Genomic DNA, 72,089 nt, shown 5'->3' on the forward strand with positions numbered 1-72,089 from the left:
GCTCTTCCTCTATAATAATCTGGCATTGTGGGAATGCTTTCAGTCTAAACTGAAGAGATAGCATGCCCATGAAAATATGATTTAAAGTAAACTTCCAGACACTCTTCAAACATGGAACTTGAGACAAGCTCTTGTGAAACTCAACTTGTTCCCAGTGTGTAGACGTGGCCACCATGTGGAAAGTAATCTGGTGGCTTTAGAGCTATGGCAAGCCATCATGTCATGTACAAATCAGTCACTCTAACAGGATATGACTGCACCCTATGTCTCTGTAAAAGAGAACAGAAAGTGCAATAAGGAAACAAAGAAGGAACAAAAGATGGAAAAGTTGAAAGTGCAAAAGGAGCAAAAGCTCACAATGGGCTGATCTGAGATGTGTTTTCTACTTTCCGCTTCCCAAAGGTTGGGGTTCTAGGCAGCTATCTCCTGTTAATAGAATCTTCCTTTAGCAGAATCTGTAAGCAATAATCTGTGAGTCTGTAGTGTTCTCCTACAGAGTTGACTTTCACAATCTGTTTAGCGTTAGAGTTCTCTCTTCACAGACACCCAGACTGTTGAAAGGAATGAGTCTCCTCTAGGGAAGGCCCCTCAGTTGGACAAACATCTTCTAGGTGGGAGACTGAGGAATCATTGAAAATAGAGAAAGCTGGGTGTAAAAGCCCCCCTCGGGCCTACCCAAGCCTCCCTCTAGCCAATGGAAATGAGTCTCCACTCTGACTCTCCAACTTATGGTTTAAAGGGATGATGTATTTTTGAGTAGATGAGATTTTATTATTTTAGCTTACTCTTGATCACTTACTAAAAGCATCTGAGAGTAAGCCTTAAATCAGTTTGCATGTGTTTTTTGTCAAAATAATGTTTATAGTTTTTCTAATCATAAAAGAAAAGAAAAATTCGGGGTGTTGGGGTGGCTCGGTTGGTTAAACATCTGATTTTTGATTTCAGCTCAGGGCATGCTTTCAGGGTCATGGGATCGAGCCCTGTATTGGGCTATGTGCTTACTGTGACATCTGCTTGAGATTCTCTCCCTCTCCCTTGGCCCCTCTCCCTACTTGCACGTGTGCATGCACACACACACACACACACACACACACACACATACACACACACACACACTCTCTCTCTCTCTCAAATAAATAAATAAATAAAATTAAAAAAAAAAGAAAAGAAAAATTCAAAGGAAAAATCACAGATGCATCAATACATTTTCCCTTCAGTCCTTTCTGTAGGCATACATTTATATACATTTTAAGAAAACTGGTATTAACTCATATCTTTTTATCATTAAATATAATATTTGATTGTATGCATGTGCCTTAGTTTCTGTATTCATTCACCTGTTGAGGGACATCCTGGTTGCTTCCAGGCTTTGGCAATTGTAAATAAACTACTATAAACACTAAAAAAAGAAAGAAAAGAAAAAAAGCTGATACAAGACTTTATATTCTGTTTGGTATCCTGTTCTGTTAACTTAAGGCATCCTTTTACCACAGTATTAAATATTTTAAGCCATTAAAAATTTCATTATGTAACTCTACCACAATTTGTTCAATCTACTTATGAAGGATATTTGGTGTTTTCTGGGTTTTTCTCCATTAAAAATTCTTTTTTTTTTTTGTTTTTAAAATTAAATCTAATTGCCACTGGTATTTCACTGTTGTTCATAAAATTATTTGTTTTTAAAATACACATTCTTTATCATATTTAAATATGATATATCATATCATATCACATTTATTATTCTTTATCATATCAAATACCAAGAAGTATACTACTTCCTGGTATTTCTTGTTTACTAATAATCTGAAAACCAGAAATTCGTGTAGAGTATTTGAGAATGGCATTTTATAATTTTCCAGTTTCTCAGTTCAAAAATTTAAATTGGTTGTGCCCTTTTTCTTTCTTTTAAAACCTCATATCCAGTCATCAATGAATTGTGTCTACTTCATCACACACACACACACAGAATCTGACTACTTCTCACCACCTCCCTCACCTAGAACAGTCTTCAAACTCTAACCTGCTTCTAGCTTTACAAGACTACATTGTGTTCTCCATCACAGTAGCCAGAGTTATCCTTTTAAGATAAGTCTGGCCATCCACTTTTTGTCCACAATCTCTAACTAGATTCCTGTCTCATTCCTTAGTCTACAAGGCTCTGTCTTTTATGATCTCATTGCTTTGACTTGCTCTCCTACCACTGCCCATTTGTACATCCACTCAAACCATGTTTGCCTTCCTCAGTACACCCAGCAGGATACTGCCCCAGGGCCTTTATACTTGCTATTAATTCTTCCTAGAAAGCCTCTTTCCTTCATATCTACATATGAGCTCCCTCCTCTTCCTTGATTCTGCTTGAATGTCAGCCCAGTGCAGCCTTCTCAGACTATTCAGTTTAAAAATGGCAATTCCTAATACCCTTCCCTGCTTCTTTCTACAACATTCATTATTATCTAACATACTTTTCTTTTTTTATCTGTATACTGCTTTTCTTTCTTTCATTTGAATGTAAGTTCTGTGAGGGCGTCCTCAGCACTGATGACAGCATCTGGCATATTGTAGGTGGTCAATAGATCTGATCTGAGCTCAACCCAATTCAACCATCTGTTGAATGAATAACAATGTCATTGTTTTTTGGTGGGAGTGGAGCTACTGATGTGACATATTATAGAATTAGATTGTATAATATTGAACATTAATATTTTAATATTATAATACTACATATTTATAATTTATGTTTAAAATCTTTTATTTATTTTTATTTTAGAGAAAGTGAGAGGAAGAGAGCACTATTGGGGGGAGGGGTAGAGAGAGAGGGAGAAGTAGACTCCCCACTGAGCAGGAAGCTTGATGTGGGGCTCCATCTCAGGACCCTGGGATCATGACCTGAGGCGAAGGCAGATGCTTAATTGACTGAGCCACACAGGCGCCCTATAATATTATTTAAAGAAGTACTTTTGCACATCCAGGATTAATTCTTTTTGGTCATACTGAATGACTCTATAAAGGCTCTTGATGTAATGAGCACTGGGTGTTATATACAACTGGTGAATCACTAAATTCTACCTCTGAAACAATTTTTAAAAAGTACTTTTGCTACATCAAAATAAAAAGCTTTTGCATAGCAAAGGAAACCATCGGCAAAACAAAAAGACAACCTAGTGAATGGGACAACATATTTGCAAATGATATGTACAATAAGGTATATCCAAAAAGATATCCAAAATACATAAAGAACTTATACAACTCAACCTAAAAAACAAACAGTCCAAGCAAAAAATGGGCAGAGGACTGAATAGACACTTTCCCAAAGAAGATATAAGATGACAGACTCATAAGAATATGCTAATCATTGGGAGTGCAAATCAAAACCACAACAAGATATCATCTTATATCAGTTAGAATAGCTGAGATCAAAATGATTAGAAATAACAATTGTTGGCAAAGATGTAGAGGAAAAGGAACCCTCACACACTTACTGTTTGAAACAATATAAATTGGTAAAGATGTGCCTGGGTGGTTCAGTCGGTTAGCGTCTGCCTTCGGCTCAGGTCATGATCCCAGGGTCCTGGGATCAAGTCCCTCATCAGGCTCTCTGCTCAGCGGGAGAGCCTGCCGCTCTGCCTACTTGTGCTCTCTCTCTGTCAAATAAATAAAAAAATAAATAAATAGGTATACCCACTGTGGAAAATCGTATCAAGGTTCCTCAAAAAATGAAAACTAGAAATACTATATGGTTCAATAATTCCACCACTGGGCATTTTACCCAAAGAAAATGAAAATACTAATTGGAAAAGATATATGCACCCTATGTTTATTGTGGCACTATTATAATAGCCAAGACATGGACACAACCTAAATGTTCATCAACAGGTGAATGGATAAGGAAAATGTGGCATATCTATTATTTACATATAGATACATATAGACACACAAACACACACAGAGAGTCAAATATTACACAGCCATCAAAAAAGGATGGGATCCGATCATTTGAGACAACCTGAATGGACCTAGAGGGTATTATATTAAGTTAAATAAGTTAAACTGAAAAAGACAAATACTGAATCATTCTACTCCTAAGTGGAATGTAAAAAGAAAAAAAAAAAACAAATAAATAAACAAAAAAGCAGAATCAGACTTCTAAATAGAGAACAAACTGATGGTTGCCAGAGAAGAGGGGAGTGGAGAGATTGCAAAATGGGTGGAGGGGAATAGAAGATACAGGCTTTCAGTTATGGAATGAATAAATCATGGGAATAAAGGTACAACACAAGGAATACAGTCAATGATATCATAATAGCAATGTAACAGGACAGATGGTAGTACATGGGTGGTGAGCATAGCATAATGTATAAACTTGTCAAATAACTAAGTTGTACAACTGGAACTAATGTCACATGTGTCAACCATACTCAAATTTAAAAGGTAAAACAAATTTTTAAGTACTTTTGCAATTAAATTTGCTTGGACTTCCCAATTTGTGCTCATAAGTGATGTCTGTCTTATAGTTTTCTTATTTTGTTCATTTTTTAAGGGGTCGATATCAAGGTCATTTTATCCATTCTGATACCCTGTGTCTTTTGATTGGGGCATTTAGCCCATTAACATTCAGGGTAACTATTAAGATATGAATTTAGTGCCATTGTATTGCCTGTAAGGTGACTGTTACTGTGTATTGTCTCTGTTCTCAAGGTCATTTTAGCTTTACATGATGAAGTGGGCAGCTTTCCATCTTTTTCATTACTTCCAAAACAGTGATCAGTGCATGTATCATGCCAATTATCTATTCATTGAAATTATGAGAGAATATACTAGCAAATCCATTTGGCAATAGGGATATTTTGAGAAGTAATTCTTTGATAACATTTTCCAATTTCTTTCCTGGTTAACAATATATTCAGGTTTTAAGATTTCTTTAGGATTTGTATGTTCCCAGAAAAGACTACTTCATAGAAATATTCTAATTTATATTCACAAAATTGTTTTCATTTTTATCTTCTATTTACCCAGTGTTATATTCTTATTTTCATTAGCAGTTTTCTTTACATTTTTAATCTTTTCTTTGTCTCTCTGAGATCTTTCAGAAGCTTCTCTATCTTACTGCTTTAAATAAAAATTGTAAAATTGTAGTTGTTTAAATTCTATTGGTAATCTGTTAACCTAACAGTAGTAAAAATCTACTTAATATTAAATATAGCAATGATCATACTCCTAATTAGGGAGTACATATGCTATTCTACACTATTCTCATGAATTTATAAGGTATCGTCCATTCAATAAAACAGCCCACTTGTAGCTCTTCCTGTTCTTTTGTAAAGCAAAAACCACATATGTTCATGTAGATTTTCTTACAGATGTTAGGTTAATCCACTCATCATTTTTAGTTTTTTCTCATCTGGGTTTTTGGCCTTGAGATTACATTGGAGTTTTGTTTTCCTTCTTTTCAGATTTCTCCAGTAAGTTTTTTGTAAGTCTTTATTCTTCACTTACCCTTCTGTTCCCAATTTCCCTTTCCATGACTTTAATCCAGACCCATCTATTTCTTCTCTTTTTTCTTTAAACTGTTTAATATTATATATTTTTAATTTTTTATTTTTTTAAAAAGACTTTATTTATTTATTTGACAGGGAGAGACACAGCAAGAGAGGGAACACAAGCAGGGGGAGTGGGAGATGAAGACTTTATTTTATAAATGAAGCCTGATTTATTTATAGATGAAGCCTGATGCAGGACTTGATCATAAGACCCTAGGATCAGGACCTGAGCCAAAGGCAGACACTTAAGGACTGAGCCACCCAGGTGCCCCTATGTAATTTTTTTTAAAGATTTATTTATTTATTATTTGAGAAAGAGAGAGAGAGAGAGCGCAGGAAGAGGGGCAGAGGGAGAGGGAGAGACTCTCCAGCAGACTCCATACTCAGTATAGAGCCTGATGAAGGGGTTGATCTCACAACCCCGAGATCATGACCTGAGCCGAAATCAAGAGATGGACACAACTGACTGGGCCACCCAGGTGCCCCTAATATTATATTTTAACACCTGTGATTCCAGATATCAATATCTTGACTAACAGGGTTTACCTTATTAGAAGTTGGTTTTTGAAATCTGGACTTCTATGAAAGCATCATAATGTCTTTGCCACTGTTGCCATCTTGAGTACCTACTTAGTTCAAAGCAGGTCCTAATATGCTGAGTGAAGAGACAATATTATGTTTTTTCAAGACTAGAGCAATAGTCCATGGATATTCTTTTTTTTTTTTTTTCAAATATTTATTTGACAGAGAAATCACAAGTAGGCAGAGAGGCAGGCAGAGGTGGGGGCGGGGGGGGTGCTCCCCACTGAGCAGAGAGCCAGATGCGGGGCTCGATCCCAGGACCCTGGGACCATGACCTGAGCTGAAGGCAGAGGCTTAACCCACTGAGCCACCCAGGCACCCTGTCCATGGATATTCTTACAGCCAGTCTTCTGCCTTCCAATTCATCCTACACCTCTCACCCACCACCACTTCCCCATCCTATAGTTGAAGTGATCTTTCTTAAGCCCTAAAATACATCTAATATCATTTAAGGTCATTGACTATCAGGCCCTCATTTGTCTCTTGGAACTGACTGTCTGCAGCACCTCTGAATGTATAATACCTTAAGGAAAATGGATTTTACTTTATATTTGCTCTTACCTTCATCTAGAGTCATCTCTTCCCTCAGAACTCCTATAATCTCTTTATTTATGTTTCTATTATTAAATTTACCTCAGTTATCTTGTATCTTTTGTACGCCTTTCTCCTTGACTAAATAATAGTCTCGATAAGGGCCAGGAGCATCTCTTCTCTCCTTTTGATCCCCCTTGGAATTTTGTAAGATGTAGTCATTCAGTAAACGTTTTACAACAGAGCTGAATGTTACGTCAAGCAGAATCAGATACATTGTCCTGACTAGCTAGATTGCTAAAAACAGAGGAACTCTAGCTGCAAAATCAAGGTAGATATTTTTAAGCAGAGAAATGTAGGATGGTGAGGTTGGAGGGAGTAGCCAGCACTGGAATAAATGCCAGAGCCTGGAGCAATTTTTTTCTTTTTGGGCACAAGGTGGCAGAATATGCCCATTTTATGCAATCAATCATTGCATAAAAGGCCCCTTTGTGAAGCTGGAATTTTCTGCCCTGTTTTGGAAATCTATGTTTGTTTAAAAAAAAAAAAAAAAAAAGTGAAGCAGTACAGCTTGATGGCTGAAATCTGTGTTTGGACACAACGCAGACCCACGGCCTGACTGCCGGTGGTGCTTCCGGATCTGTTGTCCTTCAGTTTTGGTCTCAGCCCTCTGTGTCTGGATCCCTTGGCAAGTCATCGAAGATATTGAAACATTTCCAGTTTCCCTTAAATGGATGAAAATCTGAACATTGTCAGTGTTTTAAGTGAACCGTGCACCAATATTCAAGCTTGGTGAGAAGAAAATCTGAGAGAATTGAAATGTGCAATTTCTCCACTAGATAGCAGACTAAGACTGATGGCCTTTGGAAGCTCCTGCCTGCAATTACCCAAAGAAAACATCCGTTTTCTCTACCAGTTCATTTCTTTTCTTTACAACACCAAGTGTTTTTCATGTGAACAGTCCATTTACTTGTAAAAGTCTGATATAATCTGGGATATAAATAGAGGGTTGATTTCAATTCATTTTTCTGCAATTTAAATTCTGATGTAGTTTTCTTCATTTCATTAATTGCTCAGGGTGTGTGTGTGTGTGTGTGTGTGTGTGTGTGTGTGTGTACGTGTGCACCAAAATTGTCTTTTATCTTTAAAAAAGCAAAGTACAGGGCACGTGGGTGGTTCAGTGTTGTTAAAGCCTCTGCCTTCAGCACAGGTCATGATCCCAGGGTCCTGGAATTGAGCCCCACATCGGGCTCTCTGCTCGGCAGGGAGCCTGCTTTCCTCTCTCCTCTCTTCCTGTCTCTCTGCCTACTTGTGATCTCTGTCTGTCAAATAAATCAATAAAGTCTTAAAAAAATAAAAATAAAAAAATAAAAAAGCAAAGTACTAGGAAGAGCTTACTCTGGAATTCTGTTGGTGAGTAATTTATTAGGAGATATGTTAACTCTTTTCATGGACATTTATTACTGTTGTACCTAGAAGATGGAGACTAAATGAGGGAAAGAAGATATTTCTTGTTTTCAGGTTCAACTTGCAGGTTCTCTCTGTGTGTCTGCATGTGTACACGCATGTGCATGTGTATTTGGATATGTACGCACACTGTCCATGTATATGTGTCTGTATATCCATCCATCCATATATTGAATGCATATTCTGTATTATGTCTATCTATCTATGTGATGTATGACAGTACAGTGACTGTTTAAGAGCAAACATGGCTGCCTGGATCAAATCCTAGCTTACTAGTTGGTACACTTACTCACAGTTCTGTGGCCCAGTTTCCTCAACTGTGAATTGGGGATAGTAATGGTACCCATATAGTCGGACGGTGTGCGGATAAATGATTGTAACAGAGCACAGCACATTTAGCTATTATTATTTGGGCGTATGTGGAGAATCTGATTTTTTCCACAGCTTATATTACAATTTTTATTTAGCAAAAAAAGTACCTTCTATTAACCTAATGTACAGTTTAGATTTTTTGAAGGCACCATGGTGTTGTATTGACATTGCTGTTTTTCATTTGTGTTATATACATTATTCAACTCAATAATCTAGGTGCTGTCCAGAATACACCAGTCATGATTTCTGCTTTTTGGAAACTTGTATCTTAGAGAGACAAGAGAAATAGTAGGCACTTTTCTCTACCTTCTACCTTTCTTCTTCTCTTGGTCCTTCTCATTTAGAAGAATATCAGAAACAGAAAGGTATATGAATTAGTAATTCAATTCAGCTATCAAAAAAAAAAAAGAACAGTTGCTTAACACAGAGAGAATTGTTTTATTCACAGAGCAAGCATTCTGGGGGCAGGAGGCTGATGAGCTGGGGAGCTGGTTTAGTGGTATCTCTGTGATTATTTTGTCTTTTTGTGTTAGAAGACCTACATTTCTTCTGTGTGTCTCTTTTACTCTCACACTTCTACCACACTCACAATACCTCTGACACAAGCCAGATGAGTTTTCCCCTCACACTAAGCACTTTTGTGACACCAGCTGTGTGTCCTACAACTTATCTTAATTTTGACACTATCTACCTAGAGATAGCCTCAGATCCCACAGGTTAAGACCTCAGTCCCATAAGACTGCCCCCTCCCCAATTCAGATGCCAGTTGTATGTCCAGGTTGTCACCTATGGTTCTGACCTATTGGACATAAATCAGAGTTTCCCACAAACCCCTTCTCTGTTTCAGTTAATTGGCTAGAGCAACCCCCAGCATTCAAGAAAACAGTTTACTTCCTGTTTGGCAGATTATTGTAAAAGAATATGGTAAATGATACTGATGGACATCCAGATGGAGGAGAGGTGAAGGGTAAGGTACGTGGGAAGAGGTACAGAGCTTTGACGTCCTCTCCAGGTAGGTTACCTCCTGTCCCCTCCACGTGTTTGCCAGCCTGAGAGCTCTCGGGACACCAGACATTTGAGGTGTCTCTGGAGGCTTCATGACATAGGCATAACTATTAACCCCATTGCCAGCCCCTCCTCCCTCTCTGAAGAATGGGGGATTAGGACTGAAAATTTCTTTAATCTGGCCTCTCTGGTGACCAGCCCCCATCTAGGAGCCCACCAAGAGCCACCTCACTAGAACAAAAGACCCAGGAAATTCCAAGGGATTTAGGAGCTCAGTGTCAGGAAGTAGGGTCAAAGACCAAATATTAGAACGAAAGATGCTCCTAGTGCTCTTATCACTTAGGAAATTATAAGAGTTTTCAGAGTCCTATGCCAGGAACCAGGAGCAGAGACCAATGTGTATATTTTCTGTTGTCTCACACCTTTTCTTCATGGTTACAAAATGCTGCTGCACCCCTGAGCATCATGTTAATGTCAAGCGAATAACTAGGGTAAGAAAGGAGGAAGCACGGTACTAGCTGTAAAAGCTTCTCTTATCAAGAAGAGCAAAAGTCCTCCAGAACTTTACTCCCCTCCCTTACCAGGCAGCTTGCGTCTAATTTCCAGAAGAGTGTCAGAAGGCCATTAGCTGGAAAAGCATCTATATGAAAGACTGGGGAAAAGAAAAAAACTGGAAGTGATTTGAGATCAGCCAATGAAAACTCTCCACCAAAGTAAATTTTGGTCTGGTCTTTGCACTCGTGCTTCTCCTTCTCAAATTATCCCTGTTCCTCCCATTCCCTTCACCCCTGTTTATCCTATTTCCTTCTTTGTCTGGAAAAGCAATAACATGGACCTTTGTTTTAGGAAATAAAGCTTGCCTTATAAGAAGTTACAAATGTGCAACACAGGAAGGAAGTGTAGAAAGATATGAAGCAGGATATCTCCTGTACAGCACAGGGAGGTCAGATGAAGAAGGAAATGCCGGCTTAAGCACAGTGGGTTGAGGGAATGTGGTTAAGCTTTATTCAACAGACTAATTTCGCAACACTGCCTTTGCCAGAAGCAGAACTAATCTTGTTGCCTCTGAAATAAAGCACCACAGACAACAGACATTCTAATAGATTATTTAATTACAAATTATCATATGAGCAATATTATTGCTTTTCATATCTATAAAGCAAACAAATGAAGGCTTTTGTGACATTTACAAACTAGTTTTTATTTTGTTTTGTTTTGTTTTTTAAGATTTTATTTATTTATCTGACAGAGAGATCACAAGCAGGCAGAGAGGCAGGCAGAGAGAGAGGAGAAGCAGGCTCCCCTAGAGAGCAGAGAGCCCGATGCGGGGCTCGATCCCAGGACCCCGAGATCATGACCTGAGCCGAAGGCAGCAGCCCAACCCACTGAGCCACCCAGGCGCCCCTACAAACTAGTTTTGAATGACATCTATTCAAATGTTATTCCACATATCCTTAATTAATTTTTCTTCTTGAAAAAGAGCATGGTAACTTTGAATAGAATCTCATACTGTGACTTTTACAATAGCAACAAATCTCCCCAGGAGGCCAGGTTTCTTGGTTTACTCAATTCTCTGCTCTGCCCTTTCTCACCTGGTCTGCTCTCAGGTGGCACTCCTTTTCTGTCAGGTTACAGATGACTAGATATTTGAACCTTAATCCTGCTGGGAATTTCTAGTGGCTAATCACCATCACTCTCACTGGAACTGCCACTGTCAGATGATTCACTACTGTCATGCTTTCTAGGGGGGCTAAACCTTCTCCTGGAATTGGGTTTTCTGTAACCCCAGGAGCCTTTCCTTTGTGGCACCCCCTTATTCCGTGTAGAATTTTGTCTGTGGGGTATATAATGATTTTTTCTGCTCTGTGTTATTATAGTCTCCTCATTATTGAGGCCATTATGGGAACCTATTTCATTTTTAATTTCATTATCAAGATCATGAGAAGGAGCAAGCTGGCCCCAACTTTTGCCCTTACTGGGAAATCTTTGTTTTTCAGTTGAGATTACTTGATTCCTATTAGAATGCTCCGTATCTTTTCGGCTACCACCTTTGCCATTTTTTGGAATTTCATTATAATTAGTACTTTCAGCAACATCCCTACTGCCTTCTTTCTTTTTCTCTTTTGAGGGTTGATGAGGATGAGGGTAATGAAACTCTACTTTCCCTTGGTGAGCATTTTGGCTGTTGGCATCTACTCTGTTGCCTTCTTTTCCAGGGAGTTCCTTAAAGTTGGTGCTACCTATGATATCATTGCTGCCTTCCACTAGACTTACATCAGCAGTGCTTGCCTCTTTTCTTGTTTCATCCCTGGTTCCAATGGTACTTCTGCCACTTTCTTCTTTCTCTGGAATCTCATTATAACCTGGCCCTCTTGCATCAGGACTGATGGTATTGGCTTCACTTGGGCCAGAAAACTCTGTTTGAATATCTGCACCTTTTAAGTCAGGACCAATAGGTTCTCCTTTACCAGAAATGTCCTTAAAAGGTTGACCATCTCCACTGAAAGGAGAGATATCATTGTCGCCCCTTTCTTGAAGATCTGGGTAACCACTGCCTTCGAAATCACTGGGGATTTTTTTGACTTTTGGGAGCTGTTTTGGATAGCCAATGTTGTGTTGGGTATGGTAGGTGCTTTTGCTTTTAACTAGAATATTCTGGGCTTGGGGATCTCTTTGATAATTCTTTCTATCTTTTGAGGAGACTTTAACATAGTTCATACTTGCTGGGATTTTGCTTAGAACATTCTTGGGTTTGTTCTCTTTGTTTTCTTCTGCCAAGAGTTCAGTCACAGTCCTTGGCTCCATTATATATTGCAAATTATTTCTGATGAGAGTTGCACCATATTCTTCTTGGTTACGGAGTTTGTTGACAGCATTGTCTTCATCCTCAGCCCCGTTATTCCCAGTGGATTCAGGATAAATGGACATCTTTAGGTCACTGTGGGCATTTCCTTGGTTATTAATACTATCATCCTCATTTGTTTTCTGTCTGCTCTCAAAAAGAGTTTGGGTTTTGTTACTTTGGTAATTTTCATTGGCTCCAAGAATGGAAGAGTTTTTCTCTCTTTCCTGGGCAATGTTTTCTTTAGGTGCTGGCTCTTGATTTCTTTTCTTGCCAGAATTTTGAAGAGCAATATTGTCTTTGTTTTTTTCTTCCTGCTAAAGTATAATTTTCAACATAAAGTATTATTTTATGTTAAATTTTAAAAAATTAATAATTCCTAAGCGATTTAAAAAGAATTACCCACCAGATACTTAAGAGATAGACTATTAACTCAAAAGAGGTTTGTTTGTAGAGATAATTTAGAAATGATCAAAGCAAGTTTCATGGATAAAGAATGAGCAAGCTTTGAAGAATGGGTAGGATCCAAATATGTGATAGGATAGTAGTGAGAATATTTTAAGAATAAGTGGCATATTCAATGTCTGGAAACAGGAAACATTTGAAAGATAATACAAATAAAACTCCATGGTTTGAATAGAGAAATCCTAAAGAAGTGAAAAATAAGTAAGTTTGGAAATGTAGATTAGGGTCTGTTCTTGAAGGAGGATCTGAATTTAAGGAGCATATGATTCAAGAGTGGTCCCCCTAAACACAGAGACATATTTGCTAAAATAAAAGAAATTGAAACCATGATTAAAGTCTCAATGACAACATTATTTGTTGTTGAGACAAAGAAAAATATTTGGACTTAAAGTGGAAAGTTCACTGTTAAAATTTTTATGATTACTGCTCTAAACAATAAGATGTTTAAATGAAGATTGATAATAATAATATTTTTAGCAAAAAAAAAATGCTGTCCTCATCTTTCATAAGCCATTGCAAGTGAAATGGAGTTCATACTTTAAAAAATAATTATTCTCTCTCTCTGTCTTCCTTTGTGTGTGTGTGTGTGTGTGTGTGTGTGTGTGTGTGTGTGTGTTCTTGCCCTGGTCTTCAGAGATATTCATCTGCCTAAAGGGAAATTTTCTTTTTCTTTTCATTTCTTCTCCCCCAACCCTCGTTTTTAGAAAATAGACAAATAGATGAATCTAGATAATACTCAGCTTCTGACATTCAAACAAAGGATTTGCAGCAAGTGTTACAAACCCAGCTGTTGTCAGAAAAAGGATTCACTACCTTTCTTTTCTTCCCTGTTTGATAGTTTAGATAAATAGTTCTCAAATTTAGCATTTATCAGAACAGTTTGGAAGGTGATAAAACAAAAATTGTGGGAACCAATGGCCAGAGTTTCTGATCCAGTAGATCTGGGGTGAGACTCTAGCATTTGCATTCAATAACGTTTCCCAGGTAATGTTGATAGTTGCAGGTCTATAGACTGTATTTGAGAACTACAGTTCTAGATCATAAAGTTGAAGTATGGAGATCTAGACAAGGAAAGTCCCTGAGGGATAATGGGATGAAAAAGGGAAAGTGAAGAAGGCAAGTGATACACATGTATCCCCATTTGTCCTTTTTGGGGGGAGCCAATAAAAAGGCTGCTTCATAGGCTGTACTTTACCAACTTGAGGTGCAGCCAAGTTGCAATAAACTTGGCAGAACAATGTGGTCAAAAAGAAAAAGGGGCTGACAACAACTTTGCCCATGACACTCACAGTATTTCTATGGCATAAGCTAGATATGAAAGTGTCTGAGAGTCTGGTCGGGAATTTTCCAGAGGATATCCTCCACAGTGATACCCTCTGGAATCAGAAGTGGCTCTAAATCAATGAAAGGTGGCTCTAAAAGGAGTCACTTAGAAGGAACATATACACTATGGACAAAGGTGAGTCATACTCAAACACACAGGGGTCTAAATTGTCTACGAGAGCCAAGAGAGACTGAAACACTACTGGGCCCCAATCAAGGCTGTATTGTGCTGATCCTAAGCTATGGCAGCCAGAGACTTCATTTTAGAATACAAGCAGGGGGAATAGCACACAAGTGGTCAAGCAACATTGCCCATGCATGTCTGAGGATTCCACATCTTCCCTTCCACTGTGGTGGGAGCCATGTTTGTACATATGGCATACTGTATGTAGTGGATGATATAAGCCATACCCTATTGCCTCATATATCTGTATGCCATCTTAGAGAGAGAAGAGAGAGAGAGTATCTGAGTGTTTCTACCCAAACTAAAGGACTTACTTAAAGAACTATTATAATGATTTGATAACCTTAAGTTTAAACAGGCTGAATTTAAATTAATTTAATTTAATTTTAAATTAAAATTTAAATTAAATTTAAAATTTAATTTTAATTTATTTAATTTTTAAATCAATAATATATTTTATATTTTTATAATAATATAAATTTTTTATAAATAATATAAAATAATTTATTTATTTAATAAATTAAATTAATTTAAATTAATTTAAATTTTAATTTAAATTAATTTAAATTTTAATTTAAATTTTAAATTAATTTAAATTTTAATTTAAATTCTGTACACTCCCCCCTTCCTCTCATTACTCCTTGGGTGGGAACTCTTGAGCAACAGAACAATTATAAACAGAATAAATAAGATACTTTCTCTCTACCTCCAAATTGTAGGGTGAGGTAAAATTGACAACACCATGACATAGGCTTTTGAACTGGTGAGTAATATGAAATGGAAATAAGAGGCATTAATTGAGGGACAGGGACAAGAAGGAAATGTGGGTGGATGCCCCATGCACTAAGCAATACCTGATGACTCATGGAATGGCAGAGGCAGTAGACCTGCAGGACCAAAGACGGGGGTGTAGAGCGGTGGGACAGGGAGCTCATATCCAACTGGGGTTCTCACAGACATACAGGGTGCTGGAGCATTCTAGAACCTGAGACTTGAGGGTAAAGAATTTGGTTTTATTTTGCAAAAGGTGAAGAGCTAGTGAAGGTTTATAAGCAAGGGATTAACAAAATAAAAATCAACAGCTCAAGAGGAATAGCGGTAAGAAAGCGCTATGTATGTTTTCATACACAGCGGTAAGAAAGGAGGATTTGCAGTGTTCAAGACTGAGATATAATCGCTTGGATTTGGATTATGCCAGAGAAAAACACTACAAAGGAAAAAAACCCTTCTACTGGTGTTCAGCCAGAAGGTGGGTTAATAACTAAAATGGACTGGAATATTGATTTGCAAAAATGAAGACAAGAGAAAAAGAGAACAACTTTAATATTGGACGGATTGATGCTGTGAGAATGTAGCACCCGAGCTTGAAACACAATACCTAGTTAGAGAAAGGGTCAGGTATCCCAGCCTCACAGGGTCACCCAGGGCAAGTCCTTCCCAGTTTCATGACCTATAGTCAGCTGTTCCTTCCTTGAAGACTTTACAGGCTAATTGCTTGTTACATTTTATGTAAGATCTTTTCATTTATATTCTAATTTTCATTATGTTCTATTTTTCAATTTTTTTGTAACCTGCACCTAGTAACTGATGCAACAATTATTAAGGTTATTTTCTCTTTCACATGCAACCTTTTTAATATTTGGAAAAGTTAAGATTTTCTCTAAATTCACTGGATGCTTTCTTTCTCTTCTCCAAGTTGACACTTGTGGTTCTCTTTTATTAATTAGGTCACTATATTTGGGGCTGTCATCTGACTACAGATCTCCTTTAGCTTGTGTGGTTCCAGATGGCCCCAGACTCCGATGTGGTCTGGGTAGCCCTGAGCACACAGCTTCTAGTAGCTTCCTTGCCCTGGCCACCTATTTTTACTTATTTTTTTAACTAATTTTTTTTTTTTTTTTTTTACTATTTTTACTAATACAGCTTAATTTTGTCCCACCTTTTTTGGCCAGCACTTTGGTCTGTTGGCTGCTATTGAATATGTAGACATTTTCTTGAATGTATTAATTAAATATGTGCAAATACATAAATGCTCCCAGATGGAGGAAGAAAGTATAGACAGGTTGGAGGCTTGCACTTACACAGCAAGGGTATAGGGAAGGTAAAGGAGATGGAAAGCCCACATTCAGGGAAGTCAGGATAATGGGGAATCATATTTAGTGGAACAGCAGGCAGGAGGAGTCAAATGGTCTTTCTTGATCCGTCAGTCAAGTGTTCATTGAAAGTAGGTGTACTATGGAAAGAGCATGGTTACCGGATGCCCAACCCTGCCGTTGATGAGCTATGTGTTCTTAAAAACCTTATTTTACTTCTCTGTGGCTCAACTATCTTAATAGGAAAATAAGAAAAATGATAGTTATCTTTCAGGATTGTTGGGGGAATTAAATGGTTTTATGAAATGTTATAATGTGTAGAATGTGATGGTCAATCTTTTTTGTGTTTGTTATTTTAAATGATTTCTGGTTGCAGCACTAACTGCATGGTGGTCCTTATATCAGTTGGCTGGTCTGATTTCCTGTGCTCTGTCTTTCTATCTCCATGCCCTAGTTCATATTATTCTTTTCGTCTGGAATGGCCTCTCTCATCCACTTGTTTGCTTAAATTGTACACAACCTCCAAGGCCCAGCTCAATTATTTCCATTATGTAGGCTTTCCCTAAACACCAGACTAAGAACTAATCTTTTTCTACTCTAAGCCCCTAAAATCATATTTTTGGGGGTACTACTCTCACAGCACTTTGCACATTCTGTCTTGAGTTTTATAATGATTTTATAAATGCATTTTTCTTTTCTTTTCTAACTCTAAGTTCCTGGAGAGAAAGAGTTAAGTTTTCTCAATCATTTAATCTCACATAGTATCTTGTACCATAGGAAGAGCTCAACATACATTTATTACAACAAATAAGTTTTAACTTATTCAATGTAACAAATTAGCTTAACAGGCAGTTAGTCTTAGAGACGCCATCTAAAGAATAATGAGCAGAACAAAATAACATTCTGAAGAGAAGCTACCACTTTCATGGGAAATGAAGCCAGATTTGGAAAAAGTAAATAGTCCTTTTGCTGATGGCATTTTAAGCTGTTTCCAGCTCTTCGGCCAATGAATCTGCAAAAAGGGGCTGAATGAAAAGAATTATTGTCCTATTCCAGGGACAAGGCCCTTATTCTTTCTCTTCCAAGCATTCTGACCCAGAATGGAGTCATCACTGGAATGAATTTAAGGGACACTAAAACATGTCACTCTTTAGGCTAAAGTGATTTTTCCTGTTAGTCTTCTAATCCTCATCATTAGAACACATGATCGATTATGTTCAGAAACCCTCCTTATAAAAGATCAAACATTACTTGGAAGCAATAAACAAAGGTCACGGGCATTAGAGGTCCACCAGCATCACACCTGCTGGGGAAAGTCCTGAAGCGGGGCAGGATTTGGGCTAAGCTGTAGGGTGGCCCATCTGTGTGAGTTCTATAACAAAGATGTTTAAGGAGCCAGGGTCTATGGAAAAAGAGCAAAAGCACCCACCACAGACAGAAACCCAGAGTAATTAAAATAAATTTGTCTCCTCTACAGTTTCCCCTAGGGTTAGCCCAGAATTTGGCTCATGGTAAGGATCTTCTCTCAGAGATTAAGCTTACCTTTATGTCACTTTGATTTTTCCTCCCAGATGATGTGTAAACATACTTAAAAATATAATACCCGTGTTTCTCATGGTGGCCTTTGTACGTTATCTACAAAAACATAACATTGTATTAAGATGTGTTTATATCTTACTAACTTGTCTGGCTCTCTTTTTGATTGTATGAGATATTCTTTAACTTAAATGAAGTCAAATTCTGCTTCTGACAAATGGTAGTTCTTCTTATAATCACAGAAGAGTACCTATAAACCTTGTCCCTTTCTTTTCTACATGTCTGTAAGTCTGTTTGCTCTAAGGATGGCTATCAATGGCTCTCTCTCCCAGGGTGTATTAATTTTATTACTAAATTTCAATGGACAGGGAGCATGTGGAGATATTTGCAGGTGGGAGGGGCTGTAAGAAATAGGAGAAATGTGGGTTTTACAGTATTCATGTCTGATGTCAAATTGGAAAGACACAGCATGAACATTCAGACTCTGATGTTTGCCATTTTTGCCTTTGTAATTTTCAGCTGAGATAAAGAACAGAAGATTGTTAGGTCCTAGAACAGAATTTCTGAGGCTGCCAGGAGAAACCATAGTAGGCTGCAATTTGGTGACATGAAAAGCTGAGGATACTTGTTTTACTTTCTACATGCATATGGAAAAGTAACTCCATGTAAACAGAATTCCACATTAAGATTCGTTAACTCCCTTTCCATTGTTTCCTCCCTCATTTGTTGTTTTGTTCTTGTGTATATGTGTGCGAAAATAGCTTGCTAATAATACACCAGGATCTTTATTCACTTCTTCTGGAGAAAGAAATCACAGTGAAGAGAAACAAATCCCCATTCAGAATGTTTCTCTTTTCTATCAAACATTGTCTGAATTAAGTGCCAAAATTATGTTGTGTAATTTTGCATTTCCATTCTAAGTGCACAGGAATATTTTGACAGTTAAAAATTTCCTCTCCTGAGTTTTTTTCTTTAAAAGAGTTGAAATAGATTTATCTGAGAAGAATAATTCTGTTTACCCTCTGTTCTTCCACACAGTCTTCCTTAGTTTTCTCAGTTTGTGGCAGAAATGTCTGGAAGGAAACAAGAAATATAACTTCACAAAACATTCATTCTTTCGTCCATTTCTGCCAACAATAAATGTCTCATTTATTTTTCTCTTACTGGGTTGTATTTTTCAATGTGGAAAATCATTCCAACCAAACAAGATGGATATATTACAATAATATTCGTTTTAGTCTTACAAAAGAGGGTGCCAGCATTCGTCCACCAGAGGGAGACAATGACATCAACATTAGAATCACACTCAAGCACAGAATTGCCATGTTGGGGAGGGGTGTCACTCCAGATGTGGAAGCTTGGATGTTGCTGATATCAACTGAAAAATATATTTTCACTGGAACATTGGAAGTTGTTTAGTATCAATGAACCAAAATCAGAGTCCTGTGATGAGAATTATAAGTTTGCATGAATTGCTTGAATTTAGAGTTTGCTATACAAGCAAAGACTTGATGCTGCTGGTGGTCCAGCAAAAGTAAAACCATAGCTCTGTCCATAAGGTGTAGGATCATGTCCAAGGATGAGACTTTGCTGTTGCCAGTCACCTGAGCAGAGATTTCTGTCAGGGAAAGGAAAATGGAGTGGCCTACGGATTGGGACAAATACTCTTCTTGATCTGCAACAGACATGTCCAAAGATCTTGAGAATATCTGGGGTGAGAGGTAGCTATTGAGGTGGAGAAAGGCCAGAAACTAGGAAGGAATAGATCCAGGCTGCATGTTCTAGGTCTTTGGGCTAAAATTTTGGTGTCACAGGAGAGCACGCAGATGACCTGAGAATTTTGGAGCAAATTTGCTGCGGAAGAACAGACACAACAATTCTTTTATTCCCAGTATTTTAATTTTTTTTTAAAGATTTTATTTATATCTTTGACAGAGAGAGAGAGATCACAAGTAGGCAGAGAGGCAGGCGGTGCGGGGTGGGGGAAGCAGGCTCCCTGCTGAGCAGAGAGCCCGATGCGGGGCTCAATCTCAGGACCCTGAGATCATGACCTGAGTCAAAAGCAGAGGCTTAACCCACTGAGCCACCCAGGCGCCCCTGTATTTCAATTTTCTTATTGATTTTTGAAATTCCTAGTGTATCTCAGATTTGGGAAGAGGAACCAGTGGGTGGGACTTGTTTGTGTTTAAATGCATGTGCTAAAGTGGAAACAGGAGTCATGGTGGTATCAGTCACAGAAAAGAGAGAACCCCTCAAGGGAAAGCTGAAAGAAAAAGTTCTTAATCACCTAGAGAGTATTCTTCCTGAATAAACCTTAATGTTCTGTATTTTTCTGCAATAAAATATAGGCAATTATCCTTTCAGATATTGTGCTTCTGCTCTCTCAGGAATGACCTCTACAAACTACACTTCTTGAGCAACTTTGCCATCTGCCTTCAGTCTGGGTTGGCTGACAGGAGGCCTAGCCTGAGATTGGAGGGTAGAAGGATAGAGTGAACAAGTATGTCTTTTCCTGCTCTCTCTGTTTGGGGCTGCATCTCTAGGACTGGACACATCTCTTTTGTGGTCCTGCCTCTCTGCTGGGGCCCTTCCCCACTCAGGGCACTGAGAACACCACATCCTTCCTTGTTTCTTCAGCCCAAGGAGTGGCAGTAGTTTTAATCTTTGGGTTGTCTCACTACCCATGATTTGCTCTTTCTGTTTGTCCTATACTTAATAACTATTCTCCAAATAAAATCCCTCTACTGAACTCCCTGTCATGGGAATTTTATTTTATTGTCCTGACTGGATCCTGATTGATGAAATTGTCTCAGAAATAAATTCAAAACTTTAGTAAAAGTGCCCTATTGGCTTGGCTCCAAGGCAGACCTGCCTAACAGTCCATTACATCCTAGAAACAAAAATAGTTTGTTAGTAACACCTTCTGTTTACACAGCACTTTACAGTTTATAAGCTGTTCTTGTATACCTAATCTCATCTGATTCCCATAATAACCCCTGTGAGTTAGGCAGTAGAATAAACAAAATTATCTACACTTAAACATGCAGTAGCAGTTGTAGAAGTAAAGGAGATATTTTAACCAAAACCTTTGTCTCAAATTCCCAGGGTTAAAATAATAAATTTTTAAATGGCTTGCTACCTGCCAAAAAATATTAATAATAAGAGGAAATGTTTCTGAATTTTACATTAAGTACCTTCAAGGTATATTTTATAATTCCATCCATTACTGACTTTTTTCTTATGCTGTTTTTTTATTCTCTTATGCATGTAAATTTAGATCACTACATCATTTCCCAAAAATATCAAAATAGTGAAATAATTTTGAATATGGGGTTATAGGAAAAAGAAAACATAAAAATGAGATGACTAGATACTAAGTAAGAAAAAAAACAATTGTTTGGGATATTCAGCATCTTCTCATAGAACACACACACACATGAATTAAAAACATACTTGTTAGTATAGAGTACCTTAATGAAGCTGGCAGTAATAAGTCATGAACTTACAACAAAGTAAATTTTAACAGTGTTTATAGTCTAATTGCATGTTGATGAATATTAATTGAATTGCATGGCGCAATATCCATCTTTTGTTTTCTTTCACTTCCAAATTTTGTCTTTGAAGGAAACCAGAATGTCACTCCCAAAATATGCTTCTTTGACATAAGAATTATTTTGAACTGAAGGCAGTTAAGTCATAAATGCAGAAAAAGTTCCCCCTTTTCTGCCTAAAGGTAGGAAACAAAGTGTCTTGTTACTGGTGAACAGCTCTTAGCAGTTCAGAGATGACGCTGGAGGAATCCACAAATCTTGTGAAACTAATCCTAATCTTTCTCAGTAAGGAATATAAGGACTACCTAGACCTAGTTGGATTACCTTTAGCCCAAATCCCTTTGTCTTATTAATTTTTCATAAATTTGTTGTTTCTTCGTCTAAAAGGTGTAAAAGCTTCCTGCTTTGGTTACCTTTTTGGGTCTTCATTCTCTTATGACTGCTCCCATGCACATGTAGAAATTTAATAACATTTGTATGCTTTCTCCTGTTAATCTGTCCTTATCAGTTTAACTTTATGACAGAGCCATGAACACAAAGAGGATTGAAGAAAACTTTTTTTCTCCTACAGTTTGAATTTAGAATATAATTCCAAAACAGATGTAAGTGACTCAATATATTCCAATTTCTGATACCACAATCTATTAATAAATAATTTAGGTAAACATCACATTTAGTCATTCACAATTCAAAATTTTGCCTCTATGTCCTTGCTGAGCCTTTTTCATCTGAAATATACATCCCTCCCACCTCCCCTCACACCCACTTTTCTGTTCTCCCATGCTTGAGTGTGGCCTGCTGGCTCCTTCTCTTGACCAGAGGTCACTGGATTGATATTGACATAACAGTTACTGGAAAATGTTCAGAAGGTGCCCCTTCAGCTGCTCCTTGGAATGTATTGCTCAAAATAGATTCATCTTCAGCTGGTGGGTTTGAGCTGGGTCAGCAAGACCCACTCAACCTCTGTTATGCTTAAGCACATGCCCCTGTGGTCGTGATTGAGCTGAGTTGTGTGAATTGGGCCTGGCAGATGTCTATTTTTAAGCACTATGGCCCACTGTAGGACTGTCAAAGGATATGCGCTACGAGGGGCCATACTTTCCTCAACTTCTGCTGTCCTTACTGGATGGCATGCTCATCACTGGGTTACCCCACTGGTCACTCAACTGGCTCAGGACCTATATTTAAGCACTTCCGGCAACAGAATGACTACTTGTTTCCATGCTCTCCAACTGAAATGGTTGTTCTGAAAGGCTAGGATGCTTTTCAGACATTGTCTAATTAGCACTGTGTCTGCACAGCAGAAAATATTGGTAACACTCAGCATTTTCACAAGATAATTTAGTCACATCCTGAATACTCATCTGGGTGAATCAGAGGGAGAAAAAAAAAAAAGAAATTGCAACTCAATTTATGTTAAGCTTAGGGGTCCTTCTTCCCATCTTTAGCCTTGCACATGAAGAGAAAATCATTAGCAGGATTTCAGTATTGGTGGGTTACAAGAATAAGAGAAAAGGTCTGGTTTCTTTCCATTGCCAACGTATTTACAAAATCTAGTTGGTCAGCTGTAAAACTGTCAAGTCAAATTTTTTTCAGTTTTTAGTAAAATATCGAGAATCTCTTTAGATGTGTTAAAATTTGGGTCTCTGAGCATTTACTCATTAACAGCTGATTTGAAACACTGTGGCTGGTATTAGTTTTCTCAAAAATATACTTTTTGGCATTTCTTAAAAGGCAATATGTTGACATTTATAATTTAGCACATGTTTATTGAGGTCCTCCTTGGTGATAGACATTTGTATCAAGTGCTGGATGCTTTCTTTTTGTTTGGTACTTTATTGCAACTGAACTAGGTAAGGGTTACTAATTTAAAAAATGAAAAATATTGCTTAGAAAAAATAAAGAGACCAGAAGATAATATGATGCATAAATGAGTTTATAAATGCTTACTGGTGCTGCCCAGGTCACGCTGAAAAGAAGCAGTCCCAAACAGACAATTTGCATCTTTGAGACTCTCTGCAAAAAAGATAATAATATTTTACCTTAAAGCATTGTCAAGTATGATCTATATTCCTAAGAATAAATAAAACACAGAAGTATATACAAACATCCTCCTCCCAGTAGTTCATTTCCTTGTTTAAAAAAAAACCATGTATAATTTATATCCAAGTATAGATACTTTAAGAGCCTTCGTATGTCTAATTATTCTGATGTGAAAGTGAAAATTGGCCAATATTATTAAAACAATGAAGTCAGTTGATAGAAATGAATTTTATAAATATAATTCCTTTATATTGTCAGTCCAAACTTTTCCCTTTTGTGTTTAGAGATAATTTAATTTAATTATTTCTATAATTCATAATAATATTAAATTAATGTAACAACTCATAACAGACTCTTTACATGGGTGCCAGCAAAGAAAGTCTCACTGTGAGGAATAAAGTCTTATCTGCTACCAGGATAGTCCCCCAATATATGTCCTTATATTCATTATATTCTGAGCTAGTAACCATTCATGGGCTGGAGAGTGAAACAATTTATGTAATCCATATATTAATAGCTAAAATTTATTGAGTACTAAAATACTAAAATACCTCTGTGTTAAAAGTTTTATATATATTCAATTATTGAGCTTCATGACAACCCTATGAGTTCGATGGTATTACTCTTCCTGTTTTAGAATATGAAATAGATAGAAAGTCAAATAATTTGCCCTAGAATTCCCAGGTATTGAGAGACAGAACTGGGATTAATATCCAAGCAATTTAACTACAGAGCCGTCTTAATGATGACTCTATGCCATCTTGAATAAATTTTTATTCTTTCGTCTTATTACAGAAAAGTCTACATGTAGTTGATTTAAAGGCAAATAATATTTTATATTGAGCTCAACAAAATTAGGTGTAAACATTAACATTTAGCTATGGATAAATGTACATGTTTATACTTTGGTGAATATTCTAAGAGGACCTAGTGAGCTCATTTAAGTCAAGTAGCCGTTATAGAAAAAAAATGTCAGTATAACTGTGAATTACTAATCTTGTGGTTTCGAGTAATGTTAAGCATTTACCACATAGACATATAGCAACCAATATGAGCATAAAAAATTTTACACCACTTTTTGAGATTATCTGAGGAAAATGCTCTTAATGGCAATAATAATCTAAATACTGTTGCTAGGGGTGCCTGGTGGCTCAGTGGGTTAAGACTCTGCCTTCGGCTCAGGTCATGATCTCAGGGTTCTGGGATCAAGCCCCGCATCGGGCTTTCTGCTCTGCGGAGAGCCTGCCTCCCCCTCTTTCTCTGCCTGCCTCTCTGACTGCTTGTGATCTCTCTCTCCTTCTGTCAAATAAATAAATAAGACCTTTAAATAAATAAATAAATACTGTTGCTATCTTGAAATTTTTCAAGGTAAAAATTTTTATTTGAAGAAATAATGTAACTGTTAAATATATTCTAAAGCTCTAGTCTACTCTCTTCTAAAGAATATAATTTTCAAGATCTTAATTTTAACTGTAATTTAGCCATCCAAGTATTTTAGAGATAAGGACATTACACATAATTTATCAAATGATTTAGTGTTGCTCAGTAGAAATGTCTGCACAGATGAGGTTTACAACTATGAGTGTGATCACATTATCCTTATTCTGGTTTGTAAGTGAAGGTAGAGAGTAAAATTAGTGTCTTTAAATTATGGTGGATCTTGATAATGCTAAGACTTAATCAAAGAAGAAGTTGCTATCAAGCTACCAATTTTAGTTGATGATTTCCAGAACTCGGTAACACATTTTGTATTTTATAAAACAAAGCACTAAATATTACACAGTTGTGCTGAGCAGAGAATACTTTCAATATACATTTATTTTCAAAAGCAATCTCCCTACCGGATGACATATACCTTAAAAATGTAAACTACGTTATAAAGCTATTTGCTATCAAGAATATCAAGAGAGCCAAATTACCTGGTATCTTTTACCTTCCGGATACCTGGCTTCTTCCACAGGATTAGCAGTCTCTGGGCAAATTTTGCTGAAATTTAAAGTTTGTTAGAGTTCCCAATGGCCAATCAGCATAGACTCACTTAGCACTAGCAAACAATTTGTTACCAGTGCCCACAGATAACCATAGGGGGCAAAGTAATTTTAATCTAAAAATGTTTTTGTGGTGAAAAGCTGCTATCAAATGTTCCAGAAAGTAGGATAAACAGAACATATAAATACCTCAGTTTGGTGTATGATGTTGTCAGATAATTCAAATTGATTTCAGAACTATTAATTAGGACTCTCTGAATAACAAGTTTGTAAGTGGAAACATTTTAGCTATTCTTTTGTGTAGAAAGTTTATAATTTCAATTTTTTCTGTATTAAACCCAGCAACACTTAACAAATATGTATTGAGTACCTAATATGTGACAGACACTGGGGAAACAGCAGTGACAAAGCAGATAGAAAAAAAAATAATCTGGTGGGGAAACTGACAATAAACAAAATAAGTAAAATATATTGTGTAGATAGTGACAAAGACAAACTCTAAGAAGAAAAAGTATTGTAAGGAAAGGGGATGACAAACACTGGGGGTCAGGTCATGGAGACACTGAGTTGAAATACTAGAAGGCCTCACTGAGAAGGTGACTTTTGAGCTGTGTAAACACATGGCATCTAGGGGAAGAGAATTCTAAGTAGAAGGAAGGGAAAGATGAGAGCCCCAGAGACAAGACTGCTGACTTGTTCCAGAAATAGAGAAGAGGACATTTTGGTTAGAAAGACTGAATGAAGTGAGTAGCAGGAAATGAGGTAAAAAAAGGTCGTAGATGGCAGATGACATAGGGCCTATAGATCATTGCAAGGCTCTTGACTTACCCTGAGTGAGAAGGAACCCTTGGAGGTTTTAGGCAGAGAAGTAACTGTAGAGTAAATGAGGTAGGAAAAGGCAGACATGGGCTAGGAAGCTCTCAAGGTAATCCAGGCAAATGGTGATTAGGAATCAGAGTGATGACAGAAGGGATGGGGTAACTGGTCAAGTTCTGGATATATTTTAAAAGTAAAGCCAGTAGGATTCATTGACATACCAGATGTGGAGTATGAGAGAAAATCAAGAATCAAGGGTGACTCCAAAGTTTTTTGCTCTGAGCAACCAGAAGAATGAAGTTGTCTTTTATTGATATGGGGGAAACTGTCGAAGAAGTGGTTTGGGGAGAAACATTGAGAGTTTTGGTTTGGATATGAATATTACAGAATGGTCAATTTAGGACACTGACTTTCTCAGTGAAACAGGTAGTACACCCATATTAGAATAAGCCTTTCTGGAGCAATTGCCTGCTCTCTCCTCTTTTGCCCATTCTGTGTGCCAAAATAATGATTGCAATAGTTCGGGTTAAAAATATTACAATACCGGGGCGCCTGGGTGGCTCAGTGGGTTGGGGCCTCTGCCTTCGGCTCAGGTCATGATCTCCGTGTTCTGGGATCGAGCCCCGCATCAGGCTCTCTGCTGAGCAGAGAGCCTGCTTCCCCCTCCCTCTCTCTCTCTGTCTGCCTCTCTGTCTACTTATAATCTCTGTCTGTCAAATGAATAAAAAAAATAATAAAAAAAATATTACAATACCTGGAGGGATAATTTACATTAGAACTATATATGAAGCATTAATGTACAATAATATAAGAATTATTTAATCCATACCAAATGATAAGAATTGGTTAAACACAATTTTAACAAACTGTAAATAATATATAATGAGATTTAAATGTAACTTCCCATTTCTCCCAACTTCCGAAACAGACAAAAGCCAAAATAAAACAAAAAAACAACCCTTGGACAGCTTTAGCTGAGAGAATGTTGTCTTTTCTAGTTTCGGCTGAATCCCTATTTTTGCTCTGTCGAAATTCTGCAGATCCTTTTTGAGTCTCTGGAGCTGGTTTTTAAAACACTTGCCAGGACTAGAATTTGAGCTGTTGGGCTGGAGCTATGGTTGATTCACCATTCAACCATGGATTTTAGAATATTTGAGTGTTGTCATTAATGATAGAGACATTTAGATCTAGTAGCTTTGGAATCAAACAGACCTGAGTTCAAAAACTGACTCTAGAGGCGCCTGGGTGGCTCAGTGGGTTAAGCCTCCGCCTTTGGCTCAGGTCATGATCTCAGGGTCCTGGGATCCATCCCCGCATCGGGCTCTCTGCTCAGCAGGGTGCCTGCTTTCCCCCCTCTCTCTGCCTACTTGTGATCTGTCAAATAAATAAATAAAATTTAAACAAACAAACAAACAAACAAAAAAAAACAAACTGACTCTACCACCTGTTTGTTATGGTCAGTTGCCTAAGCAACTAAATGGGATCTTTCTGAACTTCCATTTCTTCATCTGAAAATAAGGAGCATAGTCACAAGCTAAACTTTCATTGAATGATAACTTTGCTGTGAGCATTTTCCTCAAAAACATTTTCACCACAGGGGCACCTGGGTGGCTCAGTGGGTTAAAGCCTCTGCCTTTGGCTCAGGTCGTGATCCCAGTGTCCTGGGATCGAGCCCCACATCGGGCTCTCTGCTCTGCAGGGAGCCTGCTTCCTCCTCTCTCTCTCTCTCTGCCTGCCTCTCTGCCTACTTGTGATCTCTGTCTGTCAAATAAATAAATAAAATCTTTAAAAAAAAAAATCCCAGTTAAAAAAAATTTTCACCACATAAGGAATTGGCTGTAAGGCAATTTTGTCATAAAAGATTAAAAACTTACTGTTTGACAGTTTGGCTTAACCATTTGGTTTGATTTCTCCATTGACAACGGTACTCCCATTTTTACATTATTTAAACCTTACCCTCATAATGGTCTATACAATGGTGCAGAGTTTTGAACCTACATTTCCCACAGAACTTAATAGACATTTACCACCGGACATGTGACAATATGCCAACAACAAACAACAGTGTAGAAGGCTTTCACAAGGGGACACAAAGTTCAATTACTAATATGCATCCTAGTATTTGGAAACTGATACGTCTCTGTTTTTTTATTTTATATTTTATTTTATTTTAAGATTTATTTATTTATTTGAAAGAGAGAGAGTAGGAGTGTATGTGCATAGGCAAGCACAGCAGAGAGGGGTGGAAGGAGAGGGAGAGAGAGAATCTCAACCAGACTCCCCCTGAGAATGGAGCTGGTGGGGGGGGAGTGCTCCTTCTCACATCCTGAGATCATGACCTGAGCCAAAATCAAGACTCAGATGTTTCATATGATATGGAGCAGCTGCACTGAAGTGTTGGTTTTCAAATCACTAGTTTCTGATGTGAAAAAAAATCTGAGTATCTTCTGAAAAAGATTTTTTATGAATACCATTTTCTCATTTAGAAAAGTAAAAGGTTGAAAAAATAAAATCTTTAAGGGAACACAATTATCAGTATTGTGATGACACTAATGATTTACTTAAATCAATTTTTTTTTTTTACAATTGATTGGATGCTTGTTGAGGTTCCATGTTTAGTATTACAGCAGTAATGTATCTGTTTTGTTACAGCAGTACTTTTTTGTATCTGTTTTGTTACAGCAGTACTTCATAATAAACCACTCCAAACTCAAACTCAAACTCAAAAAAAGAAAAAAAGGACTAGGATGCTTAATTGACTGAGCCACCCAGGCCTCCTTATACTTCTCTTAATGGAGGAAAAAATTTTAGTGAAAAAAGAAAAGATGTGATGCCAATGAGATGAATCTTCAGGCAAAAAAAAAAAAAAAAAAAAGGTAGAATTCTATGAATGGAAGACTTTGATAACACGGGCCTAGATATAATCTACAGAATAAAATCAGTTATTTGTGTGCTATTATCCCAAATCTGCACTATACATTTTGAATGTACTCAATATTTTGTATTTTGGAGCAAAGTTTTTTTTTTAAATTGTTATTCATTTTTCATGTTTCATTACGCCCCCTTTAATGAATGCCCCTTTTATTTTTCGTGATTGTATCTTTTACGGCAAAGTTGCTTTACGGTCAGTTAGGTATGCGAGGAAAATGCTTGCGGTGGACGGGCTTACCGCGGAGATGTTCCAGGTGAAGCTGCCTAGAACCTGTGAGGTATTTCTCCTATATGTCACTGACGGGAAAATGTTTACTTCTATCTAGATGTATCATGTTTAATAAGAGAAAATTCTTTGAATTTTAAGAGAAAAAAATTGCTGAGCTACTAGTCCTAGCAAGGAGTAAACTGGCAGTAGCTAAATATATATGCTCCCAAAGTTAAAATGAATTCAGAGCTTCAGGAAAAAAAAAAAAAATCAACTTGGGCCTTAAATTTAGAACCTACAATTGACAAAAGAAAAGAAAAAAAGAGCCTATTCTGGTTTTAAGGTTGCAGAGAAGAAACTGCAGCGGCGGGGGATGGGGGGGGTGGGGACAACCTAGAGAGATCATTTGCTAAAGTTCTCTGAGGTGGAGTTGTTACTTCTACCCTCTTGACTTGCCTCGAGTTAAGCTTGAAGTACAAAAATTCAACGTTAAGTTTTCTAAATGTTTTTGTGTCGTAAACAGTTTTGCTATAACATTTGTTAGGAATAAATAACCAGAGATAAAGAACAGTGTTCTATTAAAAAATAAATTATCCTTGGGGCACCTGGGTGGCTCAGTGGGTTAAGCCGCTGCCTTCGGCTCAGGTCATGATCCCAGGTCCTGGGTTCCAGCCCCGCATAGGGCTTTCTGCTCAGCAGGGAGCCTGCTTCCTCCTCTCTCTCTGCCTGCCTCTCTGCCTGCTTGTGATTTCTCTCTGTCAAATAAATAAATAAAAATCTTTAAAAAAAAATAAAAATAAAATAAACAAATAAAATAAATAAAAAAAATAAATTATCCTCACACCATCCCTATTTAACTGGAAAACAAAATAAAACAAAACTAGGAAGCAATAGAGAAGGCAAGAAATGGACGCTTGGATTTTCTTCTGGTGTTTGGCTGACAGTTGAAGAATGGACGACACCTCCACAGATTACATACCTAGCCTGGCTTTCCTGGGTCACACTGACCCAGAGTCGCTCCTCAAAGAGATTTTAAGATGAAAGTAGCCCATGTCAATGTTGCATTTTGTGGTGGCTTTTTCATTTCTTACCCTTCACTTGAGTGAGTGCAATCATATAAAATGTTAGTTAACTAGGAACCTACACTATCAGTTCCAGCTATTGGACCCTCATCTGGGAGTGAGGTTTCAGTTGTTTTGTCTTGTGTTCCCATCTATTTCTGGAATGTTCCACCCATCTTCCCTGTACTTGTGCTCTAAGCCCAATTGCTTTGATAGATATTTTTTAAAAAATATTACAGGAAATGATTTTATCTTCTGGCATCTTGATCCCCAACTTATTTTTTTCCCCCAGCTTATTTTTAACACTATTCTGCAACACATTTCTCTGTATCATCTTAGAGGTAAACATATTATTATACACAGAGAGAGGGAGAGGCAGAAATTATATATAGTATATAAATATATATATATTAATTCTTTTTTTTCTAATTTACTTACACAGCACATGTACATTTCCTCTCCAGACTCAGTGGGGTATCAGTACAGTGTTGTGATTAGAAAATACGGGCTGTGTTGAGTAATTTCCTTTTTATCTATAAAATGTCTATAAGAAGACATTTTAAAGATTTGTCAAGGCTTTAGGCTTTTCATAGAAGTATTTATTCTCCCTTAATCTTCAGAATGGAGTCCAGAATGGGTGTGCTGGGAGTCTTATCCTGTGTTTAGAGAAGAAAAGGTTTTTGTTTTAAATATGTTCATTCATGTGTATATCAGTATTCATCCTAAATTAAAGAAAAAAAGGTCACTTTTCCTAAAACATCACTTGCAACCAATTTTCTCATCTACCCTAAAATTAATTTTATTTTTAGTTTTTATTTTTTTTCCTCTCAGTATTTGAGAATTTCAACAGAAGTACATAAAAATTTCAGCCAGATAGGGAAACATGGAGGGTCACAGAGCAGCATGAAGCTAGCTGTGTTCATTTCTCTAGGCTATTTGTTTACTTATTCAGCTATTACTAGCAGAGAGAAGACATGTCAATATAATTTACTTTTATTTTTATATTAGAAAGATGTCTTATTACACCTTAAAATGTAACTCAGAGGATGTAGTTAAAATATAATTATAATGATACCAGTCTTTTCCTTCAGGACATGGTGACATTGCTGGAAGTGGCTGTAAAACTTTGTTGTTACCTCAAGGAGGGGAAATATCTTTCATTCTCAAAATAGTGTTTTTCAGAGGTTGCCGTTTTGTTTTTCAGGACTGAGAATCTTGTCCTTAGGAGACAGAATATGACAACATTTACCAGCTAGTTATTCATTGCATTGGGCACATACTAATATTTTTTTACCAAATTGGAGCATATGCCCTCTTCTCAGTTTTTAGTTTTCAGTGTTAGTATTTTATTTTAGCTCTTCTCTCATGACTTTCTTACTTCTCATGAACCCAAATTTTCTCTATGCTTGTCAACTCCTGTTCCAGTTATCTATTGGTCTTTAACACACCAATATAGGGGTGCCTGTGTGGCTCAGTCAGTTTAGCAACTACCTTTGGTTCAGGTTATAATCCCAGAGGCCTGGGATTGAGCGCTATGTTGGGCTCTCTGCCCAGCAGGGAGCCTGCTTCTCCCTCTCTTTCTGTCTGCTGCTTGTGCTCTCTCTCTCTCTGTGTCAAATAAACAAATAAAATCTTTAAAAAAAACAATATATTATTTTCTCTCAAGGTTCTGTAGTGTGATTTGGTTTAGCTATGAGATCCTCACTTGGGATCTTTCATTTGGAACATTAAGAGAGGAGAAAGTGCAAAGTCTTATCCAAAGTTATCCAAAGACTTGACTGAACTGTCCATCCAAGATGGTGCCTTGGTGCTTCTCCATATGACCTCTCTCTCTGTGGTAGAACAGACTGGACTTCTTACATGGTGGCTCAGTACTTTAAAATATTCCGTGGGCTGAAAGCTCGTTAACTGGATTTGTTGGCTTAATAAAAATTCCCATGCAAATTACATTCTATCATATTCTGTTCTTTCTCAAGGGCTTCTCTGTCTTATATTTCATGAATTCCAGGTCTCAACCGGACAGAAGAAGTTGTTAAGCCAGTTTTGTGAGTTAAGCCTGGAATTGTTATGGAGTCATTGTCATTATGTTGGTCAAAGCCATTAGATCCAGAGGAGTGCAGAAGTAGTTTTTCCATGCCTTGATGTAGAGAAGTGACAGTGTCTCATTGCCGAAGAGCTTGTAGAATGGGCATACCATAGGAATCATTTTTGGAGACTACAATGTGCCCAAGTCAATCTCTGATAACAGTGCAGGTATTGAGCTTTCAAAAGGCATTCAATTCAGAATGTTTGGTGTACCTGTATTAGTGAGGGTTCCCCAGAGAAACAGGACCAGTAGGAGATTTATATATATATTCATATGTATGTGAGCCCATATATGTATGTATGTGTCTGCGTGTGTGTTTGTTTATTTATTTCCATATAGGCTCACATGATTATGGAGGCTGAGAAGTCCCATAGTTTGCCATCTGCAACCTGGAAACCTAGGAAAGCCAGTGATATAAATCCAGTCTGAGTGAGGGGAACAGATGGCATAAAACCCACTCTAGGGGCAGGAGAAGACAGACTCCTTAGTTCAAGCAGCCAGGTGGGAACAAAAAGCTGCAAATTCCTCCTTCTACTTTTTGTTTTATTCTGGCCCTAAGTGGGTTGGATGATGCCTACCCATTGAGGGGGGACAGTCTACTAAGTCCACATATTCAAGTGCTAATCTTACTGAGTTTTACTTTGAGATAATATTTCATTTGGACACCTCTGTTGACTCAGAGTTGCTGTATCAAACACCAGAAATTTTACTGAATTTTAAAGTGAGTTGGAAATAAAGGGCCAAACTTCAAGTTACAAAAAGGAAAGATCATCAATTTACTAATAGTTTGTTTATATCCTAAGTGATAACAGCAGCTAAACTTTAAAATTAAAGTGTTTTTTTTTAAGATTTTATTTATTTATTTGACAGACAGAGATCACAAGTAGACAGAGAGGCAGGCAGAGAGAGAGGGGGAATCAGGCTCCCCGCTGAGTAGAGAGCCCGATGCGGGACTTGATCCTAGGACCCTGGGACCATGACCCAAGCCGAAGGCAAAGGCTTAACCTACTGAGTCACCCAGGTGCCCCAAAATTAAACAATTTATCATGGTTATGACTTTATATAATCATCTAAAATAGGGTCAGGAATCTATGGGCTGTGGACCAAATCCGTTCCATCATCACAAAGTTTTATTGGAACACAGCCGTATCTGTTTGTTCACATAACATCTATGGCTGCTGTTGCTACAATGACAGATTGGAGTAGTTGTGACAGAATCCATATGAGCTGCATAGCCAAAAATGCTTACTAACTGGTCCTTTAAAGAAAAAGTTTACTGACTCCTGCTTTACAGAAAAGTTTGCTGACCCCTGAGTAAAATAGTGAGGGTTAAATTTGTGTTTTTTAAAAAGAGATGACAAGTTCTCACACTGATGCATGTCTTATCTTTTATTTCTATTAACATATAAGGTATTACTTGCCCCAGGGGTACAGGTCTGTGAATCATCAGGCTTACACATCTCACAGCACTCACCGTAGCACATACCCTCCCCAATGTCCATAACCCAGCCACCTTATCCCTCCCCCCACCCCCCAGCTACCCTCAGTTTGTTTCGTGAGACTAAGAGTCTCTTGTGCTTTATCTCACTCCCAATCCCATCTTGTTTCATTTTTTTTCCTCCCTAGCCCCCACAACCCCCTACCCTACCTCTCAGCTTCTTCATATCAGAGAGATTATATGCTAATTATCTTTCTCTGACTGACTTATTTCGCTTAGCATAATACCGTCTAGTTGCAAATGGCAAGATTTTGGTTTTTTTGATGGCTGCATTCCTGTGTGTGTGTGTGTGTGTGTGTGTGTGTGTGTGTGTGTGTGTTTGTGTGTGTGTATATATATACACACACGCTGCATCTTCTTTATCCATTCATCTGTTGATGGACATCTACATTCTTTCCATACTTTGGCTATTGTGGACATTGCTGCTATAAACATTGGGGTGCCCGTGTCCCTTCAGATCACTACATTTGTATCTTTAGGGTTAACAGCCAATAGTGCAGTTGCTGGGTCATAGGGTAGCTCTATTTTCAACGTTTTGAGGAACCTCCATACTGTTTTTCCAGAGTGGCTGTACCAGCTTGCATTCCCACCAACAGTGTAGGAGGGTTCCCCTTTCTCTCATCCTTGCCAACATCTGTAGTTTGATACAGGTCTTATCTTTTTGGTACTCTAGGAGTCATAAAATTGAAGAGGGGAGACCTGAGAAAGACCAGAGTAATTTGCATGGGAACTTTTACGATTAAACCAACAAGTCCAGTTAATGAGTTCTTAACCCACTGAATAGTTTAAACAAAGGCAGAAATATTTACAAATATTTGCACTTGGATAAACAAAAGTCTGAGTGATTGCTTCATGGTTTCCCTTTAACTAGTATTGATTCTTTTTTTTAAAGTGAGACTCGTATTTCCTGACATTAGATTATCCTTTCCAACAAAGTGTTTTTATATTTTTCTGCTTTTCTCCCACTTTCATTATTTCTTCTCTTGGTCATTCAGAGGGATTCACTTACCTAGAGATAGACTGGGGTTTTTTTGTTTTGTTTTTTAATGAAAGGAATCCAAATGGAAAGTTAAAGTTTGGTTTTTCGGTTCAGAAAGGGTAACAGAAAATCAGCAGGGTTAGTCATGAAAGAAGCAGGGTGTAGAATATGTCACAATAGTAAATTGAAAAGCGGGGCAGGGTGATATTTAGTGTTCCCCGCTGATTAAATGTGGGTTACCTGACTGCCGGCCAGGGAGGATATTGATTGAGAGGCATCATGTTGAAGGAGGTAGGAAGGGCTTGAAATGAGCGGATGGGACTTAGAGTGACCACAGAGAGAGGGACAGAGTCCCTCTCTGCCCTGTGGCCACACTAATAACCACAGACCATGCACCCCCATAGTATAGCCTATGCTGAGAAGACTTTTAGTGTAACATTGCCTGGTGAGGGCCCGCATGTTTGCTGGGGCTCATCTTGTAGAAGTATTCCTCCTCATGTCCTAAGACCTATCTTAATTTACCCAAACTCCCTTATGTGGCCAACCTTCTTTATGTGATCCAAGAAACTCATAAACCTCCCAGACTTTGGGATCTGGAAGAGATGTGTAGGCGAAGAACTCTATCGCCACTTCCTGAGAACCTGGCATGTCTCCATATGGACCACATGGGCAAAGGTTGACTACAGTCTGACCTGAGGCTTGGCCAAGTACCCTGTGATTCCTTCTGGAGCAAGGAGGGATAAGCAGCCTGGAGCAGAAATTCCAGAGACAGTAGCTCTCCCACCTCTTCATCTTCTGGGAGTTGGTCGCAAAGCTATGTCTCATCCATCTCCCTGGTTTCAGTTGATCCTAAGACTTTCAGCCTCTTCCCCTTTAAGGCTCCACTGCAGATTTCCTCGTAAGTCTCTCTACTTAGCCATATGTGAGAGCTGGCTCCTCCACAGCGGAATGACCTACTTTCCTTTGCTGTCTGTTATCTGGACCCTTCGGCTCAGTGATCATCCTCTGGGCCCAGAGAGCTGACACCATGCTGATCCTGCTTTTGCTCTCTGTGAAAGTAATAAACTGTTTAACTTCATTTGAGCTTGGTGTCTCCCTGCTGGCTGAATCAGTGTTTATGACATGCAAACCTAGGAGCTGCAGTTGAGATCCTTATGGCCCTGTTACAAATCACACTGCCTTTTGGGCAGTGCTTGACAGTTTTGTCCTATTTTGACAACAGCATAAAGGGTTATTTTCCTTGTTTACTCACAGTCTCTGTTCTCAAAAAGATCCTTTTTTGATCACCTGATTATGACGTGAAACCTGTAAAATTATATCTTCTTATTAATACCAAAGGACAAAAAAGTAAAAACATAGATAGGGTTACTACATGCGCTCTTATCCAAATTTTCCTCTTTTAAAAGGGTGACTTTTCTCTATAAAGAAGCTGTGAGAGATATATGGGATGTGGACTTTGGAGCAGATTCCTTTCCTCCACTTCATAGCTGCATCATCTCAGGCAAGTTACTAAATGTCTCTGTAACTCAGTTTCCTTACCTGTAAAATGTGGTAGACTTATAGTATTTGTTGAGAATGAGGTAATGTATGTAAAAATGAGGTAATATATGTAAAATGCTTAGAATAGAAGTGGCACACAGTAGGTGTATAATAAGCATTAGTTACTATATCAATGAAAATCATGGTACTCAGACTTTAAGGTGCACAAGAATCACCTGTCCACTCCCAGTTTCTCATTGAGTAGGTCTTGGGTGGTGCTCCATAATTTGCATTTCTGATGTTGCAGATCAGATGACTGTCCCCAAGGCCTCAATCTCATAAAAAGCTTTTGTTTACAAAGATGCATTAGGGCAAGAAAAAAAATCGTCTTCTGAGTTTCGGAAGGACCAGGTAATTATATAACAATTGGATGCACCCAAGTGTTAGGATGGAGAAAGGAAAGGGAGTGGAGAGGAGAGAGATGATGATCCTGAGCACCTCATTAACATGTTGGGCTCTGAACAGCAACTACTGAGTACACACCACATGTAAGAGATGAGGTGATGAGGACTAGAGGAGGATATTAATTTACTTAAGTCCATCTAACTTGAGAGTTCATGCACTTTGCACAATATGTAAAAACATATGCCAAAATATGAGAAGACCCTTGCTTTGAAAATATTCTTTTGGGATGCCTGGGTGGCTCTGTCAGTTAAGCCACTGCCTTCGGCTCAGGTCATGATCCCAGAGTCGTGGGATCAAGTCCTTGCTCAGCGGGGAGCCTGCTTCTCTCTGCCTCTGCCTGCCACTCTGCTGGCTCGTGCTTTCTCTCTCTCTCTCTCTGACAAGTAAATAAATAAAATCTTTACAAAAAAAGAAAAGATAAAGAAAATATTCTTTAGGGCTCAAGTCATTAAACCTGGCTAAGAAAATTGTGATACAAGGCAAGCTTACTTTTCACCAGTGTTCTCATCATTAAAGCTTTCCTGCTCACTTATGGCTTGACATCCATTACTGATAAATATACACTAACGAATAGAATATAATGGTAAAGAGTGCAGATTCTAAAACCACTCTGCCTTTGTTTTACCCTCAGCTTTGCCACTTGTGACCTTGTGCAAGCTGTATATCTCTTTGTGCCTGACTCAGTTCCTTCATTGATAGAATGGGGGATGACAAAAATACCTACCTGATAGAGTTCTGTGAGGATTGAATGAATTATTAGAATAATTGGAAAAATGTGAATATGATCTGTATATTACAAAATACTATCATAGCAATGTTTAGTTTCTTTAGAATGAGAATGAGAATGGTATTGTAGCAATATAGGAGAATTTCTTGTTTTTATACTAAATACTGAAGTATATAGGGGTGAAGCATTATGATATCATGATGTTTGCAACCACTCTATAATGGTGTGTGCATGTGTGTGTGTGTGTGTGTGTGTGTGTGTGTGTGTGAGTGTGTGAGTTTTCTACTTCATCCTTCTCCCTACCCCACCTAAAACCAAATCAAATCAGAGTAGGGTTGCCAGATACAAAATAGGATGCTCCATCAAATTTGAATTTTATATAAATAATGAGTGATTTATCTAGTATAGATATGTCCCAAATAATTCACAGAGGCCAAATAGTGCATGGAACATACTTAACCTAAGAACTTTTTCATAGTTTATCTGAAATTTAAGTTTAACTAGGCATTCTATATTTTTGTTAAACCTGGCAACTCTAAAGAGCCATTTATTCTCCTGATATATATGGTTGACCCTGCCCACAAGCATGCCAAAATCTTAGTTATATTGATTTATCCATGACAAAATACTTAGAGTTCTTCTGAGTTTTAAACCATACTGGAAATAAGCTTTTATCCTTTAGCTTAGTTGTCCCCCATTGGATTCATTGTTTTCAATTCTGAATCTCTCTCTCTCTTTTTTAAAATTATAACATATTTGAAAGACTGCATTTTTATTTGTGATAGAACCCATGGATAGAATATACATAAAGATCACATGAAAATACATGAAGCTGATAATTAAACATAATATACAGTGCTGGGTAGGTAGGTGATTAAAGAACTACACATATTTATATATAGTGTCATTAATGTTAATTCACAGAAGCACGTCTTGCATGAAGAGTAGTTTTAGCAGTTAATAATGGTACAAACATGTTAAAACAAACATGTTAAAAATACTATTTATAGAACTACAACCTCAGAACATGTAATCGAACTCCATCTCATGGATTTAGGTTTAAATGGCCCTGATTTACAATAACCTTTCAATAATAAACCAGGGAAAAGCAACAAGAAGCCCATTACTTGCAGAAGCAATTACAGAAAATTACTTTGGAACAATAGCACCATTCTACATTATAATATGCACATTTGTTATGTTGCACCTTCCTGAGTTGAACTTTGAAAATGGTAGCCACATGAAATGCCAGAATGGAGGAATTCATTCCAGGCTGGGCCTTCACTGATGGCGGTAGTAATAATCTTGACCATCATAGCCATCGTAGCTACGCCCTTTATAGTAGCTGTACTCATCCTCATAGGCTCGGTAATTATCCCCACGAGGTTCCCCGTTTTCATTTTCATAGACTTCATATCCATTGTCATATTCATTAGTGCCTGTTTGTTCGTACTCTTCCTCATATCCGGTGGGGGTGGCTTCCCCAGACGGTCGGGTGGTAGTCCCGTAGAGCTCTGGTGGTGGAGTCGTAGGGTCAAACCCACCATCTGGAGAGGTTGTTGTCTTAGAGCCACCATTGTCCTGCTTTCTAGCCACCGTGGTTCCTTCTGCCTGGGCTTCAGTGACACTTTCTTCTTCACCTTCTTCTCCATTATCTCCATCACTGCTGCCATTACCATTTTCTGCCTCTGTGCTGTTGCTACTGGTGCCATTTATGCCTTGCCCATTTTCATCCACTTCTGCTTCATTTTCTTCATCTTCCTCTTCTTCTTCATCACTTTCCTCCTCTTCTGTAGCCTTGTGTTTTTTATCCCCAACCTGTAAGGAAAAGTTTGAAAGAATCCAGATCTAGGTGTGAAAATGTAAAAACCTAAGACAATTAACTTCATTCAACTCAGGCTATATTAAGGCCTTGTTCTAGATGTATTTTTGAATTGAAGCTAGCTTAATTTATAAAAGAATTAGTGGGTGTTTTAAAAATTCAAAAACACCTTTGGTGGGTGTTTTAAGAATTCAGGATTAGTACCTCTGTCATTGGGTTTTGACGGAGAAGAATGTACTTGATAAATAAGCCTTCTCTGTGGGAGATGCTTCTTATAGCTTTGCTCTTGACTTTGTCTTAGAGCCCTCTTCCCTGAAATACAGTGGCATCTTGCAGGACCTTTTATCCATTGCTAAGATGCTTGCTTGTCCTTAGTTTTCTGCTATAATGTAGGAAGTCAGTGTAATAACCTGGGATGAGTACTTTCCTTATTTATAAACAGGGATATTGAGTTTGCTCTTGCTTTTTCTTTTCTTTTTTTTTTTTTTAAAGATTGTATTTATTTATTTGACAGAGATCACAAGTGGGCAGAGAGGCGGGCAGAGAGACAGGCAGAGAGAGAGAGGGGGAAGCAGGCTCCCTGCTGAGCAGAAATGCGGGGCTCCATCCCAGGACCCTGAGATCATGACCTGAGCTGAAGGCAGAGGCTTCATCCACTGAGCCACCTAGGTGCCCCTGCTCTTGCTTTTTCAATGAGTTAATGAAGATAATATAAAACATCCTGTTTGGTGTCGAAATAACCTTTGATTTCAGTAAAGAAGTGAAATCAGATTTAACATTTTTGAGGAATGATTACCTTCTTGGGAAGTTGGATTGCAGCTAGACCTATATACCCTGTTCCAGGTGTGGTCTCTCCATAGCCAGGTGTGGTAGAAAGGGTGGTATTCTCAGCCTCATCTTCATCTTCGTTTTCATCAGAATTTGCATTCTCTTCATTGTTTTCTTCTTCATTTGAAGTCTCCTGGTGAAAATATCCAGAGCAAGATAAGTTATTTTAGCTGGAAGAGAACTCAAAATTTGTTGGTGTCATGAGCCACAATTGAGAAAAACATTGTATTCCTCAGCCAGCTCATCACCTAATGCTAACAATTTCTTCCTCTTGTGCCATTTACACTTCTCACTTCTTAGAACTCAACTCAATTATCTCTTTCTATTTATCTCACCATAGTCTGTTTTAGACATTTCTGTATTCTATTTAATCAATAAAATATACTTTTATAATAATTTCAGCATAACTGACTATATCCTCATATTATATCCTGGATGCCTTAGGCTCTTAAAGTCTTTTTTTTTTTTAAGATTTTGTATTTATTTATGTGACAGAGAGAGAGACACACACACACAGTGAGAGAAGGAATATAAGCAGGGGGAGTGGGAGAGGGAGAAGCAGGCTTCACGCTGAACGGGGAGCCAGATGTGAGGCTCCATCCCAGGACTATGGGACCATGACCTGAGCTGAAGGCAGATGCTTAATGACTGAACCACCCAGGCACCCCAAGGCTCTTAAGGTCTTATCAGTACTATTAAAACATGGTAGCAAATAGATTCTTACATTTGCTGACAAATCAGCTGAGAACTTAGACCTGTTTTTCAAGGTAGGATTATTATTCACTTTAGAAAGGGAAGGTGAGCTCAGAAAAGCCAAATAACTTGGTTAAGGTCTTATGTGTGATGAAGCTGTATCTTTCTAATTTAAAAAGCTGAGCCCTTTGTAATGCACTGTGATGTTTTTGATGAGGAAGAGGATTTATATGAATGTCCACACTACACCTAGGATATTTTTTCTGAAAGGAATTCTTATGGAAATGCCTCTCTTCAAACAAATTGATTGCATTGTCTTATTTACTGGCAAAAAAGTGAGTATTTTTCATAATGCTTTCAAGTGTACTTAGACAAAAAAAAATTTAATTCAGAAGTCATCTGCCAACATATAAGCTAGTTCTGTATTGTATGCAATATTCAGAAAACTTTAGGTATTTGACAATCAATTTTACCATGCAATGAGGAAACTAAGCACTCCAAGAAATTTTTAGTGGTATATAAAGTTATTGCAGAAAGAGGTTTTAAAAAAATTAACACTCCTCAAATGAAAGCTTATTATAATCTTATAATATTACTATAATCTCATTTAACATTGTATTCTTGGCCTTTATGTTGTTAGGCAGTTGTTTGTTAATGGAGTTAGTCTAATGTGATTCATAGCTAATGTTAAAAGTCAAGACTTTAAAACATGCATGGATGAAGAGGATGTGATACATACACATATACATATACATACATGTATACATATATATAATGAATTATTATTCAGCCATGAATAAGAATGTAGTCTTGCCATTTGCAATGATGTGGATGGAGCTAGAGAGTATTATGCTAATGAAATAAGTCAGAGAAAGACAGTACCATATGATTTCACTCATATGTGGAATTTAAGAAATAAAACAAACAAGCAAAGGGAAAAAAAGAGAGAGGGGCAGACCAAGAGACAAACTCTTAACTACAGAGAACAAACTGATGGTTACCAGAGAGGAGGGAGGTGGGAGGATGGGCTATATAGGCAACGGAGATTATGGCGGGCACTTGTGATGAACACTTTTCACTGGAAGAGTTGAATCACTGTACTGTATACCTGAAGCTCATATTATCTTGTATGTTAACTAATTGGAATTCAAATAAAAACTTAAGATAATCCACAGATTCCAAAACAAAATACTAGAAGAAGAAAATGAGTTTATATAAAGAATAAAAATTTAAAAATAAACACAACCCAGATTTACGCTGCCTTATTACTAAAACAAAGTGACTAAAGAAGAATATGTTTATTTCATCAAATTTGTAAATTCCATTGTTCCAGTAAACTTTTGGGACTGCTAGAATCCACCCCAAAACAGTCTCTAAGCTAATTGTGTCAAATAACCTACAATCACCATGCTGTTTATTTTTTCTCATTTATGCTTTATTCCAACAGACTAAACCTTTCAGGGGAGAAAGAGGAAAGATTCTTAGACTAGAACATACAATTAGGGTTCTGTACTGTCATATTACTCATGAAAAACCCATCAAATAGATGGTAGTTCATTAGTGGTGAGGTCATGATTAAAGATCCAAACTCTCAACTCATGAACTTCTATATTTTCTCCTACAAAGCCCTTTCTTTATTAGATACTTTATTTAAGGATATCCTGTTGCAGTGAATTAAAAAGGAAAACAGGTCAGTCTATTAATGGGCATTAAGCATCAGATGTCTTTTTGAATAGAAAAATTAGCAATAATTTTTTAAAAAAGTATTATTAACCTTTTAGAATGGCTAAAATGACTGAAATAAGTGTTGGTGAGAATGTGAAGCAACTAATACACTGATAGAGGGAGATCACAGTATACCTGCTTTGGTTGCTTCTACTCAGATTGAACATAAGCGTACTTTTTTGACTTAGAAGTTTAATCTCTAAGTAAAATGGCCTCCGGAAATAAATGCCTATGTTCACCAGAAGGAGTACTAGAATGTTCACAATAGCCCAAACTTGGAAACTACCCAAATGCCCATCAACAGTAGAGTAATACATTTTGGTACATTCACTACATGAGATACTGACAGTGAGAATAAATGATATACAGTCGTAGAACAATTCAGATCAGTCTTTGAAGTTGAGAGTACAAGAGACAACACACAAAATAATGTACAATGTGTGATTCCATTTACATAATACACAAAAATAGGCAAAGCCAGTATCTTGTTAGGACTTAAAATAGCAGTTACTCTTGGCAGTTTTGGTTAATGAATGAAATGGAGCACAGTGTATGTGCTGCTTTTTGATATGGGTTACACTTGTGTGTTCAGTTTCTGAAATTTCAGTGACCTCTATACACATGATAATTGTGTATATTATATTTAAATAAAAGTTTTTTTAAAGTGAGGTTGAAGGGTTTAGGAGTGGAAAAAAATGTTTGATCGCCAAATAGAAAACATTCCCTAGCACCCTCTCATATGAATACAATTCCTGGGGATTCTATGTATTTAACCTGAATTGCCAATGAAATTTTAGGGAGGAAATGGGGAAAAAGGAAGTTCTAGAATCTCTTCAGGATAGAAGCTTCCAGGCTTATTTAACCACTTTCCTATGGTCACTTTCAATGAATGATGTTTGGAGTATTTATTCTCTGAAGTTTTCAAAACCAAACTCCCAGATATTTTTGGATACCATATATTGTATAAGAAACTGTGCTAGGTAATGTGAGGAGGTATAAGGAGAGTACAGCACTGCTTCTACCCAAACCAGAGATGAAACATATGGTCTCTAGTCCTCTGGGTCATGAGAAGTTTCAGATAAGTTTTGGGAAGATGTTAAATGTTTAGAGATTGTTGACAACCTTCTGAGTATGCATGATTTCATCACAGTTTTAAAGAAACCCTAATCTTCCTCCATTCCCAAACACTGTCATAACAAATGAAGAACCTTTGCCAAAAGGTATGCAATCTAATTGGGAAATCCAGTTGGCAAGGCAATTTTGTGATCACTGTACAGCAAACAGTTGTAGTAAATGGATTACCTCAGCTTAGTTGTTGTGTAAGATTACTAAATGGAACTCTGGGTAAAATTCTGTGGGATTTAGTAGGTGGCATTTTTCCTGGTACTGGCTTGATATTCTTGTAAGGTCTTCCTTAAGCTATTAGGGTAAATTATAGTACTGGAGATGATACTTTTTAAAACTATCAAATCATATAAAAATGATTTTTATGGTTAAAAAAATCAAACTAATTATTTGTCACATTTTAAGTTCCCATACCATTTTATTTTCAAGATAACAGATGTTTATATATGATCCATTTTTTACTGTCACTGCCCATTCATAAGCAACACTTAAGAATACCCGAATTTAGAAGGTCCCCAAAGAAATGGATAGCTATAATTTACTCTCCAGGAAAATATACCTAATTAGTATATTGAGCAAGTGTGTCAGTTATAAACATGTTAGCACAATTTCCATGATATACAGATGAATTTTAACTGTGAACTCTACTAATTTGTAGTACTATAGAGAGCTGTGCAGTACTATGTGTAGAATCTATAGTACTATACAATGCTATATATATTTATACATCTTGAGTATTCATATTTCTATAAGAACATAAATTTTATTATTAGACAAAAAGACATATGAAATTCCCATATAATTCCCACATAAGACCATCCCCACATAATTCCCACATAAGAACATTCCCACATAAGAAATTCCCATATAATTCCCACATAAGAACAATCCTACTTTGTGGGTCAAGAAAGACCAATGAATTGCAATACCATTGTAAAGGATATAGATTAGCTTTTCATATAGTACCTACTTAGTAAATTGAGTTTAAATTTAATCCTTAATACAAGTATTGCACTGAGTTTAGGTACTTGTCTTTTACCATCATGTTCTGTCCACCTAAGTATAAATAATACTTTCTTTTCTTTTTAACAGAATTTATAAAGTATAATTATAATTTATTATAAGTTAATTATAAATACATTATGACAGAGACATTATAATGTAATTATAATTACACTTATAATGGAGACATTTTTGGTTTTGCGTACCACTTACAGGTTACTTTAATGTCAAATTGCAGTAGTATTTTAAACAAGTCATTTTAGTTGATTCCAATTTCAATAACATTCCCCTTGTCCAAAATAGAAGACTGTGGGTAGCTGGTAAACTGGCAACAGCTGTTTGCTGAATCCAGGCTACAGTAGACCAGTTTCCTATTTGTTTTTATGGTGCCTGGTTTGTTGTGAAAAATCCTGCAGAAATTCCTTACCTCCTCATCTTCCTCCTCTTCTGAGCTGTCACCATTTCCATCTTCTTCAGATGAGTCACTACTGCTCTAAAAAAAAAAAGTGTATATATATATGTGAATTCATACATATATGGATATCTGTGTACATATTTATGTACACATACTTTCGACACCAAAGAAAATTTCCTGCTGATTGAATTAAGATAAAATATGTACAAATATTTACCCTAATGAGAATTACCATCTTGATTGATTTATTAGAACAGTTCTCATATGAATCTGAGAGATATAAGGAGATTGGGGATATATAAAATAAGGTTAGAAAAAGGCATCTTTAGTGATCAAGATATGAAATGAGATACACAGGAAATATGTTGAAACATTTTGTAGAGCAATGAATCACAGAATTGTCTAACTCTTTAAGAACAAGAGGATTATCTGGTTCAATTTATTTTATAGAGAAGGAATCAAGCCCAGAGCAGTTGTGACTTCTCCAGCTGGTTCAAAGCAAATGAACTAGCACATAGATCATGTTATTTTATTTTCTTTATAAAATATAAAGGAAATGATGATTAGGCTTATTGTAAAATAAATGATTTATTTATTTATAAAAGAACGATTCTTTTAAATAACGAGCTCCTGATGAATTTAAATTAGAATTTGATTTGAAATTAATTTATACATAATTTTTAGTATCTTTCAGTCTAATTAAAGCTGCTTCATAAAATAAGCCTCTCTATATAAATGAGATTATATATATATGAGGTAAAAATTATATAAAAACAAAATTAATTCACTTACTCATTTAGGAGAGTTATAGAGTACCATCCCTCTAAAGAGCTCAATATTGAATGAGAATATTTTAAACCAAGGAGTCTGCATATAAAAATATAAGTTAACAAGCTTCACTTCCTTTTAAAAGGAAATATAAGTCTAAACACCTGTTGTCAGAAACTTTAAGACAGTAGAGGAGATTTTTCATCTTGATAAATTAAATTTTCTTTCTCTTTCTGCAACCACCTCTAATGGTACCAGGTAGATAAATGGATACCCGACTTAAGATGCTGTTTTCTGTACTACAAATCTTGGCTTAGATTCTGATGACCTAGTTAAGTTCTGTGAGTCTTAGAAAATACAGCTGCAGAAGAACCTCAGGGTTAGAGATCAGATATGAGGAAATACTCATGTTCCAGTCCTGCCCAGGGCTGTTCTGTAGGGCTCATTCTTCAGTGGCCATGCCATCCACTCAAGAAAAGGGAATGCTTGTCCCCTTGAGCCAAGAATAACCTTGGGTGGAAAAGAGAATAATTAGACCTGCTCTTCCACTTCCATGACCTTAATTGTACTTTCCCAGCCTAGAGGGTAAATAAAGCATGGAATTACAGTAAACTATTTCTCTTTGTTAGTTAATAGAGAGGACAGCATATTTTTGCAACGTATTTTGTCTCAGTGGGAGTGTTTGAATCTTTTTTTTTTTTTAAAGATTTTATTTATTTATTTGACAGAGAGATCACAAGCAGGCAGAGAGGCAGGCAGAGAGAGAGGAGGAAGCAGGCTCCCCTAGAGAGCAGAGAGCCCGATGCGGGGCTCGATCCCAGGACTCTGAGATCACGACCTGAGCCGAAGGCAGCGGCTTAACCCACTGAGCCACCCAGGCGCCCCAGTGTTTGAATCTTTTTACAAGCTTCCTGACCCCTAGCCTTCTTGCTGTCCCAATCACATGACTCTTCAATTAGTGTCTGCAGTGAGAACAATTTTGAAGCTTCATGAAATGCCCGGGAGCCTTAACATTTTCTTTTTTTCCTTTCTTTCATTTATGCCAATTTGTAACTAAGACATATTATTCTTCCAGAAGTCAAATACACATACACACACCACACTTACACACACATATATGTATGTATATGTGTTTTCACCATTACTCCTTTCAACTTCTATCATTCCCATTTATTCAATCCCCAAAGATATGTTTTAGGCATTATTTTGAAAATGAGGATGGTAGCAAGAGAGAAAGTTGGAAACATGGACAGTTTCCCTATGTCAGACACTGTGATAGCTGAGATCAGTACAATGAAAGAAATATAAAGTTTCTGCCCTCAAAGAATTCACATACAATTCAAATAACATATGATTCCTGAAAGAAGGCATTTCCTTAATTAAAAATGCTTAGGTTGTTAAGCTTATTTATGCTTCCATTTCTATAGCCAAGCAGATAGATAAGCTATAGGTAGACTGTTTATAGCTTTATAATTGATATGACATATTTCATGGAAGTTGGTATTTTAGAAATGATTATATGCAGGGGTGCCTGGGTGGCTGTATCTGTTAAGTGGCCAATTCTTGATTTCCTCTTGGGTCATGATCTCAGGGTCATGGAATCGAGTCCCATGTCGGGCTCCATGTTCAGCAGGAATCAGCTTGAGGATTCTCTTTCTCCCTCTCCCTCTGCCCCTTTCCCTACTTGTGCACATTCTCTCTAAAATAAATCAATAAACCTTAAAAAAAAAAAAAAAAAAAAAAAAGAACTGATCATATGTAAACACAGATTTGTTTGAATAAAACAAAAATTTCAAAGCCAATACAGCTTAATGCATTTTGGGGTGACAATCTGAGCACCAAATACTTGATAGATTTAGCAGGATAAATAATACAGAGCTATGGGAAATATATAAGTAGACATGTAAGGGAAAAAAATTCTGGAAATCAATCTTTGTAAAGTAGGAGAATAAATCATCATTACCAGGTCAGACCAGACTGTTGGATTGGGGCATATATTTTATTGAGTATTTTAATTTATTTGTTTGACAGAAAGCAGGAGAGCACAAGCAGGGGGAGAGGGAAAATCAGGCTCCCTGCTGAGTAGGGGAGCCCGTTGTGGGGGGGGCTCAATCCTAGGACCCTGGGATCATGACCTCAGCCGAAGGCAGAGGCTTAATGACTGAGCCACCCAGGCATCCCACCCCCAGATATTTTTAAAATACAACTGTCTTACTAACAAATTCTACATTAGTTGAAATGAGTTTGTCTGCATATAATTTCTCTAAATATTGTATATTAAAAATCAGAGATTTTTGAACTTAGAATTTATCATTAATGAAGAATATAACCTCTCCTAATATCTTTTCACTATGGCTGTTTTAACTGGATCACATTTATATATCTATAAAAATTTACAGATGGGAATATCTCTATGTGATATTTTAGAAAAATTGTGGAGCTAGCCAGAAATTTAAATTTTTGTCATTTCATTTACTTTAAGAAAGAGAATGAGGCAGACATTCAAATGAGCACTGTTTATTTGTGGGTCTGAAGTGTACCAAAGAATGGAAGACAATTCTGAAAACCCACAACTCTTGTATCATCTGTGTTCATATTTCTGTGGCCACACACATTCCCCATAATTATTATGGTGCTATAAATACTTTAAGATTATCATTTCCTATCATTGTATGAGTTAGAAATGGGTTAGCCCAACATATGGTAGGATGCTCTGCCAAGCCACTGTGCTGAGGCATCGTTTTCAGCATCTTGACTGCTTTTAGCATCTCAGGAGTCCCAGGTCAAATGGTGCATAATTGGTGCCCTGAACCCAAACTGTATAGTAGTAAAAATAGCACAGTTCTGGTTTGTTGAGTATTTTAAATCAACACCACACCCTCAAGTTTTCAAAGGCTTTCTTCACTAGTAACCTAGTAAAAACACAAATTCTTATTTTTAGTGTTTGTTATTTTCTTTTTTTGTTTACAAATTTTAAGGATGTTTTGTTTTTCTCACAGACACTCTCATAATTCACTTCATGAATTTTTCTCTCTCCTCTACAATTCTTGAGCCCCACTTCCTGTTATCGTGACCAACACAGGTCAGAGGTTCAGAAAATCTTCAGCAATCACCACTGATTATCAGCAGTGTTTTTTTTTTTTAAGATTTTATTTATTTATTTGACAGAGATCACAAGTAGGCAGAGAGGCAGGCAGAGAGAGAGAGGAGGAAGCAGGCTCCCTGCGGAGCAGAGAGCCCGATGTGGGGCTCGATCCCAGGACCCTGGGATCATGACCTGAGCCGAAGGCAGAGGCTTTAACCCACTAAGCCACCCAGGCGCCCCTATCAGCAGTGTTTTTAAAAATGGTCTCTGCTATTTATGAAGTTAGTCTTTAACTTACCAGTTAAAGGGCTCTAAATTATCAGATGTTAACAGCTGTATGACAGTATTGTCTCAACTATAACATGACAGTTAGTGACCTTATCACTGACTTAATTGTCAGCAATAGATAAAGTGTTCATTTCATCAAAGTGTTAACCAGAATACCTGAACTCTGAACCAAGGTGTTTGCTTTTATTATATCATTCTAGACTGGGCCCAAATGATATGTATATCTCTGCTTTAAAAGAGAACTTAGGAATAAATTTTATTGTATTGTATTAAAACAAACTTTTTATAATAAGTAAATCTTTCTGGCTGACTTTCAGTGAGAATTGAATTTAGTTGTTTTATAGTTAAATTTGATCCCCTTTAAATTGTAATGGGTGGGAAAGAAAAATTATTTTTTATGCTTACCTGAGCTGGAAATCGTTTTAGAGGAGGATAAAAGTAGGCATGCTTGTAAAGAGAATATCGTGGCCGGTACTTAAAGACCTGCGTAACCAAAATAAATGATATATTCATGTTTAATGTACAATAAATCTAGAGGAAGTATATAGTCAGACCAAGAATGTATGCTAAACATAATTACCCCATTTTCTTCAGAATCCTGTGATTTGCCTCTTCGATGCAAATTTTTCATCTGTTTGAAAAACATTTAATTATTACATACTCTATCTTTTACATAAAAAGGCAAAAAAGGAAATAACTATAGGTTTTTAATATAGAACTTACTGAGAAAGCACAGGCCATTCCCAAAATGCTGAGCAAAATTAAAGCAGTCTTCATTTTGGTGATTGCTTCTGGAATTAATGAAGTGGTAAAGTTAATAAATATTAAAACTAAGAGTGTAACTTTTTTACTCATACTAGAAGATGAAATATTTGTTTTCATTTCTGTCCAGTTATAGTTTTGACTAAGACCAATTTTCTGGCTTTTATTTTAAAATTGTTCTTTTTAAGTGGTAGAAAACTAACTTTACCTGTCTGTTTAAGTAATCTTTAGTTCCATACTTGGTTTTACCCTATCAGCTGTGATTTGTCAGTGGCAGACCATTTCATTACTATAAGGGGCTTTAATGTTTGGTGTACTTCACATTGGGGCAAAGAGTCTTCTTAATATCATTGATACAGGAATATCAGCTAAGGAATTGAATCGTTAGTATAGTTATGTGACCTGGGTTTTTTTTTTTTTAATATATAATTGAAAACTAAGCAAAAATTGAAAACATGTAAATGATTGCTTTTACACCAGTGATTATATATATATTCTATATATTGGTTCTATATGGGTTTTGAACCAAAGTTTTATTTGTAAGATGGAAAATAGGAAACATTTTCCTATGAATACCTTAGAATACTTTGTATTTTTTTTCTGTGTATGAAATGATCCATATGTGAAACTCTATTCTCATAGCACGTAGCACCAGACAGCCATGTCGAAGGATAAGTCTATTAGAAGAGTTCATCAGAGTTTCACCTTGGGATATCAGGGGCAGATTTCCTCAAATCAGGTTATTCTTCGGTGCGATTTAAGCTTTCCATCACTAGTGGGGAGACTGTCACAGGGTGGGTCAAGGGCTTTTCAGGGTCAGAGCAGTAGTCATCATGGAGACTATGGAATTCTATGGAAGAATTCTATAGAATTCAATTCTGTAGAAGAATTGAAGATGGACTCTCAGAATGGGAATAGTTCTCAAACAGTCCTGGGTTTTGCGGCCATGCAAAGATCTCACTTCCACATAGATACCTCATAAATAAAAAGAGAGAGATAGTAAAATACTATCCTACTTTAATTTCATTCTGTTTGGTAAAATCCTAGTTTAATAGAGGTTGAATAAACTTAACTAAAAGCCTGCTAATACCCATCCATTTGCACTGACATATGTTTAACTGAGTGTTTAACTGAGACTGACAGTTCTGGCAACATTTTAGAAGCAATATGTAACAATGATGGCAATTTCCCCATAAACACACTTAAAAAAGTAATACTTAAAATGTATGTATGAAAGCCATGTCATATACTGTATTCTGCAGTTCAATTCTGCATTTTGTCATTAGCCACGTTTATTGCTTCCTTATTAAATATCTAACGCTAAAACATTACACACAGTAAAATTTAAGGCCTGGAGACAGTGTCTTGGGTCCTAAGTCACACTCTATTTGTGGCAGACTGGGTTTTTTGATTTTGATGTCTACAGACTTCCTCACAGTTCTGTCTACTTTAGTAAAAGTTCTTAATGGCCACACAACAATAAAAGAGGCTTTGGCCCTGAAGTGGACCCATTTGTCTAAGAAGTTTTTACTGCTATTGGGGTGCTTAAAGTAATACTTTGAGCTTTGTTATCCATGATCAGGCTTGCTAGCAAGCAGGGAGATTATTGCCTTGCAACTTTATTAAAAGAGTCGGAATGTTTATGATGTCTTAAAGAGCTAAAAACTTAAATACGTGGAACTGTAGAAAGGGTTTTGATTACATAAATTTCTCATAGCACACCGTCAAAACAACTAAGTGAAAACATAGCAGGAATAATATAAAAAGAACCAAGTGATTCATGGAGGCAGCAATTGGCTGCCTCCATAAATCTCATTTTATTTACTTTGTGATTCATAAAAAACAAAGACGTCTATATCGACTACTACTAACCCAGACAACAATTAAAACATTCTTAACGGATAGTTTTAAAAGTCTAATTACAAGTTTTCATTGGGAAAAGTATGTTGAGCTACCATTATTTATTTATTTAGTACTATGTATTTTTCTATACTGATTTTAGAGATACAGGATATTTACACTTTGAAACTGAATGTATTGAAAAGACATTGTATATAACTGAAGTATAGATTAGGCATAATTTATGGTGAAATATGCATTCATTGCGGCAGAGTTACAAGTGAAAAATAGTATTTCACTCAGGTTATCTTGAATACATCACAAGGAGAAAACAAATAGTTATTTGTGAGGTGGAGACATAGAAAGTAGGCCACAAAATTTTCTAGTTTATGTGCACAATATTAAGGACTTACTTACATGCGTAGGTTAATAAGCTTAACCTTTTGGGAAAAAATCTAAACTCTGAGGTACTAGTTTAATGATAAACAAGTGTTAAATTACATAGCCATTCTATACAATTCAGTGACATCAACATTAAAATAAAAAATTAAAATCCAGGTCTAGAGATGTAAATTGTGGAGTGTTCAATTTTAAGAAAATGAAGCCATCATAGTAAATCTTACCCTTTTGCAGTTCTGGAGTGAGGAGACAGTCTCACAGGAGTGAGTGACACAGATTGAATATTTCCTCTGCTGTCTCACTCACTCATTTGCTTGCTGTGACTGGCTATAAACTCTTCTTTGCCTTCCAGCAGCCAATCGCTGTCATGGGCAAGGTGATGTCAGAATGTGGATTCTCACCAGAAAACCCCCAAACTTCAACACTTTTTCAAGACACAGTCTCAGTTGAATAAACATGAAATGTGGTTCTAGTGCCAAGAGGTTTGCATTGTGGAATTTAATTGAAGGTTCAGATGAAGATGAATAGTTTGAGTTCTGAATATATATAATAATATACTGGATTTGAATTAAAATAAGTAGCAAAAGATTTAACCATTTAAAAATTTTATAATTATACAAACTTTTCACTGTTGAAAGGAAACTTACTGTCATCAGATATAATCCTACATTATTAATTTAGTAAAAAAAGAAATAATAGGGTGCCTCGGTGGCTCAGTTGGTTAAACAACTACTTTCGGCTGAGGTCATGATCCCAGGGTCCTGGGATCGAGCACCACCATCAGGCTGCCTGCTCAGCAAGGAGGCTGCTTCTCTCTTTCCCTTTGCCACCTCTCCTGCTTGTGTTCCCTGCTCTCTCTCTGTCAAATAAATAAATAAAATCCTTTTAAAAAAAAGATGACAAAGGAAAGGAGCTGATGAGCAATTAATATTTTAATATCAACTATTTTATATTTTTCCTAAAATATGCTTCAGTGACTCAGAAATTTAAATTGATATAATTGAAGTCAACACCATCAATTTTGTTCAGTTTACCAAACTTGAGTTATTGAGCTTTCCATTGAACCAGGACAGCGGAGAGCTTGTGTCCTAGGACATGAAGAACCAGATATAAGAAGGATCTTGTCCCTGTCTAAAATTTTCAGTTGTGTAGAGAGACAGACTTATAGCCATAGGGCACAGCAATGCAAATATCTACAAGGTTTAGAAATCAGAATTAGAATTTTATAGATTATTAATAAGGGAGGGGTTATCAAGAAAGAAGAGTAAAGCGTTCTTGGGAATAGATTTAAAGGATACAGAAATGAATGAACAGCATAATGACACCAACACTATCCAATTATGCACTGAGTGCTCTTTTGCTAGTTTTTTACTTGTGCTATTTCAGACCCCCTTCACACACACACACACACACACACACACACAATAATTCAATGAGACTATTTCTATTCTACAGGTGAGATAAGTGGGACACAGAGATGGTAAGTATGTTCTGGGTTGCATGGGATAGTAAATGGGGGAATATAGAGATTAAATTCAAGTCTAATTCTAGAGTCTACTTTTTTTTTTTCTTTTTTTTTTTTAATTAATTTATTTATTTTTTAAACATATAATATCTTTTTATCCCCAGGGGTACAGGTCTGTGAATCGCCAGGTTTACACACTTCACAGCACTCACCATAGCACATACCCTCCCCAATGTCCATAATCCCACCCCCCCCAACCCCCCTCCCCCCATTAACCCTCAGTTTGTTTTGTGAGATTAAGAGTCACTTATGGTTTGTCTCCCTCCCAATCCCATCTTGTTTCATTTATTCTTCTCCTACCCCCTTAACCCCCCATGTTGCATCTCCTCTCCCTCATATCAGGGAGATCATATGATAGTTGTCTTTCTCCAATTGACTTATTTCGCTAAGCATGATACCCTCTAGTTCCATCCACGTCGTCGCAAATGGCAAGATTTCATTTCTTTTGATGGCTGCATAGTATTCCATTGTGTATATATACCACATCTTCTTTATGCATTCATCTGTTGATGGACATCTAGGTTCTTTCCATAGTTTGGCTATTGTAGACATTGCTGCTATAAACATTCGGGTGCACATGCCCCTTCGGATCACTACGTTTGTATCTTTAGGGTAAATACCCAGCAGTGCAATTGCTGGGTCATAGGGTAGCTCTATTTTCAACATTTTGAGGAACCTCCATGCTGTTTTCCAGAGTGGTTGCACCAGCTTGCATTCCCACCAACAGTGTAGGAGGGTTCCCCTTTTTCCGCATCCTCGCCAGCATCTGTCATTTCCTGACTTGTTAATTTTAGCCATTCTGACTGGTGTGAGGTGGTATCTCATTGTGGTTTTGATTTGTATTTCCCTGATGCCGAGTGATGTGGAGCACTTTTTCATGTGTCTGTTCGCCATCTGGATGTCTTCTTTGCAGAAATGCCTGTTCATGTCCTCTGCCCATTTCTTGATTGGATTATTTGTTCTTTGGGTGTTGAGTTTGCTAAGTTCTTTATAGATTTTGGACACTAGCCCTTTATCCGATATGTCATTTGCAAATATCTTGTCCCATTCTGTCAGTTGTCTTTTGGTTTTGTTAACTGTTTCCTTTGCTGTGCAAAAGCTTTTGATCTTGATGAAATCCCAATAGTTCATTTTTGCCCTTGCTTCCCTTGCCTTTGGCGATGTTCCTAGGAAGATGTTGCTGCGGCTGAGGTCGAAGAGGTTGCTGCCTGTGTTCTCCTCAAGGATTTTGATGGATTCCTTTCTCACATTGAGATCCTTCATCCATTTTGAGTCTATTTTCGTGTGTGGTGTAAGGAAATGATCCAATTTCATTTTTCTGCATGTGGCTGTCCAATTTTCCCAACACCATTTGTTGAAGAGGCTGTCTTTTTTCCATTGGATATTCTTTCCTGCTTTGTCGAAGATGAGTTGACCATAGAGTTGAGGGTCTATTTCTGGGCTCTCTATTCTGTTCCATTGATCTATGTGTCTGTTTTTGTGCCAGTACCATGCTGTCTTGATGATGACAGCTTTGTAATAGAGCTTGAAGTCCGGAATTGTGATGCCACCAACTTTGGCTTTCTTTTTCAATATTGCTTTGGCTATTCGAGGTCTTTTCTGGTTCCATATAAATTTTAGGATTATTTGTTCCATTTCTTTGAAAAAAATGGATGGTACTTTGATAGGAATTGCATTAAATGTGTAGATTGCTTTAGGTAGCATAGACATTTTCACAATATTTATTCTTCCAATCCAGGAGCATGGAACATTTTTCCATTTCTTTGTGTCTTCCTCAATTTCTTTCATGAGTACTTTATAGTTTTCTGTGTATAGATTCTTAGTCTCTTTGGTTAGATTTATTCCTAGGTATCTTACAGTTTTGGGTGCAATTGTAAATGGGATGGACTCTTTAATTTCTCTTTCTTCTGTCTTGTTGTTGGTGTAGAGAAATGCAACTGATTTCTGTGCATTGATTTTATATCCTGACACTTTACTGAATTCTTGTACAAGTTCTAGCAGTTTTGGAGTGGAGTCTTTTGGGTTTTCCACATATAGTATCATATCATCTGCGAAGAGTGATAGTTTGACTTCTTCTTTGCCGATTTGGATGCCTTTAATTTCCTTTTGTTGTCTGATTGCTGAGGCTAGGACTTCTAGTACTATGTTGAATAGCAGTGGTGATAACGGACATCCCTGCCGTGTTCCTGACCTTAGTGGAAAAGCTTTCAGTTTTTCTCCATTGAGAATGATATTTGCGGTGGGTTTTTCATAGATGGCTTTGATAATATTGAGGTATGTGCCCTCTATCCCTACACTTTGAAGAGTTTTGATCAGGAAGGGATGCTGTACTTTGTCAAATGCTTTTTCAGCATCTATGGAGAGTAGAGTCTACTTTTAATCACTATATATCCTTGCTGGCATATTCAGAAAGCTTCAATGATTCAATAAACTGGAATATAGTGAGTTGAAGTAATGAAGATGAGGATGGTTGGATAGACAAGCCTTGGTGATGGAGGGTACTGTAGGTTGCATTAATGAATATAGACTCCACCTTGGAAATGAGAGATTATCAAAGGGTTAAAGCAAAAAAAGAATATATTTAGACTTGTAACTTAGAACAATCTTTTATTGACAAGGTAGATCTTGGTTGAAAAAGACAAGATAACTGTGAAGGAGGGGGGCTTCAAGCAGTTATTTTAGTGATTCAGGAAAGCAATGAGAAAGGTCCGAATAGCAGCTGTGGGGGTGGAAAGGATGGAACAAATGAGAGAGATACTAAGTAGATAAAATTAATGAACTTAGTGAAAGTAAGAGAAGTGAAGAAACCTAGAATGACTTGTGGATTTATGGCTTGGGTAATAAGTGGTGAGTGGTGGGACTATATTTCATATAACACATAGCAGAGTAATTGGTGTACTATAATCACTCAGCAAGATGTTAGCAATATATGACATAATGAAGGGAGTAGACAATAGAAAATGAAAAGGCTGGGGTTTTGTTCTTGATTTTATCACTGTATGAAGTATTTAACAATGCTGAGGCTTCAGTTTCATCCATATTTTGAAAATAAGGAGGGTTTATGGGGTGCCTGGGGACTCAGGTGAGTGTCTGCCTTTAGCTGATCTCAGGGTCGTGGGATCAAGTCTTGGGTTGGACTTCCTGCTCAGCAAGGAGTCTGCTTCTCCCTCTGCTCCTCCCCTACTCATACTCACTTGTGTGCATGCTCTCTCTCTCTCTCTCTCTCTCAAATAAATAAATAAAATATTTTAAAAAATTAAAATAAGTGAGGTTCTAGACCAAAAAAAAGCCAGCCATTGTGTGCCTCTATCACCTGTGAAGCATTCTTGCCAAATAATTGGACTTGAATCTGATGAAGCCTATATATACCAGGTTAGAGAAAATTTTCATCCCTGTGACTTATTCATTCTGTAACTGGGAGCCTGTATTTCCCATTGCCCTTCATCCATTTTATTAATCCTTCCACTCTCCTCCTCTCTGGCAGCTAGTTCTCTCTATTTATGAGTCTGTTTCTGTTTTTTGTGTTATTTGTTAGTTGTTTTGTTATTTAGTTTTCACATATACGTGAGATCATATGACATACGTCTTTCTCTGTTGGACATATTTCACTTAGTGTAATACCTTCTAGGTCCATCCATGTCAAAATGGCAAGATCTCATTCTGTTTTATGGCTGAGTAATATTCCATTGTGTTTATATACCACATCTTTATCCATTCATTCATCAGTGGACACAAGTAAATAATGCTGCAATGAGCATAAGTGTGCATATGTCTTTTCAGACTAGTGTTTCTGTTTTCTGTGGGTAAGGAGCTAATAGTGGAATTACTGGATCATATGGTATTTCTATTTTTAATTTTTTGAGGAACCTCCATACTGTTTTCCACAGAGGCTGTACTAACTTACATTCCTACCAACAAATTCCTACCACCCTACTGGTGGCATTCTCTCTACATCCTTGCCCACATCCTTGTCTTTTTGATATTAGCCATTCTGACAGGTGTAAGTGAGATCTCACTGTGGTTTTGATTTGTATTTCCCTGATAATTAGTGATGTTGAGATCTTATATGTCTGTTGATTATTTGTATGTCTTTGGAAAAAGGTCTATTCAGTTCCTCTCCCCATTTTGGGGGTGTGGATAAAGACAAAACAAGAGTGGCTATAAATTGGTAATTATTGAATTGGTAATAGGTTACCCTAGGGTTTCATTATACTGTTCTTTTCACTTTATGTATGTTGGAAATTGTCTATAAACAGTTTTTTTTTAATGGAAATAATTGAGCTAAATCTTAAGCACTTTTTCAATTTCTAATATTCTCTAATCTCTTAGTTTTAATAAGTTATATGAGGCTGATATATCCTTTCCAATAACCCTCTAGTCCAGTCAACTCTACCTCTCACTTGATTAGATATATTCATGCATGCTCATTGGAGCGTTTTTTCTAAGGAGTAGTGTTAGAGAAGAAAAATCACAGATCCTTACTAACTCTGCTTTTTCTATAATCAGGGCTGTCTCAACAATGCTTTTTGTTGCAGTCTCATTGTCATGATAATCTTTATTTAAGTAGGTTGTTATGAACTGATTCTCTTAGATGACATATGGACACATATTCATCTCATTGGCATGCCACAACCAAGTTGCACTGTGTGGTGAGTCATTTCTGAGGAAACCCCATATTCATTATGATGTATCCTCCTTTCTTACCTACCCCATGTAGTCAGTTGTCAAATTCTATTAACACAACTTCCACAGTTCTTTGGAATCCAAACTTCTCTTTTTTCTTGTCCCTGTTTGTTCAAATCCTCATTACTTCTTGCCAGGTTATAGTAGTAATATTCCAATTGTGGGCATGTTGCCTATTTCCCCTTCCAAAATATTCTGTGACTACAAGATTTAGAATCAAAGATTAAGGTGGAGTCCTGGTGCTTTCTCTTGCTAGCGTTTGACTTGGATAATCTCTCAACATAAAAAGTCTGACCCCAGCTTTCTTTTCCAATATCATTTATACTTCTTGCCAGCTAGAATATATTGCAAGATGCTCTATATGAGACTTAGGAATAGCCAAGTCAAAAAAGTAGATACTTTCAAAACATGTTTTCATGTGAGTCTCTTTGTAGCTCTTAATTGAAATCTTAATAACCTAGAATTTTCTAGAATAAATGATAAAATTTCTTCCCCTCCATTAGAAAAATGCTATAATCTTGGCTATGCCAACATTCTGTTTATTACTGAATTCTATTATTACTTCCATATCCACGCTTTCTCTCTGGAACCAAAAGTTAATAGTATCTAGTTTGGGTACCAACACTCATCTCTGCAATATTCTTCTGAACTGTCTCATCAGCCCGATTGCTCTTTGATATTCCATCCCTAGAAACATTTACCAGTCTAAGATTTCATACCCCTTTAATCCTTTGATTTCCAGAATGCATTCTGTCTTCCATCCAGGCTTATCTGTTCAACCTTAGTTGAACCTAGTTGAAAAACCTAGTTTTTCCGTTAATGAGTTTCTGGATCTAGGACTTTATATAATCAGTGAATTGCTGTCATTTACTGAGCATTTACATACAACAGGTTTTTTTCCTCAGAATTTATAGATCTGTCAAGCTCTCCCTCCCCACTTACTTCCCAGGCCTCCTCTGTTTTTGTGGAAGTCCAGTAATGCTTTTCCTAACCCCACCCAATATTCCAATAAAACTCTCATGTAATCCATAGCCAGAAATAACAAATATCAAACTCGTACCTAATATAAATTCCTATTTAAGAAGTGTCATGTTCTCGGGGCGCCTGGGTGGCTCAGTGGGTTAAAGCCTCTGCCTTCAGCTTGGGTCATGATCTCGGGGTCCTGGGATCGAGCCCCACATCGGGCTCTCTGCTCCATAGGGAACCTGCTTCCTCCTCTCTCTCTCTGTCTGCCTGCCTCTCTGCCTACTTGTGATCTCTATCTGTCAAATAAATAAATAAAATCTTTAAAAAAAATAAAAAAAATAAGAAGTGTCATGTTCTCTTACTGTAATATCGTGACCTCATGTGGTAGTGGTGGTGGTAGATGTGTGTCCCTGTCATCTGTTTTTTATTGTGAGCTTCTTGAGGGCAAGGAGTGTACCTATTTAAATTACTGTATATAGAATCAGGGAAACCACATCTGTGGTTATTTACATAAGACTGGATATTCTCATGGAAACTGACATCAGGTGAACATTAGTGAGATCCATCAATTGATTCCTTGCCCTTTCTAAAAGATAAGGCAGAGGTTAACACACAATGCTGTTAGCAGATGGTAGTTTTAAGGACAGACTAACAGACTGTTCTCTTGAGGTGGTTCCTGTCTCCAAGGGAAAGCTCCTGAATTTGTTTCTCTCTCCAAATCTTCTTTCTTCAAGATTTGGGAGGAATGAATAACAGTTAAGCCTTGTTGGATCTTTCCATAGCTTTCTAAGGTGTCTTTCTTTCTTAATCACCTACTCTCTTTCTCCATTGACTCCCTTTCATTGGTACTTAATTTTCAAATCTGTTTCATAAAACAGAAACAAAAACCCTCCTTTGTCCATACCCATTCCCATCCAGCTACTCATAAACTTCTTTTTCCTCTTCACAAGTTTCTTGAGAGCAGTCAACTTTTAATAACCCAATTTCTTTACCTTCTGCTCATTTCTCAACCTACTGCAATATGGGTTTTTGCCTCCAAAGCTTTGTGGAAACTTATCTCATAAAGCTTACCAATGACTTCATTCTGGTTAATCAGTGAGTGCTTGCTAGTTAGCTGGAATGAACACTTTCAGTCACTTCTCTGCTACCGTTGTTAGTTGATGCCACTGACTGTTTTCTCCTCTTTCAAAAGCTCTACCTACCTACCACTTGCATGGTACTGTATTGTCTGGTTTTCTTCTCAATTGCTTTTATTTTTTTTAGGTTTATTTATTTATTTGACAGAGAGAGACACAGCGAGAGAGGGAACACAAACAGGGGGAGTGGGGGAGAGGGAGAAGGAGGCTCCCCATGGAGCCTGATGTGGGGCTCCATTCCAGGACGCTGGGATCATGCCTTGAGCGGGAGGTAGATGCTTAACGACTGAGCCACCCAGGCACTCCTCTTCTCAATTGCTTTTATGTACTGCTCTTCCTCTACCATATTTTAAATGTTGTTTTCAAGGTTCTGTCCTTGTCCATCTCCTTTTTTCATTCTCCAGGGTCTCTCTGGATCTCTTCCATTTCCATGGCTTCATTTACTCATTTGGATTTTAATATGGGTTTTCCTCCTGCACTTCAGGGTAGAATATTGTACTTACAATGGACATCTCTACCTGGAAGTTCCAAAATTACCTCAAATTCTCAACTGCTCTTCGTTCTGTTTCTGTTTGCTTAAGCTAGAAATCTGGATATCATCCTTATCACCTATCTGTCCTTTTCCTCTTTCATCTCACTGTAGTCCTATCGATTCCTATCAGTCCCACAGCCCTCAAATCTTACTTTCATCCAACACCCCACCACTACCACTGTTATCTTATTTGAGGCCAGTATTATCTCACCTGGGCTAATATAAGAACATCTTTACTTTCTCTCCAATCTGTTTTCTATACCATGACCAAAATAAATTTTCTAAAACACCAATAATAGATTTTCAGTCTTTGCTTAAAATCTTCTATGGCTCTAATACCTTCAGGATAAAAGTTAAACTCTCAATGTTATATAGAAAGCCCTTCAGGGGTGCCTGGGTGGCTCAGTTGGTTAAGCCACTGCCTTTGGCTCAGGTCATGATTCCGGAGTCCCAGGATTGAGTCTCCCAGCTCAATCAGGATCAGGCTCCCAGCTCTGCAGGGAGTCTCCTTCTCCCTCTGACCTTCTTCCCTCTCATGCTCTCTTTCCTCTCTCAAATAAATAAATAAAATAAAATAAAATAAAATAAAATAAAATAAAATAAAAAAGCTCTTCAGTTTCTTGCTTTTACATAAGACCTCAGCCCACCCCTTACACTTTCTTGCTTCACACTAAGCTTAAGTTATGCTAAAGTATTGCATTTCCTTCCCTGTGCCCCATGTCTTTTTCTGGGAGCTTTTATACATGCTATCTTTGTCTAACTTTGACTTGTTTTTCAGAACTCAGTCTGAAGTTACAGCCTTCAGGAATCCTCTTCTGATTCTTATCTCTGCCTTGGCTGAGTTGGATACCTCTTCTGTGTTTCTAAGCACTCCTCCTCTATCGTGGCTGGTTGCTTATCTCTTTTGCTGTTTGGATGGATTGGGACTTGTTGAGGACAGGGAAAGGATCTTATTTACCACTGTATCTCCCACCACTCATCACAGTGCCTGGAGTAGGGCATTTATTCAATAAATGTACTAAAGAATGGCTGATGGACTAAGAATGAATACCTAAAAGACTAACAGTATTTCACAGTATTTTTTCATTATTGCCCACTTAGGAGAAAAATTTAATTTAAATTAATGTCTCCCTAAGGAGAAAAATCTAATACTAAGGAATAAGATTTTGTTGGAAAGAGTTGGGCTTTGAAAGGTCACATACCACTGTAATATCTAAGAATGGGTAAGGGAATCTATAATGAATTCTAGAAGGCAGTTATCATGTCTATATCTGTACCAGCCACAGTTAAGGAAAGAAGAAACAATCAGAAACTCTTTTCTACATACAGACAGATTAGGGGATACTTTTTTAAAAATTCTATTTATTTATTTGACAGACAGAAATCACAAGTAGGCAGATGCAGGCAGAGAGAGAGGAGGAAGCAGGTTTCCCACGGAGCAGAGAGCCCGATGTGGGGCTCGATCCCAGGACCCTGGGATCATGACCTGAGCCGAAGGCAGAGGCTTTAACCCACTGAGCCACCCAGGCACCCCAGATTAGGGGATACTTTTAATCTTGCTCTTTATTTAATAATTTTCATCACCCTTCTTTTTTTTTTTTTTTTTTTTTTTTTTAGCAAATTTTTACTTACCAGAGTACAGTAATAGAACCTTCTGTTTCATGCTATTACCGAATTATTCATTTACTTTGTAAATAACCTGATTGTTTCCTGAATGTTCACTTTGTGGTGTTAAATGTCTAATATCAATATTATGTGTGTGTGTGTGTGTGTGTGTGTGTGTGTGTGTGTGTGTGTGTTTATCAAATCAGCACATTCTTTGGTGAAAAACTGAAAAATGTTTTCTCAGAAATAATTTCTGAGATTTCACAATTCACAAACATGGTCTTTTAGTTACTAGCTGGGGTTATATTTTTGGTATTTCATAGGTTTTTCATTGCCTTGGGCCTTCTGCAATGATCCGCAATAATAACAGTTTGTGATTCCACAGAAAACAAGTCACTGCCAGTCTTTAGTTGTGGTCTTGCTGTAATTTTGTATGATATGGCTCATTGCATTGCATCAACCATAAAGTTTACAACACTCATTGGAAATCCGAGGCCAGCTGGCCATTTGATGGACTTTTATTGGGATTTACTTTGCTATTTTTTGCTTGAATGTGTCCAGTGTAGATTCTTAGAGATACCTCTGGCTTAGCACATTCCAAGCAAATGTCTCCCCTTTGGAAGAATAATTTATCTATGTCTCATTTTCTTGAAACTAGTTTATCCCCTTACCTGGGTTTTCATCTAGATTTTCTGTCCTAAAAATTTCTGATTTTAGAGTTTTTTCTTTTTCTTTTGATATTTTCTAGTTAATTAATTGATTTTTTCTATATCCTCAAATAACTTCCTCTATTGCTATCATGGTACTGTAAGTATAGAAAGAACTTATTAAATATTGGATGACTGACTGAATGATTGGTTTTCTTGTATATGACCCTTATTACTGAAGATGAAGTCTTCCTACTATTCCAGAATTTGAGCTGCAGATGTGAGTTTCTTCCTCCTCCTAACACTACCTACTTTTACCCTAAAGAATAAGATGTCAGTTATTTAGATTCAAAATTATAAATGCCAAGGAAATGTATATCTTAGAGGGATTTTTTTTTTTTTTTTTTTTTTTTTGAGAGGGAGAGAGAGAATGGGGAGAAGGACATAGGGAAAGGGAGAGAGAGAATCTTAAGCAGGTTCCACACCCAGAACAGAGCCCTAGGCAGGGCTTGTTCTTACAATGCTGAAATCAGGACCTGAGCCAAAATCAAGAGTCAGACACTTAATCAACTAAGCCACCCTGGCACCCCTCTTGGAGGGATTTTTAAACTCAAGATGGTTTATATATATGTTTTCATACTCTCCGTGTAGAGCCACGTCTCCTCAATTTTTAAAATATAAAAAAATTTAAAATACCATAATAGAATTAGATGGAATAAAGTGATGGTGAGTTATATAGACCAAGTCAGAAATAAAATAAATCAGATTAAGCAAAAAATATAACAACTCTGGAAAACATGATCTTTTGTTATATCATCACTATTACTATCAAAAATGTTAAAATGCCTGTTTTTACCTATCTTCCATCTTGGAAGAACAACTTCTGTATGTAAAAAAAAGTCTGATATTCTTTTTCATTTTTAGGTAGAAATATCTAAAGACCTAGAACTTGTCATTCCTTGATAGAAATATAAAATTAAGTGACAGCCCAAATAGGCCAGATTCAGTATTTCCATCAAAAAAGGAAAATAGGGATGCCTGGGTGGCTCAGTTGGTTAAGCAGCTGCCTTCGGCTCAGGTCATGATCCCAGCGTCCTGGGATCGAGTCCCACATCGGGCTCCTTGCTCATCAGGGAGCCTGCTTCTCCCTCTGCCTCTGCCTGCCATTCTGTCTGCCTGTGCTTGCTCTCTCTCCCTCTCTCTCTCTGACAAATAAATAAATAAAATCTTAAAAAAAAAAAAAGGAAAATAGTGGGGTGCCTGTGTGGCTCAGTCGTTAAGCATCTGCCTTTGACTTGGGTCGTGATCCCGGAATCCTGGGATCGAGCCCCGCATTGGGCTCCCTCCTTGGTGGGAGGCCTGCTTTTCCCTCCTCCACGCCATCTGCTTGTGTTTTCTCTCTCACTTTGTGTCTCTCTCTGTCAAATAAATGAATAAACCTTCAAAAAAAAAAAGAAAAGGAAAGGAAAAGAGTAAATACAATTATGGGATGTGGACTGGAGAGCCCATTAAAAGTCAAGTTTTGTGATCTAATTCTACAGTGTTAGAAAATTTGTTAAAACACATGGAATTCCTTATTTTTCTTTAAATCTGATGAGCTGGCATCAGGAGATGATGTCTTCCCTTGGTGTTGTAGCTTTACATCTAGGGTGAAGGGTCAAAGGATTTACCTACAATTTCAGGCTGATTCAAACCAGAGCCAGGTCCTCCTTGTAATTATGTTTTCCTGTAATGGCTCAAAAGCGCCTCCTCCACATTCGAGTTCATACTTAATTAAGGTAAACGGGCAGAGTGTCTGCTTCTGTTGGTGCTACCGTGTCAAAGAGTGAAAAGCCACCACCCGTGGAGACCAGACATGGTCTTTGTGGTGGAAGGCGTGTTGACCACCCTGAGAGACACAAGTTCCTAAAACATCCCAGTCCATAGGGAACTTCTGTCTCTCATGGTGGCCAACACGCCTTCCACCACAAAGACCATGTCTGGTCTCCACGGGTGGTGGCTTTTCACTCTTTGACACGGTAGCACCAACAGAAGCAGACACTCTGCCCGTTTACCTTAATTAAGTATGAACTCGAATGTGGAGCAGGCGCTTTTGAGCCATATTACAGGAAAACATAATTACAACATAGATGAAACTAGAGAGTATTAGGCTAAGTGAAATAAGTCAGAGATAGACAAACATCATATGGTTTCATTTATATGTGGAATTTAAGAAACAAAACAAATGAACCTGGGGGGAAAAAGAGAGGAAAACCAAGAAACAGACTCTTAACTATAGAGAACAAACTGATGGCTACCAGAGGGGAGGTCAGTGGGGAATGGGTTAAATAGGTGATAGGGATTAAGGAGGGGACTTGTGATGAGTGCCAGATGTTACATGGAAGTATTGAGTCACTAAATGGTACACCTGAAACTAATATTACAGTGTATGTTAACTAACTGTAATTTAAATAAGCACTTTAAAAATGGTAGTAGTTTTGGAAGGGGAGGTGAACCATGAGAGACTATGGACTCTGAAAAACAATCTGAGGGTTTTGAAGGGGTGGGGGGTGGGGGGTTGGGGGATCCAGGTGGTGGGTATTGTAGAGGGCATGGATTGCATGGAGCACTGGGTGTGGTGCAAAAATAATGAATACTGTTACGCTGAAAAAATAAAAAATTTTAAAAAATGGTAGTAGTTTCTATTTAGTACTAGAGGGGAACTTCACAAAAGAGTAGATTATTTTGGAACAATCAAATCTAAAGGACTTAAAGAAGCCAGTGGAATATATCAAATGAAGTACTGGATTGCAAGGGTGTGACTGTCCATCTCAGGGTCCCTGTGGGGACATTTTGTAAGAAAGGGACAGAAAATTCAGAGCTTAAAGAAGTTCTTCTATGATAGTAGTGGGAGAAAATTTTTTTTTGCCTCATTTGTTTTCTAAAGTAAAATTCATATTTCAAGTTAGACTTTGATTAACACAATCTAGACATTTATCCCAAAATATGAAGAATTAAAGATTATAATTTTCTAAAACACATTTTTGCTAAGTAATAGTATTCCTCTACTGCCTCTTCATTATTCTCTGTACCTTTTTACTTGTACGTTAATGTAACTATTTAATTTATAACTAGATTCAATGTTATATGATTGTCATTCACTTTACAGTAAATGTAAAAGACATTTTAAACTCTCCTGAAGTAATCTCAGGAGAGATGTCAATAACTCTAATTTATTCTTTATAAATTAAGTAAATTTTATAAAATAAATGCCTTTGGTCATGATGTAAAGACCCTCTTCCTACTGAGCCACTCAGATGGTGAAGGAATTAACCCCAATTTGACAAAATAGTGTACTACTTACTCTTAAGACTATTAATCACCAAGCAGAATAATGAAGGAAGTTGAAATTGATGTAAATTGTACATCTAGGGTTTCACAGCAATATCGTTTTTAAGAACACTTCTGAGAAAAGTGAGAGAAATTATTTCCTGGAGCAGAATGAGTTAATAGTGTTCTTTGATCAAGGCAGAACAATGAGTTACATTTTCTGGTTAATACTCTACTCTGGGGGCGCCTGGGTGGCTCGGTGGTTGAGGCTTCTGCCTTCGGCTCGGGTCGTGGTCTCAGGGTCCTGGGATCGAGTCCCGCGTCAGGCTCTCTGCTCAGCGGGGAGCCTGCCTCCTCCTGTCTCTCTCTGCCTGCCTCTCTGCCTGCTTGTGGTCTGTCTGTCAAATAAATTTAAAAAAATACTCTACTCTGTATTAATTTGAAGTGTCTTTTCTTCTACTCATCTGATTTTTATCCCATTGATTAGTTTTGCCTTAAATGGAATGTTCTAGTTAAGGTCGTAGAAAATTTAATTTATATAAAATGTAATCAGAGGTATCATAATTTATGTATCAAAATTAGACAGAATATATTGAGACTATAATTTGAGTGCTGGCTCGTATCCTATAGACAGTGACAAGATTTAAATTAAAAACATTTTTTGCATTGTCTTATGTAGATGATTCTGTGGTTGAACTTACATAAGGCAAATTAATGCATTAAACTGGACATACTCTGATGGATAAAACCCTCTAATGTTTTTGGTTTAATAAATAAAATCCCAGTCTGAGTTTTTCTGTCTGGTGGTGGAATTGGGGCCTCTACTCCATACCATCCTAAAGGCCCAGGCAGATAGAGGCTTTGGGATATATAATATATGAGCTTTTAAGTCATGCTGGTTATAAGGAACCAACTAGCAGATGGGAGAAATAAAGCAGATCATACAGTGGGAGATTTATTTTGGAGAACAGAACTAGAAGTGATATATATCATTTCCACTCTTAAATATAGAGTACAAACTGGTGATTGCTGGAGGTGTGGGGGTGAAGGTGGCCCCCCACCTATGAGCAAAATAGATGAATGGGATTAATAAGTACGAACTTCCAAAGTGGCTGCCTCAATTTACATTTCCACCAACAGTGCATGAGGGTTCCCTTTTTACCACATGCACACCAACTTGTTATTTCTTCTCTTTTGATACTAACCATTCTAACTTTTGTGAGGTGATCATAGAGTAGGCAATTAGTTAGACTTCAGCTGGAGGCAAAGGCGGTAATAAATAGGTGACATGTTGGAATGCTGACGGCACAACACCCTGACTTTGTGGCTTTTACCGTCCTGACCTCATGGCTTGCAACACCCCAGGGCTGACAGACCAAGAGCCCCAGGTACAGAACATGTGCTTTCCTCTTCAACCTCTGCCCAGGGTAACCTATAGCTTCATTATAGTATATTTACATTGTGGTTTCAACACTTCTACCCTCCAAGGGGGGAAGATGGTCATGACCCATAACTTCTGCAAATATTAAAAGGAAAAACAGCCCTAGCCCCAGTGCCATTGCCACCTCTGGGCCTACCCACTCTCCCTTCTTGACAGTGTAGTGTCCATAATAAACCGCTTTATACTTGCTACCTTCCTCTGGCTGTCTTTTTTTGAGCATGGATCCTCACTTAAATCTTTCATGGGGAATCCAAGAACCAAAGCCTCCATTCACACAATGCAGACTCTACCACCAGTAACAGTGATAATTTCATTATGGTTTTGATTTCTATTTCCCTGAAGGTTAGTGATGTTGAGCATCTTTTCATGTGTCTTTTGGCCATCTGTATGTCTTCTTTGGAAAAGTGTCTATATAGATCCTTTGCCCATTTTTTAATCAGATTGGTTTGTTTTTGGTGTTGAGTTGTGTAAGTTCATTGTATAGTTTGGATATTAGCCCCTTATTGGATATATTATTTGCAAATATGTCCTCTCATTCAGTAGGTTGCCTTTTCATTTTGTTGATGGTTTCCTTTTCTTTGCAAAAGCCTTTTAGTTTGATGTAGTTCCAGTTGTTCGTTTTTGCTTTTGTTTTTCTTGCCAGAGGAGACAAACTTAAAAAAAATATTGCCAAGACTGATGTCCAAGAGTCTACTGCCTATGTTTCTTCAAGGAGTTTTATGGTTTCAGGTCTTACATTTAGGTTTATAATCCATTTTAAGTTTATTTTTGTATGATGTAATAAAGTGATCCAGTTTCATTCTTTTGCATATAGCTCTCAACTTTTCCCAGCAGCATTTATTAAGGAAACTCTCTTTTCCCCCATTGTATATTCTTGCCTCCCTTGTCATAGATTAATTGGCCATAGAAGTGTGGGTTTATCTAGGCATTATGTTGATCTATATACCTATTTTTGTGATAGTACCATACTATTTTGACTACTTTAGCTTTGTAGAATAGTTTGAAATCTGGGAGTATGATACCTCCAGCTTTGTTCTTCTTTCTCAAGATTGCTTTGCCTATTTGGGGTCTTTCATGGTTCCATACAAATTTTAGGATTATTCTCTTTCTGTGAAAAATGCTTTTGATATTTTTATAGATTGCTTTGAATCTTTAGATTGCTTTGAGTAGTATGAGTTATATATTAAAGTAACAATATTAGTTTTTCCAATCCATGAGCCTGGAATATCTTTCCATTTATTTGTGTCATCTTCAGTTTCTTTTATCAGTGTCTTCTAGTTTTCAGAGTACAGGTCTTTTATGTCCATGATTAAATTTACTATTAGGTATTTTATTCTCTTTGGTACAATTGTAAATGGGATTGCTTTCTTAATTGCTCTTTCTACTAGTTCATTATTAGTGTAGAGAGACAGAACATATTTCTGTATATTTTGTACCCTGCAGCTTTACTGATTCATTCTTTGTTCTTACAGTTTTTTGGTGAAGTCCTTAAGGTTTTCTTTCTATAGTATCATGTCATCTGCAAATAATGACAATTTTACTTCTTTACCAATTTAAATATTTCTTTCATTTTCTTGTCTGATTATTGTGGCCAGGACTTACAGTACAAATGGCAAGAGTAGACATCTTTGTCTTGACCTCAGAGGAAGAGCTTTCAGCTCTTTACCATTAAGTACGACGTTAGCTGTGTGTTTGTCATATATAGTCTTTATTATGTTGAGGTATGGTTTCTTTATACCCACTTTGTTAAGTTTTTATCATGAATGGCTGTTGAATTCTGTCTAATACTCTTCTTCATCTATTGAGATGTTCATATGATTTTTATCCTTCATTCTGTTAACTTATTTAGCATGATGATTGATTTCTGGATATTAAACCATTTTTGCACATCTGGAATAAATCCCACTTTTCTTCCCCCCCCCAACACCCCTCCCCCCATCAACCTCAGTGTTTTGTGAGATTGAGAGTCACTTATGGTTTGTCTCCCTCCCAATCCCATCTTGTTTCATTTACTCTTCTCCTACCCCCTTAACCCCCCATGTTGCATCTCCTCTCCCTCATATCAGGGAGATCATATGATAGTTGTCTTTCTCCGATTGACTTATTTCGCTAAGCATGATACCCTCTAGTTCCATCCACGTCGTCGCAAATGGCAAGATTTCATTTCTTTTGATGGCTGCATAGTATTCCATTGTGTATATATACCACATCTTCTTTATCCATTCGTCTGTTGATGGACATCTAGGTTCTTTCCATAGTTTGGCTATTGTAGACATTGCTGTTATAAACATTCGGGTGCACGTGCCCCTTCGGATCACTACGTTTGTATCTTTAGGGTAAATACCCAGCAGTGCAATTGCTGGGTCATAGGGTAGTTCTATTTTCAACACTTTGAGGAACCTCCATGTTGTTTTCCAGAGTGGTTGAACCAGCTTGCATTCCCACCAACAGTGTCAAAGAGGTTACTGCCTATGTTCTCCTCTAGGACTTTGATAGATTCCTGCCTCACATTGAAGTCTTTCATCCATTTCGAGTTTATCTTTGTGTATGGTGTAAGAGAATGGTCAAGTTTCATTCTTCTATACATAGCTGTCCAATTTTACCAGCACCATTTATTGAAGAGACTGTCTTTTTTCTACTGGATATTTTTTCCTGCTTTGTCAAAGATTAGTTGACCGTAGAGTTGAGGATCCATACCTGGGCTCTCTGTTCTGTTCCACTGGTCTATGTCTCTGTTTTTGTGCCAGTACCATGCTGTCTTAGTGATCATAGCTTTATAATATAGCTTGAAATCAGATAATGTGATGTCCTCAGTTTTTTCTTGTTCAACATTTCCTTGGCAATTTGGGATCTTTTCTGGTTCCACACAAATTTTAGTATTATTTGTTCCAGCACTCTGAAAAATGCTTGTGGAATTTTGATCGGGATGGCATTGAAAGTATAGATTGCTCTGGGCAGTATAGACATTTTAACAACGTTTATTTTCCCCATCCATGAGCATGGAATGCTTTTCTATCTTTTTGTGTCTTCTTCAATTTCTTTCATGACTGTTCTGTAGTTCCTCAAGGACAGATCCTTTACCTCTTTGGTTAGGTTTATTCCAAGGTATCTTATGGTTCTTCGTGCTATAGTAAATAGAATAGATTGTCTAATTTCCCTTTCTATATTTTCATTGTGAGTGTATAAGAAAGCAACTGATTTCTGTGCATTGATTTTGTATCCTGCAACATTACTGAATTGCTGTATGAGTTCTGGTAGTTTGGGTGTGGAGTCTTTTTGGGTTTTCCATATAAAGTATCATGTCATCTGCGAAGAGAGAGAGTTTGACTTCTTCTTTGCCAATTTGAATACCTTTTATTTCTTTTTGTTGTCTGATTGCTGTTGCTAGGACTTCAGTACTATGTTGAACAACAGTAGAGCGAGTGGGTATCCTTGTCGTGTTCCTGATCTCAATGGGAAGGCTGTCAGTTTTCCCCCACTGATGATGATATTTGCCATGGGTTCTTCATGGGTAGATTTTATGAAGTTGAGGAATGTTCCCTCTGTCCCTATACTCTGAACAGTTTTAATCAGGAACGATGCTATATCTTGTCAAGTGCTTTCTCTGCATCAGTTGAGAGGACCATGTGGTTCTTTTCTCTTCTCTTATTGATTTGTTCTATCACATTGATTTGCGAATGTTGAACCATACTTGCATCCCAGGGATAAATCCCACCTGGTCATAG

At 37.3% G+C, this 72,089-nt stretch overlaps 2 protein-coding genes across 4 annotated transcripts; both read right to left on the reverse strand.

Moving 5' to 3' along the window:
* Positions 1–11,174: 11,174 nt before the first annotated feature.
* LOC111157935 (matrix extracellular phosphoglycoprotein) lies at positions 11,175–23,492 on the reverse strand. Of its 2 annotated transcripts, XM_022519680.1 has the most exons (4): positions 23,439–23,492; positions 18,957–19,010; positions 17,944–18,036; positions 11,175–12,653 (listed from the first exon to the last, which is right to left on the reverse strand). In XM_022519680.1, exons 1-4 carry the CDS (start codon positions 23,490–23,492, stop codon positions 11,175–11,177), a joined length of 1,680 nt encoding a protein of 559 aa, XP_022375388.1. The 2 variants fall into 2 exon arrangements, with proteins under 2 accessions (XP_022375388.1, XP_022375396.1); XM_022519688.1 differs by lacking the exons at positions 17,944–18,036; positions 23,439–23,492 and having other exon boundaries at positions 18,957–19,025.
* A 15,133-nt stretch (positions 23,493–38,625) lies between these two features.
* Positions 38,626–52,815, reverse strand: LOC111157488 (integrin binding sialoprotein). Of its 2 annotated transcripts, XM_022518932.1 has the most exons (7): positions 52,745–52,815; positions 50,244–50,311; positions 50,101–50,151; positions 49,926–50,003; positions 45,392–45,457; positions 40,388–40,549; positions 38,626–39,587 (listed from the first exon to the last, which is right to left on the reverse strand). In XM_022518932.1, exons 2-7 carry the CDS (start codon positions 50,295–50,297, stop codon positions 39,051–39,053), a joined length of 948 nt encoding a protein of 315 aa, XP_022374640.1. In that variant the 5' UTR covers positions 50,298–50,311; positions 52,745–52,815; the 3' UTR covers positions 38,626–39,050. The 2 variants fall into 2 exon arrangements, with proteins under 2 accessions (XP_022374640.1, XP_022374630.1); XM_022518922.1 differs by lacking the exon at positions 52,745–52,815 and having other exon boundaries at positions 40,388–40,552; positions 50,244–50,297.
* Between the last annotated feature and the right edge of the window lie 19,274 nt (positions 52,816–72,089).

This window comes from Enhydra lutris, unplaced genomic scaffold, assembly GCF_002288905.1.
Source record: "Enhydra lutris kenyoni isolate GAN:26980312 unplaced genomic scaffold, ASM228890v2 scaffoldscaffold3, whole genome shotgun sequence".
Lineage (NCBI taxonomy): Eukaryota > Metazoa > Chordata > Mammalia > Carnivora > Mustelidae > Enhydra > Enhydra lutris.

Bases quoted from the DNA above. Each gene is read 5' to 3' on its own strand.
- LOC111157935 (XM_022519680.1), bottom strand. From the start codon at position 23,492: ATGCAAATTGTCTGTTTGGGACTGCTTCTTTTCAGCGTGACCTGGGCA. The intron at 19,011-23,438 runs GTAAGCATTTAT...GTTTCCTTCCAG, and splicing joins GCGTGACCTGGGCAGCACCA to ACATTTCTGCCACAAACTGA. The intron at 12,654-17,943 runs GTAAGCTTAATC...ATTATACTTTAG, and splicing joins AAAATCAAAGTGACATAAAG to CAGGAAGAAAAAAACAAAGA.
- LOC111157488 (XM_022518922.1), bottom strand. From the start codon at position 50,297: ATGAAGACTGCTTTAATTTTGCTCAGCATTTTGGGAATGGCCTGTGCT. The intron at 50,004-50,100 runs GTAATTATGTTT...TTGGTTACGCAG, and splicing joins AGGATTCTGAAGAAAATGGG to GTCTTTAAGTACCGGCCACG. The intron at 40,553-45,391 runs GTAAGGAATTTC...TATTTTCACCAG, and splicing joins AAGAGGAGGAAGATGAGGAG to GAGACTTCAAATGAAGAAGA.